Source organism: Quercus lobata, chromosome 6, assembly GCF_001633185.2.
Source record: "Quercus lobata isolate SW786 chromosome 6, ValleyOak3.0 Primary Assembly, whole genome shotgun sequence".
NCBI lineage: Eukaryota > Viridiplantae > Streptophyta > Magnoliopsida > Fagales > Fagaceae > Quercus > Quercus lobata.
Genome location: NC_044909.1, coordinates 8,317,567 through 8,378,514, shown reverse-complemented (window position 1 = coordinate 8,378,514; position 60,948 = coordinate 8,317,567). Strand labels below are relative to the sequence as shown.

General features: G+C 37.8%; 5 protein-coding genes and 1 long non-coding RNA gene across 13 annotated transcripts; 2 read left to right on the top strand and 4 right to left on the bottom strand.

The window, feature by feature from the left end:
* Positions 1–13,575: 13,575 nt before the first annotated feature.
* LOC115995339 (protein SRG1) lies at positions 13,576–15,286 on the bottom strand. Of its 2 annotated transcripts, XR_004093329.1 has the most exons (5): positions 14,955–15,286; positions 14,626–14,873; positions 14,218–14,545; positions 13,747–14,132; positions 13,576–13,674 (listed from the first exon to the last, which is right to left on the bottom strand). XR_004093329.1 is itself a non-coding variant. In XM_031119857.1 (4 exons), exons 1-4 carry the CDS (start codon positions 15,210–15,212, stop codon positions 13,872–13,874), a joined length of 1,095 nt encoding a protein of 364 aa, XP_030975717.1. In that variant the 5' UTR covers positions 15,213–15,286; the 3' UTR covers positions 13,691–13,871. The 2 variants fall into 2 exon arrangements, 1 of the variants encoding a protein (XP_030975717.1); XM_031119857.1 differs by lacking the exon at positions 13,576–13,674 and having other exon boundaries at positions 13,691–14,132.
* A 9,322-nt stretch (positions 15,287–24,608) lies between these two features.
* Positions 24,609–26,354, bottom strand: LOC115949770. Its single transcript, XM_031067051.1, has 4 exons — positions 26,136–26,354; positions 25,018–26,013; positions 24,834–24,926; positions 24,609–24,716 (listed from the first exon to the last, which is right to left on the bottom strand). Exons 1-4 carry the CDS (start codon positions 26,352–26,354, stop codon positions 24,609–24,611), a joined length of 1,416 nt encoding a protein of 471 aa, XP_030922911.1.
* A 3,588-nt stretch (positions 26,355–29,942) lies between these two features.
* On the top strand, positions 29,943–31,928 carry LOC115949600 (pentatricopeptide repeat-containing protein At4g15720). Its single transcript, XM_031066880.1, has one exon. The coding sequence runs from the start codon at positions 30,055–30,057 to the stop codon at positions 31,879–31,881; it is 1,827 nt and encodes a 608-aa protein (XP_030922740.1). The 5' UTR covers positions 29,943–30,054; the 3' UTR covers positions 31,882–31,928.
* Positions 31,929–37,974: 6,046 nt separating this feature from the next.
* Positions 37,975–50,172, bottom strand: LOC115994999. 7 transcript variants are annotated; one of them, XM_031119387.1, is made up of 15 exons: positions 49,747–50,172; positions 48,641–48,713; positions 48,420–48,547; positions 47,906–48,295; positions 46,442–47,805; positions 45,771–46,213; positions 43,693–45,662; positions 43,434–43,591; positions 42,311–42,471; positions 41,788–41,945; positions 40,383–41,255; positions 40,207–40,284; positions 39,991–40,096; positions 38,834–38,922; positions 37,975–38,399 (listed from the first exon to the last, which is right to left on the bottom strand). In XM_031119387.1, exons 1-11 carry the CDS (start codon positions 49,843–49,845, stop codon positions 41,037–41,039), a joined length of 5,163 nt encoding a protein of 1,720 aa, XP_030975247.1. In that variant the 5' UTR covers positions 49,846–50,172; the 3' UTR covers positions 37,975–38,399; positions 38,834–38,922; positions 39,991–40,096; positions 40,207–40,284; positions 40,383–41,036. The 7 variants fall into 7 exon arrangements, with proteins under 7 accessions (XP_030975247.1, XP_030975249.1, XP_030975250.1 ...); XM_031119389.1 differs by having other exon boundaries at positions 37,975–38,394; XM_031119390.1 differs by having other exon boundaries at positions 37,975–38,372.
* Positions 50,173–56,013: 5,841 nt separating this feature from the next.
* On the bottom strand, positions 56,014–58,219 carry LOC115950969. The gene is made up of 3 exons (XR_004083166.1): positions 58,039–58,219; positions 57,383–57,434; positions 56,014–56,326 (listed from the first exon to the last, which is right to left on the bottom strand). It is a non-coding gene; the product is annotated as an uncharacterized LOC115950969 (long non-coding RNA).
* Positions 58,220–59,193: 974 nt separating this feature from the next.
* Positions 59,194–59,604, top strand: LOC115949769. The gene has a single exon (XM_031067050.1). It carries the CDS (start codon positions 59,194–59,196, stop codon positions 59,602–59,604), a length of 411 nt encoding a protein of 136 aa, XP_030922910.1.
* Positions 59,605–60,948: the final 1,344 nt, after the last annotated feature.

Sequence of the window (60,948 nt, the reverse complement as noted above, 5' to 3'; positions counted from 1 at the left end):
TAACCATTGAAAGGAATAAAAAGATTCAGAACCTACAAATTATAATATATATATATATGTGTGTGTGTGTGTGTGTGTGCGCTCGCGCGTGTGTGTGATTACACAATAGAGAAATATAAGAAAAAGATGTGTTACCATCAAAAGAATAATTCAAATATTAAAACTTATGAAAGACCAAAAAATATTAAAAAATCATAAGATTTACTTTCTATAAAATTTTGAAACAAAACAAAATGTATATTGTGGGGCCAGAGAATTCGTGGCCCAGGCCCACTCTGCATTAGGGCTCAGGGCCCAAGCCGAGGAGAGCCATTGCCGAGGACGACCTCATGCTCGGCACCCCACGAAATGCTTGAAGAAAGGGGCAAACTGAGTGTAGGGGCAGGGCAAAGGAAAAAGCTGTCAACATCATAATACAAAACCCTGTATCTGACAAACCTATACTCTAAACCATGCCTTTTAACTATCTCAACGACCCCAAACCACTCTAGGTATGGGTTGACAGGACAGGTCTGCACCCCAAAAAGTAAAACTTACACGTGGACTCTAAAGGGGGAAACGAACACTAGTATAAAAGGGAAAGCCCCTCAGAAGAAAAGGGATCCCTGCAAAAAAGGGAGAAAAGGACGGATACAAGGCTCCTCGGACGCCGTCCAAAGACTTAAGTCCTACAGCCCGTACTAATGGAGGGCTTAGCTAGTCAAGCCAAGCCCACCCATATAAGAGCTTCCATAGAAGCCATAATTAAACCGCCCACTTGTGCCCAAGGTCATGTCTTTCAAGCCCACTCTCTACAAATCATATTGTTGGGGCCCTTTGCATACGAACCCAACGTCATTCATGGGTCGTTACAAATTGTGTTCCCACAATTGGCGCCGTCAGTGGGGAGGCTTGCGCATTGGCTCAGTTGGCGGTGGAGTTGAGCTTTTGTCAAGCAAGGGTCTGTGAGGGTGTCTTCATTTCCAACGACATGTTGTTGTTGTTCCAACATAAGTATCCACTAGGAGCTATGCCTGGCAGTGCCAAGGGCACGGGCAGTTCTAGGGGCTTCCAACATCAAGCTAACCCCTCCCCACCTTGGTCAAGGGGCTAACCTTTGGAAAATAAATCAATAAAGAAAAACTACAAGTTTTGGACAGAACCAAGGCCTTGTATGGTCCTCGGACTCAAGCCTCTGGGGAAACCAACTACTTAGAAGAAAAACTACAAGTTTTGGACAGAACCAAGGCCTTGTATGGTCATCGGACTCAAGCCTCTGGGGAAACCAACTACTTAGAAGGAAAACTACAAGTTTTGGACAAAACCAAGGCCTTGTATGGTCCTCGGACTCAAGCCTCTGGGGAAACCAACTACTTAGAAGGAAAACTACAAGTTTTGGACAGAACCAAGGTCTTGTATGGTCCTTAGACTCAAGCCTCTGGGGAAACCAACTACTTAGAAGGAAAACTACAAGTTTTGGACAAAACCAAGGTCTTATATGGTCCTTGGACTCAAGCCTCTGGGGAAACCAACTACTTAGAAGGAAAACTACAAGTTTTGGACAAAACCAAGGCCTCGTATGGTCCTCGGACTCAAGTCTCTGGGGAAACCAACTACTTAGAAGGAAAACTACAAGTTTTGGATAGAACCAAAGCCTTGTATGGTCCTCGGACTCAAGCCTCTGGGGAAACCAACTACTTAGAAGAAAAACTACAAGTTTTGGACAGAACCAAGGCCTTGTATGGTCCTCGGACTCAAGCCTCTGGGGAAACCAACTACTTAGAAGAGACAATACGGGGTTTGCACACAACCTGGACGTTATATGGCCCTTAGAATCTACCTCGGGAAGGAGTTCCCCACTGATAGTTGGGCTAATCCCAAAACTGCATGGATTCCCCAGCCTACCCTCGGATTCTCAATACCAAGGGAATTGGTGCAACTGCAATATAAGGCCATACGTTGTCAAAACACAGTTAAAGTCCCTCACTGCTCGGCTACCCTCTCGGATGAATTATTTAGAGTTTATCGTTCTCGAACGGTCGCCTCGCATGCATTACGAAGTATTCAGCTGTTATCTCGGTTAGTTTCATGAGTTTAATCTGCTGGGAATTATCATTATTATGCCTGGTAATATCGGTAAATTAGAATTAGTAGGGTTCTGTTTCAAGGTTTCCTGCTCTAAGTACCATTGAAGGAAAACACACATGTAGCACACCCATTCACAAAATAGTTGTTGCAGAAAGGAAAAATATTTAAAAAGAAATAAATTCATCTTTTATTAAGACAAAGAAACAGTACAGCGTACAATGAAAGAGCTTAAATAAGCTCACACTTAAACTAACTACACAAGCAAAAAGAAAAGATACAAGGGAATGAAGAAAAGCCGAAGAAGAGGTGTCGAGAAGAGACGAGCTGCCCCTCCAAAATTTTTTCTAAGGAAGCCATTCCTCAATACTTTTACATGCCTATAACTCAGGCAGCAAAAGAGCCCAACTTGGGGCTTGCACTGTTGAAGAAAAGGTGCAGAGAGCCCGACTTCGGGCTAGTGCTGCTAAAGAAAAGGTGCAGGGAACCCAACTTGAGGCCGGCACCGTTGAAGAAAAGGTGTCGGGAGCCGGAAGTTGATGAGCCTCCACGTAACCACGCCTGCAATAAAGCAGACGGCGCTGATAGCGGAAAATCTTACTTCTGACGCACCAAGAATCTGGTGCGACCAGTACCTGTTTCGGATTTTGACTGAAAGAGGGAGAAATTCCATTTCCCCCTTGTCAAGACGGAAGATTATCTTGAATCTGTGCCTCCCCTATCCAGACCACCACGCCACCTTGAGTCTCGGAAGGACCCGGAGCCTCTGTGGCGGATGTAGTTCCTTTACCCCTGTCCGTGTCTCAAACATATTGCACAAAGGGCGGATAGCACTGAATACGAAAACTGTGATTATAGCTGAAGGATTATGATTTTGAAGAGAATCGAAGGGTTTGTGTGTAAGGAAAATAACCTCCTATCCTACTTATATAAGAGGTAAGGTGGGGGCATTCAATTCATGCAGCTTTCCAAGGAATGCTACGGACAAGGTAGAGTTAGCTCAATTTCGACCGCCATTCGCAACCATAGGATCTGAAGATCCTCGTGAAGGCGCGCCTTAAGTATTGAAGCGTCAAAGGACTCCACGTGAGTGGCTAAAGGAATGCCTCTTAATTTGGCACGTCTCCCATGTAAATGGAAAAACACAAATATTAGTAGAGTACAGAATCTGAGCAAGCTATGATGTAAGCCCAATATTACCAAAACTCTCCTCCCCGACTAAAAGTCGGGCAGCAGGATTTTGAAGGGCTATTGTGGGGCCAGAGAATTCACGGTCCAGGCCCACTCTACATTAGGGTCCAGGGCCCAAGCCGAAGAGAGCCATTGCCGAGGTCGACCTCATGCTCGGCACCCCACGAAATGCCTGAAGAAAGGGGCAAACTGAGTGTAGGGGCAGGGCAAAGGAAAAAGCTGCCAACATCATAATACAAAACCCTGTATCTGACAAACCCATACTCTAAACCATGCCCTTTAACTTTCCCAACGACCCCAAACCACTCTAGGTATGGGTTGACAGGACAGGACTGCACCCCAAAAAGAAAAACTTACACGCGGACTCTAAAGGGCGAAACGAACAATAGTATAAAAGGGAAAACCCCTCAGAAGAAAAGGGATCCCTGCAAAAAGGGAGAAAAGGACAGATACAAGGCCCCTCGGACGCCGTCCAAAGACTTAAGTCCTACAGCCCGTACTAATGGAGGGCTTAGCTAGTCAAGCCAAGCCCACCCATATAAGAGCTTCCATAGAAGCAATGATTAAACCGCCCACCTGTGCCCAAGGTCATGTCTTTCAAGCCCACTCTCTACAAATGATATTATTGGGGCTCTTTGCATATGAGCCCAACGTCATTCATGGGTCGTTACAAATTGTGTCCCCACAATTGGCGCCGTCTGTGGGGAGGCTTGCGCGTTGGCTCAGGTGGTGGTGCAGTTGAGCTTTTGTCAAGCAAGGGTCTGCGACGGTGTCTTCATTTCCAGCGACATGTTGTTGTTGTTCCAACAAAAGTTTCCACTAGGAGCTATGCCTGGCAGCGCCAAGGGCACGGGCAATTCTAAGGGCTTCCAACATCAAGCTAACCCCTCCCCACCTTGGTCAAAGGGCTAACCTTTGGAAAATAAATCAATAAAGAAAAACTACAAGTTTTGGACAGAACCAAGGCCTTGTATGGTCCTCGGACTAAAGCCACTGGGGAAACCAACTACTTAGAAGAAAAATTACAAGTTTTAGACAGAACCAAGGACTTGTATGGTCCTCGGACTCAAGCCTCTAGGGAAACCAATTGCTTAGAAGAAAAATAACAAGTTTTGGACAGAACCAAGGCCTTGTATGGTCCTCGGACTCAAGCCTCAGGGGAAACCAACGACTTAGAAGAAAAACTACAAGTTTTGAACAGAACCAAGGTCTTGTATGGTCCTCGGACTCAAGCCTCTGGGGAAACCAACTACTTAGAAGAAAAACTACAAGTTTTTGACAGAACCAAGGCCTTGTATGGTCCTCAGACTCAAGCCTATGGGGAAACCAACTACTTAGAAGAAAAACTACAAGTTTTGGACAGAACCAAGGCCTTGTATGGTCCTCGGACTTAAGCCTTTGGGGAAAACAACTACTTAGAAGAAAAACTACAAGTTTTGGACAGAACCAAGGCCTTGTATGGTCCTCGGACTCAAGCCTCTGGGGAAATCAACTACTTAGAAGAAAAACTACAAGTTTTAGACAGAACCATGGCCTTGTATGGTCCTCGGACTCAAGCCTCTGGGGAAACCAACTTCTTAGAAGAAAAACTACAAGTTTTGGACAAAACCACGGCCTTGTATGGTCCTCAGACTCAAGCCTCTGGGGAAACCAACTACTTAGAAGAAAAACTACAAGTTTTGGACAGAACCAAGGCCTTGTATGGTCCTAGGACTCAAGCCTCTAGGGAAACCAACTACTTAGAAGGAAAACTACAAGTTTTGGACAGAACCAAGGCCTTGTATGGTCCTCGGACTCAAGCCTCTAGGGAAACCAACTACTTAGAAGAAAAACTACAAGTTTTAGACAGAACCAAGGCCTTGTATGGTACTTGGAATCAAGCCTTTGGGGAAACCAACTACTTAGGAGAAAAACTACAAGTTTTGGATAGAACCAAGGCCTTGTATGGTCCTCGGACTCAAGCCTCTGGGGAAACAACCTACTTAGAAGAAAAACTACAAGTTTTGGACAGAACCAAGGCTTTGTATGGTCCTCGGACTTAAGCCTCTAGGGAAACCAACTACTTAGAAGAAAAACTACAAGTTTTGAACAGAACCAAGGCCCTGAATGGTCCTCGGACTCAAGCCTCTGGGGAAACCAACTACTTAGAAGGAAAACTACAAGTTTTGGACAGAACCAAGGACTTGTATGGTCCTCGGACTCAAGCCTCTGGGGAAACCAACTACTTAGAAGAAAAACTACGAGTTTTGGACAGAACCAAGGCCTTGTATGGTCCTCGGACTCAAGCCTCTGGGGAAACAACCTACTTAGAAGAAAAACTATGAGTTTTGGACAGAACCAAGGCCTTGTATGGTCCTCGGACTCAAGCCTCTGGGGAAATCAACTACTTAGAAGAAAAACTACAAGTTTTAGACAGAACCATGGCCTTGTACTCGGACTCAAGCCTCTGGGGAAACCAACTTCTTAGAAGAGAAACTACAAGTTTTGGACAGAACCAAGGCCTTGTATGGTTCTCGGACTAAAGCCACTGGGGAAACCAACTACTTAGAAGAAAAACTACAAGTTTTAGACAGAACCAAGGACTTGTATGGTCCTCGGACTCAAGCCTCTAGGGAAACCAACTGCTTAGAAGAAAAACAACAAGTTTTGGACAGAACCAAGGCCTTGTATGGTTCTCGGACTAAAGCCACTGGGGAAACCAACTACTTAGAAGAAAAACTACAAGTTTTAGACAGAACCAAGGACTTGTATGGTCCTCGGACTCAAGCCTCTAGGGAAACCAACTGCTTAGAAGAAAAACAACAAGTTTTGGACAGAACCAAGGCCTTGTATGGTCCTCGGACTCAAGCCTCTGGGGAAACCAACTACTTAGAAGGAAAACTACAAGTTTTGGACAGAACCAAGGACTTGTATGGTCCTCGGACTCAAGCCTCTGGGGAAACCAACTACTTAGAAGAAAAACTACGAGTTTTCGACAGAACCAAGGCCTTGTATGGTCCTCGGACTCAAGCCTCTGGGGAAACAACCTACTTAGAAGAAAAACTATGAGTTTTGGACAGAACCAAGGCCTTGTATGGTCCTCAGACTCAAGCCTCTGGGGAAATCAACTACTTAGAAGAAAAACTACAAGTTTTAGGTAGAACCATGGCCTTGTACTCGGACTCAAGCCTCTGGGGAAACCAACTTCTTAGAAGAGAAACTACAAGTTTTGGACAGAACCAAGGCCTTGTACGGTTCTCGGACTAAAGCCACTGGGGAAACCAACTACTTAGAAGAAAAACTACAAGTTTTAGACAGAACCAAGGACTTGTATAGTCCTCGGACTCAAGCCTCTAGGGAAACCAACTGCTTAGAAGAAAAACAACAAGTTTTGGACAGAACCAAGGCCTTGTATGGTCCTCGGACTCAAGCCTCTGGGGAAACCAACAACTTAGAAGAAAAACTACAAGTTTTGGACAGAATCAAGGCCTTGTATGGTCCTCGGACTCAAGCCTCTGGGGAAACCAACTACTTAGAAGAAAAACTACAAGTTTTTGACAGAACCAAGGCCTTGTATGGTCCTCAGACTCAAGCCTATGGGGAAACCAACTACTTAGAAGAAAAACTACAAGTTTTGGACAGAACCAAGGCCTTGTATGGTCCTCGGACTCAAGCCTTTGGGGAAAACAACTACTTAGAAGAAAAACTACAAGTTTTGGACAGAACCAAGGCCTTGTATGGTCCTCGGACTCAAGCCTCTGGGGAAATCAACTACTTAGAAGAAAAACTACAAGTTTTAGACAGAACCATGGCCTTGTATGGTCCTCGGACTCAAGCCTCTGGGGAAACCAACTTCTTAGAAGAAAAACTACAAGTTTTGGACAAAACCACGGCCTTGTATGGTCCTCAGACTCAAGCCTCTGGGGAAACCAACTACTTAGAAGAAAAACTACAAGTTTTGGACAGAACCAAGGCCTTGTATGGTCCTCGGACTCAAGCCTCTAGGGAAACCGACTACTTAGAAGAAAAACTACAAGTTTTGGACAGAACCAAGGCCTTGTATAGTCCTCGGACTCAAGCCTCTAGGGAAACCAACTACTTAGAAGAAAAACTACAAGTTTTAGACAGAACCAAGGCCTTGTATGGTCCTTGGACTCAAGCCTTTGGGGAAACCAACTACTTAGGAGAAAAACTACAAGTTTTGGATAGAACCAAGGCCTTGTATGGTCCTCGGACTCAAGCCTCTGGGGAAACAACCTACTTAGAAGAAAAACTACAAGTTTTGGACAGAACCAAGGCTTTGTATGGTTCTCGGACTTAAGCCTCTAGGGAAACCAACTACTTAGAAGAAAAACTACAAGTTCTGAACAGAACCAAGGCCCTGAATGGTCCTCGGACTCAAGTCTCTGGGGAAACCAACTACTTAGAAGGAAAACTACAAGTTTTGGACAGAACCAAGGACTTGTATGGTCCTCGGACTCAAGCCTCTGGGGAAACCAACTACATAGAAGAAAAACTACGAGTTTTGGACAGAACCAAGGCCTTGTATGGTCCTCGGACTCAAGCCTCTGGGGAAACAACCTACTTAGAAGAAAAACTACAAGTTTTGGACAGAACCAAGGCCTTGTATGGTTCTCGGACTCAAACCTCTGTGGAAACCAACTACTTAGAAGAAAAACTAGAAGTTTTGAACAGAACCAAGACCTTGAATGGTCCTCGGACTCAAGCCTCTGGGAAACTAACTACTTAGAAGGAAAACTACAAGATTTGGACAGAACCAAGGACTTTTATGGTCCTCGGAGTCAAGCCTCTGGGGAAACCAACTACTTAGAAGAAAAACTACAAGTTTTGGACAGAACCAAGGTCTTGTATGGTCCTCGGACTCAAGACTCTGGGGAAACCAACTACTTAGAAGAAAAACTACAAGTTTTGGACATAACCAAGGCTTTGTATGGTCCTCGGACTTAAGCCTCTAGGGAAACCAACTACTTAGAAGAAAAACTACAAGTTTTGAACAGAACCAAGGCCCTGAATGGTCCTCGGACTCAAGCCTCTGGGGAAACCAACTACTTAGAAGAAAAACTACAAGTTTTGGACAGAACCAAGGCCTTGTATGGTCCTCGGACTCAAGCCTCTGGGGAAACCAACTCTTAGAAGAAAAACTACAAGTTTTGGACAGAACCAAGGCCTTGTATGGTCCTCAGACTCAAGCCTCTGGGGAAACCAACTACTTAGAAGAAAAACTACAAGTTTTGGACAGAACCAAGGCCTTGTATGGTCCTCGGACTCAAGCCTCTAGGGAAACCAACTACTTAGAGGAAAAACTACAAGTTTTGGACTGAACCAAGGCCTTGTATGGTCCTCGGACTCAAGCCTCTAGGGAAACCAACTACTTAGAAGAAAAACTACAAGTTTTAGACAGAACCAAGGCCTTGTATGGTCCTCGGACTCAAGTCTTTGGGGAAACCAACTACTTAGAAGAAAAACTACAAGTTTTGGACAGAACCAAGGCCTTGTATGGTCCTCGGACTCAAGCCTCTGGGGAAACAACCTACTTAGAAGAAAAACTACAAGTTTTGGACAGAACCATGGCTTTGTATGGTTCTCGGACTCAAGCCTCTAGGGAAACCAACTACTTACAAGAAAAACTACAAGTTTTGAATAGAACCAAGGCCTTGAATGGTCCTCGGACTCAAGCCTCTGGGGAAACCAATTACTTAGAAGAAAAACTACAAGTTTTGAACAGAACCAAGGCCTTGAATGGTCCTCGGACTCAAGCCTCTGGGGAAACCAACTACTTAGAAGGAAAACTACAAGTTTTGGACAGAACCAAGGACTTGTATGGTCCTCGGACTTAAGCCTCTGGGGAAACCAACTACTTAGAAGAAAAAGCACGAGTTTTGGACAGAGCCAAGGCCTTGTATGGTCCTCGGACTCAAGCCTCTGGGGAAACAACCTACTTAGAAGAAAAACTACAAGTTTTGGACAGAACCAAGGCCTTGTATGGTTCTCGGACTCAAACCTCTGGGGAAACCAACTACTTAGAAGAAAAACTACAAGTTTTTAATAGAACCAAGACCTTGAATGTTCCTCGGACTCAAGCCTCTGGGGAAACCAACTACTTAGAAGGAAAACTATAAGTTTTGGACAGAACCAAGGACTTTTATGGTCCTCGGACTCAAGCCTCTGGGGAAACCAACTACTTAGAAGAAAAACTACATGTTTTGGACAGAACCAAGGTCTTGTATGATCCTCGGACTCAAGCCTCTGGGGAAACCAACTACTTAGAAGAAAAACTACAAGTTTTGGACAGAACCAAGGCCTTGTATGGTCCTCGGACTCAAGCCTCTGGGGAAACCAACTACTTAGAAGAAAAACTACAAGTTTTGGACATAACCAAGGCCTTGTATGGTCCTCGGACTCAAGCCTCTGGGAAAACCAACTACTTAGAAGAAAAACTACATGTTTTGGACAGAACCAAGTCCTTGTATGGTCCTCGGACTCAAGCCTCTGGGGAAACCAACTACTTAGAAGAAAAACTACAAATTTTGGACAGAACCAAGGCCTTGTATGGTCCACAGACTCAAGCCTCTGGGGAAACCAGCTACTTAGAAGAGACAATACGGGGTTTGGACACAACCTGGACGTTATATGGCCCTTAGAATCTACCCCGGGAAAGAGTTCCCCATTGATAGTTGGGCTAATCCCAAAACTGCATGGATTCCCCAGCCTACCCTCGGATTCTCAATACCAAGGGAATTGGTGCAACTGCAATATAGGGCCATACGTTGTCAAAACACAGTTAACGTCCCTCACTGCTCGGCTACCCTCTCGGATGAATTATTTAGAGTTTATCGTTCTCGGACGGTCGCCTCGCATGCATTACGGAGTATTCTGCTTTTATCTCGGTTAGTTTCATGAGTTTAATCTGCTGGGAATTATCATTTTTATGCCTGGTAATGTCGGTAAATTAGAATTAGTGGGGTTCTGTTTCAAGGTTTCCTGCTCTAAGTACCATTGAAGGAAAACACACATGTAGCACACCCTTTCACAAAATAGTTGTTGCAAAAAGGAAAAATATTTAAAAAGAAATAAATTCATCTTTTATTAAGACAAAAAAACAGTACAGCGTACAATGAAAGAGCTTAAATAAGCTCACACTGAAACTAACTACACAAGCGAAAAGAAAAGATACAAGGGAATGAAGAAAAGCCGAAGAAGAGGTGCCGAGAAGAGACGAGCTGCCCCTCCAAAATTTTGTCTAAGGAAGCCATTCCTCAATACTTTTACATGCCTATAACTCAGGCAGCAAAAGAGCCCAACTTGGGGCTTGCACCGTTGAAGAAAAGGTGCAGAGAGCCTGACTTCGGGCTAGCGCTGCTGAAGAAAAGGTGCAGGGAACCCAACTTGAGGCCAGCACCGTTGAAGAAAAAGTGTCAGGAGCCGGAAGTTGATGAGCCTCCACGTAACCATACCTGCGATAAAGTAGACGGCGCTGATGGCGGAAAATCTTACTTCTGACGCACCAAGAATCTGGTGCGACCAGTACTTGCTTCGGATTTTGACTGAAAGAGGGAGAAATACCATTTCCCCCTTATCAAGACGGAAGATTATCTTGAATCTGTGCCTCCCCTGTCCAGACCACGCCACCTTGAGTCTCGGAAGGGCCCGACGCCTCTGTGGCGGATGTAGTTCCTTTACCCCTGTCCGTGTCTCAAGCATATTGCACAAAGGGCAGATAGCACTGAATACGAAAACTGTGATTATAGCTGAAGGATTATGATTTTGAAGAGAATCGAAGGGTTTGTGTGTAAGGAAAATAACCTCTTATCCTACTTATATAAGAGTTAAGGTGGGGGCATTCAATTCATGCAGCTTTCCAAGGAATGCTACGGACAAGGTAGAGTTGGCTCAATTTCCAACGCCATTCGCAACCGTAGGATCTGTAGATCCTCGTGAAGGCGCGCCTTGAGTATTGAAGCGTCAAAGGACTCCACGTGAGTGGGTAAAGGAATGCCTCTTAATTTGGCACGTCTCCCATGTAAATGGAAAAACACAAATATTAGTAGAGTACAGAATCTGAGCAAGCTATGATGTAAGCCCAACATTACCAAAACCCTCCTCCCCGACTAAAAGTCGGGCAGCAGGATTTTGAAGGGCTATTGTGGGGCCAGAGAATTCGCAGCCCAGGCCCACTTTACATTAGGGCCCAGGGCCCAAGCCGAGGAGAGCCATTGCTGAGGACGACCTCATGCTCGGCACCCCACGAAATGCCTGAAGAAAGGGGCAAACTGAGTGTAGGGGCAGGGCAAAGGAAAAAGCTGCCAACATCATAATACAAAACCCTGTATCTGACAAACCCATACTCTAAACCATGCCCTTTAACTTTCCCAACAACCCCAAACCACTCTAGGTATGGGTTGACAGGACAGGTCTGCACCCCAAAAAGTAAAACTTAGACGTGGACTCTAAAGGGGGAAATGAACACTAGTATAAAAGGGAAAACCCCTCAGAAGAAAAGGGATCCCTGCAAAAAGGGAGAAAAGGACGGATACAAGGCTCCTCGAACGCCGTCCAAAGACTTAAGTCCTACAGCCCGTACTAATGGAGGGCTTAGCTAGTCAAGCCAAGCCCACCCATATAAGAGCTTCCATAGAAGCCATGATTAAACCGCCCACCTGTGCCCAAGGTCATGTCTTTCAAACCCACTCTCTACAGATCATATTGTTGGGGCCCTTTGCATACGAGCCCAACGTCATTCATGGGTCGTTACAAATTGTGTCCCCACAATTATAATATTTACCGTTAAAAGTAGATTTTATTTTTCAAACTGATTAAATGATTTTGAAAACTACAAAGAAGAATTCAAAATATAAAATACTTTTATATCCTAAAATTACATAAATTTAAACAACCTACCCAACACTTTCTCTACACTCTATTCTCACAACCAAATATGGGGAACTTGACCATAAACACCCAATTAATTATCTCAATGGAATTAAGGAAATCATTTGTAAGTATCAATATAAAGAGAATGTGATTAAACAAAGAGAAATTTGCTAAAAACACATTCATTTATCAAAATTCAGTTGACTTTAGTTGGGCTTCTGTATCCTTTAAAAAAAAGAAAAAAATAATTCTAAGTCACCATGGATTTTTGTTTTTACCACTATGGCTACATACAAAGAAACCTACAAATTATGAATTCTAACACAAAAATTAAAATTTAAAAAAAAAAAAAAAAAAAAAAAAAAAAAAAAGCTAACTTCATAAATAATCAATTAGAATGTTTTTTTTTTTTCTTTTTCTTTAGTTCTAAAATAAAATACATTTATAACTTTCCCAAACCAAAATCTCAAACACCCAAAGACTCCAAACAAATCATAACCTTCACAAAATCTACAATGTTTGACTTTAACATCAAAACCGTAAGCTATCGTCATTGAAAAAAAAACGCAAGCCCTCTTCTTTGGTCATAGCTTACTCATACGGGTTACAATTAAATGATACTGCAAAGTTGGAGTTATGTAGACATCATTGAAAGGTTGAAGCTAAATGACATCATTTTTTTTCTAAGTATATTTGAGATAGGATGATCTGAAAGGTTATGGACATGTGTATATAAAGGAGTAAAAGTGAAAATGATGAATAGAAATGCAAAGAGTTTTTTGTGTGTGAGAGAGATAGAAGGTCTTGAAACATTGAACCAAATAAAATAAATAGTAGTCTTAAAACATTGAATACAAAATGTAACAAAAATTAGTCTTGAAATATTGAACCAGAAGAAATAAAGATTCTCCACTTTTAAATTTGTTCTTATCTCTAATATGGTTTAAGGGTATCTCAATTCTCTTCATAGAGTGCACTACATGACAGAACCTCATGCTCTTTCGCATGAGGTCCCTTCTTTTATATATATATATATATATATATATATATTGATTACCTTATCATGAATGTTGTAGATTTGCTTTGTGCTCTACTTGTTAGCACTCAAATGTCATTTCAGCTCTTAGTGCTTCCCTTCCTCATACCAATAATATGAATAAACAAACATGCAAATATGTGATTTGTGGCCCTCTCCTCTTTCCCACCACTAAGAAAAAGCTCTCTCACCTTAACCAATGGAATGCCCCATGAGATTCTTAAATTTCGGTTTGATTTTTTCAAAATATTGGGTGGAGGTATTGTTGGGTTTCCCCACATGATTTAATGCTTCTTTCCTTATTAGGAATCTGATAGAGAAAACAGTAAGAATAAAATCTGCTTCTGTTTGATCCTTGTTTTCTTCTCTGCTTACAGCTGCTAATTCATGAAAGTCCCCACAACAAACGCAACTTGAAAAGAAAAGATTCCATTAATTCACGGCTAATACAGAAAGGAGATACACATGAACAGTGCAGTCCAATGATCCACACTGATTTTGATATAGAATACCTTTTTTTTTTTTACCAAAAAAGAAAAAGGTATTCTATATCAAAATCAGTGTGGATCATTGATATAGAATACCACTAACTAGTGTTTTGGTCTATATTTTTCTACCAGATATAGAGAACTGATACTTAATCATATTGTGCTCTTTATACAAAGTTTAATAATGGGTATCCCAAGGTAGGGGGGCTAAGTCGGCCTTCCTAGTTCGAGATCTTTGTGTGAATCTTGGCAAAATCCAGGGCTTTTTTACCTTGCAGCTTGCTTGTTACATAATGTTTACTGTACTCTCCATGATTGTACCTTCTATACTTGCATGGGTTGCTTTCATCGACAAATTCTGGCATTGGACCAAGCTCTATTCCATAACTAGGAGCATAAAATGTGACAAGTGAGAGTCTGTCTTTCTCCTTATGAGTCACTGCTCTGTGCTCCACACTCTTGTATTTACCATTTGAAAGAACCTGAAAATTTTTAAAATTTAGAAAGACCCCAGTTGAGATATTGATTTTGACACAGAAGATACACATAAGATTTCAGATCTCTTACTTCTATTGTGTCACCAATGTTGATTACTAGAGCATTTGGGATGGGCTGAACAGGCACCCATGTGTTATCTTTAAGGATTTGCAGTCCTACTGAGCTGCCCTTTCCTTGCTGCAGCACTGTGAGGGCACTTCCATCTGAATGTGGGCTTAGACCTAAAACAAGGTCAGGCCTTGAACATGCTGGGTAGTAGTTCATCCTTATGGCCTGCACAGCCACCCCAAACATCTCTTCAAAGGCTTGTTGTCTCAATCCTAGGCTCATGGCTATATATTTCAACAGATTATTGCAGAGTGCCCTCACTTCTTTTGAGTAAAGCTCTACAGTTTCACTGCAGACACAAAATATAAGTTTAAGTAATTAACCAAAAACATTGGAAATTATTGGAAAAAGGTATAGAACAACTTTTACCTGAACTTGGCTGGCTTTGTTGGCCATAATTTGGGGTTCCTTATGTATTGGGGCTCAACCCCAAGAGCAAACATGTTGCACCAATCCAGCTTTTGGTCCTCTGAGAACACAAATGCCTGCCCATATCCTTGAAGAGTCCCTGGTATCATTGGGTATTTTTGTTTCTCTTCCAGAGGTAGCATGAAGAATTCCTTGGCCAGCTTCTCTATGCTCTCAAGCAAACTAAGCTCAATGTCATGGTTGATTACCTTAACAAAATAACAAAGTATTAGCTTACACTGTAAAATGACCATTTTTAGCACTAACATTAAGATATGCAATTTGTGTACCTGAAAGAATCCCCACTCCTCACAAGCTATTCCAAGCTTCAAAATTTCAATATGGACTTCATCTTTGTCTCCTTTTATAAGCTTGGAGAAATCAATAACTGGAATGTCACTAGTTGATGATAGAGCTGTGGCTAGTGTTGGCCTCTCTGTCATGTCCCTTACAAATCTTTCTGGAATTGTAGTTGGTTTAGCGTTTCTTAGTTCTTGGACATCATCAATGTGCCCAACCCTGACTGGAGAAAGGGGTACGGGGGCCATCGGAATAGAACTTAGAGGTAAGTGAATGCAAAGAGGTTTTACTTGTTAACTCTACTCTTGCACAAAGCTCTATTTATAGAGGAAGGAAAATACAAATCTAAGCACTTTGTTGAGCATTTTTTTTTTTTTATATAACAAAATTTGTATCTAATTCTTTGGGGACCCACATTATGCATTTTATAAAATTGAGGTACATATTTTAAAATCTCATTTTTGCTCGTAACACTAATTGAGTCATACATGTAACCCCTTACATATACCGACTAGATGTCTGGTTGCAATTGGAGCACAAACAAGGCCACTAAATCAACCAAATGATACACATAAGGTACCTCTTGGCTCTTACTGCATCACTTGTTTTTTATGGGGGGAGGAGGGGGTGTCCTTTTATGTATGATATCATCATTTGTATGAAAACATTATACATACATACATATATATGTGCTTTTAAGATCATGGAATCTAATAGTACTGGTACTGATTGTCTCTTGTGGCAGACTTATGCGAGTGGTTGTAAGTTGGGGCCATTCTCAAATTGTGCAAGTAGTAGATGTCTCCATTTCTGCAGACCAAATCTAGTGTTTTTGTTCCCTTTGTCCATACTAGCTCTTACTTAAGGCTCTATGCTTTCTAAGCCCCTCTATTATGTATGTTCCAAGATCCTTTTTGGAAAGCATGAAATAAGAAAAGCACCCACTCAATCTTTAGTGCTAGCAGAGACCCCTACTTGGTCATGCTTTGGGAAAATTGTGTCACCCCCAAGAAAACGTTATTGAGTTCTCAAAACATTTTGGTTTAGTAAATATGAGTTACATCTTAAAGCTTAATAGCTTTTCCCAGTTAGGTACAAGTTTTGGAACTTACTTAAATGGCTGAATCAGTGAGGAAAATGTTGAGACACAAATCAAGCAATAATTGATTCCAAAAGAGGTTTTAGATATTAACCTAGAAACTTATGTGGTGGAAATGAAATCATCTTTTGGTACATGTACCATGTGGCTTCTCCCATAAAGTTAACTGGTTTGTGCTGAGAAGGATAGAAAAAAAAATTTGTCCCCAAAGAAGAAGTAGAAAATCGTACTTGAGAATCTTAGAAAGCAAAAGATCATATTCTTTTTAGAAAAGTGAAGTGCAACAATGAAAAATGTGTTAGTGAGATTCCAAGGCAACTAAATTTTGTGCAGCACTAGGCAGTCCAGTTTTGTACTGTCTAATATTCACCATGCTCAACCTGTGAGCTACCTAGCATTGCATATAGAAGTTGTCTAAACTGAACAATTTATACGCACATATGTATATATGATCCAAAAAGATCTTTCCCACCCAAATGATCTAATGTCAATTAATATTAAGGGGGAAAAAAATTTTAAGTCCCAAAAGTCTGTTACCATTGGACCAATACATTTTTGTAGTAACTTCTAAATAGCAAAAAGAAAGTAGAGGGGTTGATACATAGTCCCCCCAAAGCCTTCTAAATTGTAAGGACAAGTGTCTTGACCAAAAAAAGGGGAATGGGCTTGAATGAAGGTGGACCACTCAACCTTTTCTCTCTCTGTCAGTGGTCTTTTTCACCTTTATCAGTTTGTTGGGCTTTTTTTGCCAAGACCAAGGATATAAAGCATGCTATCAAGAAAACACCAATAATTGGACTATCCAACAAGAACAAATTGTTTATGAATAACACCCACCGTTTGAAGCCATAAAAATCTATGTAGGAAATACTTGGATAATTGCTTCCCCCACCAAAATCTGCAACAACAAATGATGGAGTTACTAATTTTGAACTAAATAATCGAACAAAAAAATTACACAAATCAATGTCTTAAAACAGTAGGTGACCAGCTAAAATAAAAAAGAAAGTGTAAAGGGACCAGATAAGACCAAACAAAACACCAAATAATAGCAAATCTACATGTACACCTTTATTTGTTCCGCATGAAGTCCCCCCCACCCCCCACATTTTAAGGATAAAATTTTCAATCAAACAAGATAGGAGCTCATCAAAACATGAAACAAAGAACAGAAATCTAATGAAATTTTATAAAACACTTTCACACAAAATGAATTGATCAAAATTAGATCATATTCAATAACAATTTGCAACCCTACGAACAAAAATATCCAAAATAAAGAACTCTAAGCCTAAGGTATCCTCTAAATATTGTTATCCCAAACCCACCCCACCAAACATACAAGTTGAAGATCAACTAAGTCAGTTCTCTGTAAGAAATATATATGAGTGGAAAATTGATGGAAAATCTCTATAAAAAATTTGTTGGCGGTTGTGCTCTAAATACCATTACTGAACCAGGAAATTATAAATCAAAAGCAATATTTAAGAAAATGAACACATAAAAATGGATATAAAAAGCAAATTAACAAATGTGGGAAATTAACTTTGTGTTCAAAAGCAAACAATGAGAAAAGCAAATTAACTTTGTATTCAAAGCAACACATATGGGAAATTAATTAAATTAAAATAATAAACAATAAAGAGTGATCGGAGCATTAGTATTGGTGGTGCTAAAAAACTAAATTACTATTTTTAGCACCACAAACTACAAAATTGGTGTTGCATTGGTGGAGCTAAAGCAATAATTTTTTGCTTCTCAACTACAATGCACAGCTATCTTTGGCTATGCACTGCAGCTCAAATGTTTAAAAAAAAAATTATTTTATTTGTGTTCGCACTAGGTCAGATTATCGTGGGTTTGTGTTTTTGCTAGCTTTTTGGTTCTTCTTCCCATAGGAGTTTCACACTTGTGGTGGTGGTAGTGGTGCCATAAGTGCTTTAAAAAGTTTCACACTTGTGGTAGTAGTGGTGGTGGTGGAGGCGGCGACAACAACGGCAATGGCAACATGAGTGGTTGTGGATTGAAAAGAGGGAGAAAGAGAGATAGTGAAGAACAGAAAAAAAATAATAATAAATAAATGAATTATTTATGTAGTAAATATATTATTTTATTATGTTATTTATATTATTTTATTATGTTAAAAACTAAAATAAAACCACTTATGTTGGGTGTTTTGTAAAATAAGGTAATAAAATAGATAAAGTAGTTTTTTGTTGTACAAAATTATTAAATTTATGACTCCACCAACGTGGAGAAATTATACAGTCCTCTGGTGGACCACGTCACTTGTCCACTATTCCATTAAAAAGCTTCCATTTGTTTAAAATTACTGAGTCAATAATCAGTTTCTATTTTTTTTTAAATTTAACTCAATAATTTTAAACAAGTATGAGTCTTTTAGTGAAATGATAGACCACATCATTTGTCCACCATATAGACCTTATAATTTCTCACCAACGTGGATGCTCTAAATAACCGGTACTTACTTGAAGGCTGAAGCTTTTGACACTTTGAACATAAATATTTGGATTAATAATTTTGGAAAGTATTGAAAATTGATGAAATATGTAGGAGACAAGATAAAAGAAAAAGGAAAGGGATTACAATGAGACGTGACTACAAATGACAGCAAGAGTGGAATGTCTTTTTGTGACTCTAAAGGCTTGTCCCTAAACTAAAGCTACTCCCTGAAAGTCTTTTTATAGCCAATTCTTGGAGGGATAAGCGTGTGATCTTGTAGCGCCACGTACTACTCTCATGCAAATGGAGTTTTTTTTTTTTTTTTTTTTTTTGATAAACTTCAATAGCATTAAACTTCAAAAGCAACAAAGGGTGGGTAATCCTCCTTACAAACAAACTCTATAACTGGCGGAATATTACCAGAACTAAAAGAAAAGGACCGAAGGGAGGTTCAAGCAAATTTAGCAACCTCATGAGCTGCTGCATTACATAACCTCCTAACCCTACAAAACTTAACAAAAGGAAAAAAAAGCAGAAAAATGAAAGATGTTGCTGATGGAGTTTGTAGAGTAGTCTTGGACAATTCTTTCTATTTACAGAAAATTACAAAACATTGACAGAGCCCAGCCAAACCTGCTCATTACCTGATTTATACCTGTGGACGTTTTATGTTTTGTTGAGGATGATAGCCACGGTTTCTGTACAAGCAGGGTCTGTCCTGCAGTTTAGTTTTTCTTTAATGAAGTTTCCTTTCTACCAAAAAAAAAAAAAAAAAAACTCCAAACAAAGGAAACAGGAACTGGTTTAACAAAAGGGGTCGAGAACTACATAGATCAAACCCTTTCCCATTGGTTCTCACAAGACCTCTGGTTTACTCTTCAACTACACTAAGTAAGTCCTCCTTCACTCTGCTCTCTCCTCTAATCGCTCAAATTTCTTTACTCTCTTTGAGTTTAAACTTTAAACTGATTTAACAGTTCTAGGGTTTTTTTTTTTTTTTTTTAATTCCCCAAATTGTAAAATGCCTAATTCTTTAAAATTTTCATTTCCCCAAATTGTTATATATATATTTAAATTCTAAATTAGAATCTGGCCACATTATATATATTTTTTTAAATGATATTCTATCTCTCCCATTATTCCATTTTAAGATGTCTTAAAACAAAGTTCTTTTTATCATCGTAAATCACTACAAGGAAAAATATTTATTGCAACAAAAAAAAACCATTACAATAACATTAGAGTTATTGCAATAATTGATACAAGATGTTGCAATAAAATTTGAGATAATAGGTTTATGCAATAAAAAATTTTGTTGCAATAAACTCCAAATATTTTAATAATAACTTTGATGCAATGATATATATATATATATATATTGTTGCAATAAACAATTTACTATTTCGAATATCTTGTAAGTATAGGCTATTACTTCACGAAACTTGTTGTAATAGAACAAAATAAGTCGGATTAAATTACTGCAATGATATCTTCATTGCAATAGATAATTAATTCATTTTGTCACTGCGATTGACTATAAAATAATTGATACAAAGTTATTGCAACGATATATTCATTGCAGTTACATGTTTGTCATTGCAATAGATTGTAAAAAAATTAATATCAAATTATTACAATGGTAACTTTGATACAATAGCTATTAATTCGAAATTTTCGTTGCAATAGATTGCAAAAACAATTGGTATCAATTTATTGCAATGATTTTTTCATTTATTGCAACAATTTTTCCTAACATATTAAAGTTTCTGTTGCAACTAAAAATTATAAGTTATGGCAACTTATTATTGTTGATGTAATAATTTAATACTTTTAAGTTACTATTACAACCATTTTAACTTGTAGATGCGATATTTTGTCTAAAACTACTATATAAATATTTTGTTGTATTAACGCTTGATGTAATAGACATTTTTTGTTGTAATGCATCATTGATGTGATGGTCACTTCATAAGTATAAATACTTGTAAAGTGTGGGGGGCAAAAGCCGGAGTTCAAATTTTCAGGAGAAAATTTCACACACATATACAATTAGATTATATTAAAGTAGAATTTTTATCCTGTATTTAAAAAAATAAATAAATAAATAAAAACAAAGCCATCTTTGAAATGTCAATAACTAAATTTACTAACATACCCTCCACTTAAATAAATAAACCGTACTTCTTCCACTATCATTTTAAAGGGTAAATTGCAATTTACACCCCTGAAGTTTGGGGTTGACTAGATTTTACACCCTAAAGTTTTAAAAACTTGATTTTACACCCTGTAGTTTGATTCTGTTAGCAATTCACACCCTATAGTTAGTTTTTGGTGTTAAGTGACACATATACATGCTGACGTGTTTTATTTTTGCCAAATCAACACCAAAACTACGTCATTTTAATGATGACCAAGCGAAGAGTTAGCATGCATCAAAACTACGTAGTTTTAAGCCTAAACTTAACTCCTTGCACATCTCCATAAACGACACAATTTCAAGCAAAGTTCTAAAATATAAAAAACAAGGACTCACGAACAACTCAAGGATCTCACCATTCTCACGAACCCAAACCCTTCATCCCAAAGCAGCGGCAGTGGCGGCGTTAAAGGCTCCAGGCTGCCTCGTCGGAGACATCTAGACCCCCTAGCTTCAATTGCACATGTGAACCGAAACAAACCGAACCCAAACCCCACAAACCCATCGGCTCTTGTGAACCTAGGCAGCCTCAGCGATTGTGGGTTTCTGGGTTCTCATTATGCTGTATTTTTGTTATTTATGTACTTGGTGAGTAATTTCTCTACCTGGGTTGGTTTTATTTTCATCTTGTTATACTGTTTTGGGATTGACATTGGCCATTGCAGTCTGGGGCGTTGAATTTTTTTCGTTTTGTTGTTCCTTACTATTGACAATATCCATGAGTTTTTTTCGTTTTGTTGTTCCTTACTATTGTCAATATCCATGAATTTAGGAGTCATTTACTGGGTTTGCTAAGTTTCTTCATTATGCTTTCATGATTGTGGGTTTATGGGTTCTCATTATGCTGTATTTTTGTTATTTATGTACTTGGTGAGCAATTTCTCTACTTGGGTTGGTTTTATTTTCATCTTGTTATACTGTTTTGGGATTGACATTGGCCATTGCAGTCGGGGGCGTTGAATTTTTTTCATTTTGTTGTTCCTTACTGTTGTCAATATCCATGAATTTAGGAGTCATTTACTGGGTTTGCTGAATTTCTTCATTATGCTTTCATGATTGTGGGTTTATGGGTTCTCATTATGCTGTATTTTTGTTATTTATGTACTTGGTGAGCAATTTCTCTACTTGGGTTGGTTTTATTTTCATCTTGTTATACTGTTTTGGGATTGACATTGGCCATTGCAGTCTGGGGCGTTGAATTTTTTTCATTTTGTTGTTCCTTACTGTTGTCAATATCCATGAATTTAGGAGTCATTTACTGGGTTTGCTGAGTTTCTTCATTTTATCATCTTCTCACATAACTAAGCTGAGTTAATTCCTAATTGTTCACCATTCTTGTATATGCTTATGATTGAATCAAACAAAAAAGTTTAAAGATTAAGACAAATGAAACATGCATAATTCAGAGGCAACCATCCTTATGTTGGGGTAAAATTATCAGCATTAATCTGACTGCTTTAAGTCTTGCTTCATTTTCTTATTGCCAAATTATATTTATTTCGTCACAGGTAGACAATGTATCTTCCACCCAAAGGAAGACATGTATTTCCCTTCATGAGAATCTCTTAATTCTGCCATTGGTAACATGCATCCAGCAGCATTAGAACAATTGAAGAAGTGAAATTTTCCACTATGCCATAGATTCATTATCAGTTGGTGTTCTCATGTCCAGGACCCTTCAAATTTTCCACAGTTCCATAGATTCATGATCAGCTATACATGTGCCTCTTATCTCTTGCAAACTGACAATCTTGAAATGGGAAGAAGTGAAATTGTAGAGGTAGCAACTTCTCCGAGAGAACCTAAATTGTAGAAATTGGTTTGTTGTTGTGGTGGTCATTTTAGTGTATTTAGTGAATGCAAAAGGCCAATTGTATATAGTTTCTTATCTTATTTAATGTAACGACAATTGTAATAGCCATTGGCTTTATTATATTGTAATGGAAATTGAAATGCATTTCTTGCAAAGGAAATTGTCACTTAATTTTGTCTCTTATTAGAATATTGTTTATTATAAGGTTTTTAAATGTGGCTTTTGCTCTTGACTTAAAACTTAGAAGAAGTCTACCAAAACCACATCTTTTCTGCATCAGTCTATGAGAAATATGCAGAAACATGCAGAAAAATGACTGGAATATGCAGAAATATGAGGAGAGGATTATATTTATATACATATATATATATACTAAAAACTCTGATGAGCACAGCATCAACATGCCTTGTAAAACTTTTAAGCCTATAAATTGCTCTCTCTCTCTCTCTCTCTTCCTACTTTTCAATGATGCTCTTTTTTTTTGGTGATAAGTAAAGAGAACTTTATTAGACTGAGACATAAGATACATAAGGAATGAAAGGGCCTTTAGCATCTTCAGCTTCAGAAAACAAAACAGAGGGAGGGAGATTGGAGATGGGAAAAGGCCCCTCTTAAGAACACTCAAAACCCAAGAAGTTAAGTTATTTGGGGGGGGGGGTAAAATTAGCATCTTGTTTTACAATTGAAAAAGAAAAGGAAAATTCTTAACCCAAAAAAGAATGACTTCAATTATAGGAGGCCAAAAATGAATGTCTTCAATTCTGGAAGCAATCAGCCAGCAAGGGGTAGAAGCAAGTTCCTTGAGGGGCATTAACACATTAGCTGCATCACCTTTGATGATGATTAGGGAATAACCAGCTTCTGAAGCACATGAGATTGCAAACAGGGCAGCCATGACTTCTCCCCACAAAGCATCTCCTTTAGGGAATAACTTGGTCCAAGCTTTGAGGATTTGAGCTTGGTTGTTACAGCTTACTACTACTGCCATTGTACCTTGATTTTTGAAAGTTGCATCAAAATTCAATTTATTCCTATCAAAGGGAGGGTCTGGCTCCATTTGCATGGAAGGGGCAGGGTATTTTAATGTATTCCAAGCTGCCAAGTGAGATAAGAAAGCAGCATTAATCTCCCTGAACAAAGCTATAGTCTATTTGAGCATTTTGAAAAACCAATTTGTTCCTTTCTGCCAATAAGTGATCGTAGAGAATTGGAGAGAATAGTATAAATGCTTTTAATTGTTCTTTGGTGAGCTAGAGGTTTTTTTTTTTCTGAATATATGATGAATCTGATCCGATGAGCCATTGTTGGGAAATCCATTTGAGCAAAGTGGCAGGGACCATAATGAACTTGACCACACCCCACACCTGTGAAGAATGGGGCATTTGAGGAAGAGGTGTATGGTTGATTCACTTGGGTATTGGCATGTGGAATAGTGTTCTTCTATAGCTGGAATTCTAAATTTTTGTATGGACCGGGAGCAATATTTGGAGATGCATTCTTGGATACTTTGTAGATTTTGTGCTTTGGTTTGTGAGAAAATGAATAGATTATCTGCAAATTATGGGTGTATTAAGGATGGGGAGCCACAGTTGATTTTGACCCTTTGATTAATCCAATTTGATCACTTTATTGAAGAAGTCTTGAAGTGGAGTCACTAGCAAGAGTGAAGAGGAAAGAGGATAAAGGATCCCCTTGTCCGATCCCTCGAGTGGGTTTGAAGAAACCAAAAGGGCCACCATTGATTAGTATTGAATATGAGTGAGTGGAGATAGATTGCAGAAACATGCAAAAAAATGACTAGAATATGCAGAAATATGACTAAAATATGCAGAAATATGACTAAAATATGTAGAACATGACTGAAATATGCAGAAATATGCTGCTATATTTTTTTTCTACTCATGTCCAACATGACTAGAATAATAAGCTTATGAAAGCTTTACAAAATAGTGACTATCAAAGTTTGCCAAACCAAAGGGCCTAATAATAAAAGGTCCTAAGACCAACACAAAATAAGCTTATGGGCAGCCTCATAAAACAGTAACCACAAAAGGTTCTAACAATCAAAGGTCCTACAAACTACCAACTCCTGATCCACTTCCAACTCCTTTTCTAGCTCCAGCTCCTTTTCCATATCTACCAACTGCACTGCTTCTAGAAACACTTGTTTGGGTTGAGACCTATAATAATAGATACATTGGACCATATGGTAAGTACACAACAAACTCAATGACCAAATACTGGCAATATGCAAATATTAAGCATAATGTGAAGTATATATATAATATGGCAATTACTATAGTAGATTGGCTTCCAACAACACTTGGTGGGTGATGATCCTCTTCCACTCTTAAGCCCATAAACACATGATCACCTCCAGCTCTCCTAACCTTCAACAAGTTCAAAAAATTTGTAGTTAGCAACTACAATAGGTGAGTAGCACAATAAAAAACTTATTTAGCAATAAGCAAGTATTAATACATGGTTTTGGCTCCTTGTATTCGTTGTTGCTCCTTGTCTTTGCTTAGTCTGGCCCTCACTAGCATCATTAGATTTGGGGGGTAATTTGCATCCTCTTTTGTTGTGACCCAATTGTCCACAATTGCCATTTTTTTGTGCGGCAGATGATTTCTTCAAATTATGTGAAATCCTTGGTGCCTCGTCAGCAGCTTTCTTCCTCTTGTTCTCCTTTAGTCTTCCAGGTTGTACTAGCATCTTTGGAGGCAAAATCTTATCACCTACTGCATTTGGCCAAAAGTCCTCACCATTGGTAGGCTGGATAAGGTGTGAGTATGTTCTAAGGTAAGTCTTAACCTTGTAATAACTATGCACATAGCTTTCTGTCATTTCTTTTTTGTAAGCAATTACTGAAACCGCATGCATGCAAGGGATGCCGGTTATATCCCATCTATAGCAAGCACAAGTATGCTTCTCCAAATCAACTACAAATTGTTTTCCCTTACAATGCACTTCAAACTTCGATCCACCAGACCACGTAGATGTGCAATCCCTAGTTGCTTCCTTGTTAACTTCTAATTTATCTTGAATTTTAGGACAAATTGGGCCAGACTTCTTCAACATTGTATCCCTATTTCTTGGGATCCTTTTCATAAGATACCTCCTAATCATCTGACACATAGTTAATATGGACTTATCCCTAGCATCAACAATCTTAGAGTTAAATGACTCACAAAGATTGTTCAACAGCATGTCACACTTAGGCCATGAACTAAAAGCATGTCTACTCCAATGTGCACAGTCAATGCCCATCAAATGCCCATAAGCATTAACATCTACCTTTCTCATCATCTCCATCTTTGCCTCAAACCCAAGTTTGGTGATCTCTCTTGCTGCTGCCCACATTAAATCCTTCAATAGTTTGCCCTTGTGCTCTTTCTTGAAGTTTGCATATAGATGCCTAACACAGAACCTTGTATGTGCTTCGGGAGCAACTTTTGCAAGAGCAAGAAGTAAGCCCTATATTAAAAACAAAACAAATAAATTAGTTAATATGTAGATATTAAATAATATGTAAATTATTTCAAGTTAAATATTATACAACAAATGGTAAGATTAAACTTACATAAATAATTACATACCTTCTGTTGATCAGAAATAAAGGTCCAGCCACGTTCCCTCACAGGACCAATATCAGCTAACAACAACTCCAAAAACCATGACCAAGTGTCTTTGTTCTCGCCCTCACAAACAGCAAATGCTATTGGGTACATCCCGTCATTCCCATCAATTCCAACCGCTGCCAATAGTTGCCCTTTCAAAAACCCTCTTAAATGACAAGCAGCTAGACACACATACATTCGTTTGAAGTGCAATGTGGGTGTGTGTAAATTGTTTTACTTTTCATCCTTCCGTTAATGTCCGTTAGTTTATGTCCTATGTAGCCTAATGGAATACTGATGTGGTAACTAACTTGGACTAAACCATTTTATTTAAAAAAAAATATGGACACATGGCTCACAATGATTTGTACATATGGATTAAATACTTTAGTGAGACAAATTTACCCCTTTTAATGATTTTTTCTTCCTTGTTCTCATGACCAACTGCACCTAGCTTCTCTCAGAAGAGATCTCGACACTAGCAACAAAAACAAGATACAGTGGCACTAACTCGTACCCCCGAGCCTAATGAAATCTCAAGCCCTTGATTGAAAAAAATCCTTTCATTCTGTATTTGCTTATAGATTTGAAAAGAAAAGATAACTTGGAGCCCACTACCTTGACTAGTTGATAAGTTTGGATATGCATAAACAACAATTTCTTGAACAGAGCGAAAAATTAAAGTATTTTATAGTTTGGGACTCAAAACTTTTGCCTGATTTGGAGCTATATGTGTGTGGCAATACTTCTTGTATAATGGGTTTGTAGTTGAAGCAGTAGCCCTGGAGTGGATTAAAATAAAATGAAGCTATAAGTACTCTTTCTCTAAGCTTTGGAATTTTTCATCGTTTCTTCTCTTCTATAAGGTGAGCTTCTAGGAGGGCTTGGGCGTTGGGTAATCAGTTTTAACGTTTGGGTAATGGGGTTTCCAGTTGGGGATTTTCTATCAGGATTAACGCACAACTACGGGCTACGGCTAGTGTGAAGAATAAATTTTGTTAGGTTCTAAGACTTTAGGATCTAAATGTATTAGAACTTCAATGTGTAATGTTGGCAAACCATGATCAAAACTTAGAGACTAAAATTAGGCTGCTTAAAGTGTGTTTATGTGTAAAGTTGGAATCGAGTGATTGCAAAATTTATTAGACTAAATCTGTAAGGCTCGATTGATCGAAAATTAGACTCGATCGATCGAAACTCGTGCAAATTGTTTTTTCTACAGAATTTCCAACTCAGCCCAAGCCCATATGACCTATAGGGTTTTATGTTTTGCTTCAAGTATAAAAGAAAAAATCCTAGCCACGTTTTATAGGTTGTTGATATGCTGTGTGTGTGAATATCTTGTGAGATCTAGATGTGTTTATCTTCACACACACTTAGGATTATCAAGATCAAGATTGATGTCAAGAACTTGGTGATCTCTTCAGTTACTGTTTCAAGAGCTTAAAGAAAAACACAAGTAGGAGAACTTGTGGTTGCTGTGAATCAAGGAAAGAAGTAATCTGTGGACTCGGAGCTGTCACGTGGTCGTGGTAGTAAGTTTTCTACTCAAGGTAGTAATAGGATGTTAGTGATCTAAGTCTTATTGCACAAATTTCAATTCTTTCATAGTGGATCTGTTTTACCTTGAGGATTGCTAGGTTAAATCCTCCCCAGGTTTTTTACCAGTTTGGTTTTCCTGAGTCATCATATCATTGTATTCTTTATATTTTCCGCTACTTTACATGATATGATTGTTATTGTTTTATCCTAGATCTGAATAATAAACCTAAGTATTCACTTGGTTAATTAATTAGGTTAAATAATCTAGTTTACAGGGATCTAAAAATGTACAAATTTGTCTCACTAAAATATTTAATCCACACACACGAATTATTATAAGCCACTTGTCCTTTTTTTTTTTTTTTTTTAAATAGTTTAGTCCAAGTCAATTACCACGTCAAATCTCTGTTATGCCACATAGAACATAAATTAAAGGACATTAACGAAAGGATGAAAAGTAGAACGTTTTGTAAAGTTTAGAGATGAAAAACAAACTTTTAAAAATTTAGGGACTAAAAACGAACTTTTGTGATAGTTTAGGGATGAAAATGATATTTTACCCAAAAAAATACTTATATGGGTATTGTTCCCTACATTGTGTGTATCATAATTACAATTATGTGTGTGAATATATATATCAAAATCAATTGCTATGCAAATAATTCGTATGTATCAGCATTGTCCTAACTTTGCCAATGACTTATTGGCCTGATTGTCCCAACTAGTGGGATTCAACTAGGACTCAATTCTCCTCACCCAACTTTTTATAAAATAAGATTTTTATAAATAAATAAATAAATATTGTCCTAACTTTTTGTATCTTGACATATAAAGGGATACTCTACTACTTGGCACTTGCTATTTTCCAACTAGTTTACTAATTACTAGAAATGCTTCTTTTCAAAATAATAATAATAATAATAAAGGAAATAGTGTCGTGTAATTTTATATATTTATATATATATATATATATAAATGTATGTATGTATATAATTAAAAGACAAAACTTACGTACAATACCTTAGGTGTTGGTTTTTTAGGTTCCCCTCTTCAAATTCAGTCATGTGGCTATTTAATTAAAAGATATACTTCATCCCATGAGAAAAAACCCACATGGCAGAATCTTAGAAGGGGAACTTAAGGAACAACACCTAAGTACTATACCTAAGTCTTGCCCAAAATTAAAACAAGAAGCATACTTTAAAAAAATAAATAAATAAAAGAGTAATGCTAGAAATACAAACTTTTCTACAAAAAATTTTACAAACTGTTGATGTGATAAGTGGTTATTAGTAAATGAAAAAGTGATGTTAATGATAGACCTAAATGAAAACCAATAAGAAGTAGGCCACATTATTAGTTTGTAAAATTTTGTAAAATAGTTTGTGAATGTAACATTACTCAAAAAAATTGTAAGTGGTTTAAAACTTTTAAATTAGGAGCCAAAAAAAATTAACTTTATATATATTTACACTATTGAAAAAGGTAAATTATATTTTATAAATGGTTTCAAATTAAACTCTATATTTTAAAAATAAACCATGAAGCTTAAGATTTAAGAATGTTATAAGTTACACCTTATAGTTCCATTAGTTTCAAGTCAAATCTTAAACTTTTCAAATTATATCAATTTAAATCTCTAATTAAACTTGCAAATCAAACCCCTAAACCAAACAAGAAAAGTTCATAATTTAAATTAATACCATTTTAATAATCTAGGGTTTGATTTGAAACTAAGAAACTATAAAGTTTAATTTGTAACAATCATAATTTTTTTTTAAATCTTAAATTCTTTTTTAATTTAAATCATATGAAAATATACAATTTAATTTGAAACCACCTTTAAAATATATTATTAAAATGTAATTTATTAAAAAATATATAAAGTAGACTCACAATATGTTGTTGAACTTCATGGGCCTACAATAACGTGCATTTGGAGAAGATATGCCTGGTTAAACCTGATGGGCTTTTCTAACAATGTCAAAAAAGTGGGTCTAATATTTTTTTCTTTTCTTTTTTTTCTTTTTTCTAGAAAGTTTTAATTTATAATGTCAGTTCTTGGTGATAATTCTTATCATAACTCTTATCATCATACCAAGATATTAATTGATTTTTAGTTTAGGCGAAAATTGAACCTCAGATCTCTTATACAACCATCAGAGACTTAATCAGTTAAGCTAACTGAATATCACTTTGTCTAATCTAATCTCTTTATAATCTTTTTTTTTTCTTCCGAAAAACAAAGAAATTAAAAACAAATAAATAAATCCTTGGACCAAAATGTCCTCATGTTGCTTTGGGTAAGAGTGTAGAACCCAAAACCATAACCAGTTTGTGAGTGCGTTTGAAATTGATGAAGAAGTGGCCTTTGAACGAAAATCTCCTTTTTGCCCTCACCTCCTCACCTCTTTCCCGCCAAACAAAACTGTCAAATTTTCATACAAAAGCTTATCATTGCATTCAACAGCTTCGAAATTGTAAAGATTTCATTTCTGCAACCTTAGCACACTCCAACGTTTTAAAGTGTGGTTTCTTAAACGACACCTTCGCCACCAACCATCTTATAAACTGCTATGTTAGACTCCAAGAAATACAGGATGCACACCAAGTGTTTGATGAAATGCCGGAACCAAATGTCGTGTCGTGGACTTCGCTTATGGCGGGTTATGTTGATGTGGGTCAACCCAAAATGGCTCTTTGGCTCTTTTGGAAAATGCCCGGAAGTTCGGTCATGCCCAATGAATTTACTTTGGCGACTGTGATTAATGCTTGTTCTACCCTTGCTGATGTCAAAGTAGGGAGAAGAATTCATGCGCAAGTTGAAATATTGGGTTTTCGATCTAATCTTGTTGTTTGTTCTTCACTTGTTGATATGTATGGAAAATGTAATGAGGTTGATGAAGCTCGACGGGTTTTTGACATAATGGATTCTAGGAATGTTGTTTCTTGGACTTCAATGATCACAGCATACGCCCAAAATGCACAAGGCCACAATGCACTCCAAATTTTTAGAGAATTCAGTAGCTTAACGTTGGACCATCCAAATCATTTCATGTTGGCTAGCATAATAAATGCTTGTGCGAGCTTGGGTAGACTGGTTTCCGGGAAAGTCACACATGGAGCAGTGATTCGTCGTGGCCATGATTCAAATGATGTGGTTGCAAGTGCACTTGTGGACATGTATGCCAAATGTGGGTCTGTTAGTTATTCAGAAAATGTCTTCATGAGGATTCCAAATCCTTCTGTGATTTCATATACTTCAATGATTGTAGGTGCTGCAAAATATGGGCTTGGGAAGCTATCTCTCAATCTCTTCAAAGAAATGATTGATAGAAGAATAAAACCCAATGATGTCACCTTTGTTGGAGTTTTACATGCTTGTAGTCACTCAGGGCTAATTGATGAAGGCCTTGAACACTTGAAGTCCATGTATATGAAACATGGGGTATTGCCAGATGCCAAGCATTATACTTGCGTTGTTGATATGCTTGGTCGAACTGGTCGTCTTGATGAGGCCTACCAATTAGCAAAATCTATCCAAGTAGAGTCTGATGAAGGGGCTTTGCTGTGGGGTACACTTCTTTCGGCTAGTAGGCTTCATGGAAGGGTAGATATTGCAGTTGAAGCCAGTAAACTGCTAATAGAATCCAATCAACAAGTAGCAGGTGCATATGTAACATTATCAAATGCTTATGCATTGGCTGGGGAGTGGGAGAATGTTCATAGTCTACGGTCTCAAATGAAGCGTACCGGAATTTACAAGGAACCTGGTTGTAGTTGGGTTGAGATTAAGGATTCAACTTATGTGTTCTATGCTGGAGATGTAGCTTCATGTCCACGGGAGAGAGAAGTGATGAGTTTGTTGAGGGAGTTGGAGGAGAGAATGAAGGAAAGAGGGTATGTTGGAGGAAGTATGGGTTTGGTGTTTGTTGATGTGGAACAGGAGGCTAAAGAAGAAATTGTGGGACTGCACAGTGAGAGATTGGCATTAGCTTTTGGACTAATAAACATACCTAAAGGAGTGACAATCAGAGTGATGAAGAACTTGAGAATGTGTAGGGACTGTCATGAGGCTTTCAAGCTTATTAGTGATATTGTTGAAAGGGATTTTGTTGTAAGAGATGTGAACAGATTTCATCATTTTAGAAATGGATCTTGCACATGCAGAGATTTCTGGTAATGATCAGCCGATCATAAAATTTAAAATGTTATGATTATGACTATATAGTCGACCCCAAAATTGAGACTAAGATTTCGTTTGTTGTTCTTATCATAGTTATATTCTAAAACCCTACAATAACACAGTGGGAAAAGCCTCCCAAAAGTTGACAATTGTCCAAATTTCACAACTAGATGATAAGAATTGTACTAGATATGGAACAGGCAATGCTTGTGAAGTCTTGGTCAAATGGCATCCAAGAGAACGGTATCCCCAGAAAAATCTTAGTTTAAGAGATTGTGAACTCAATCTGATCCATGGTATCTACTTTGATGTGTGTGTGCGAGTCTGTGTCAAGGTTCTGGCTACAAGACTATATGATGCGAGATAAATTTTGTGCAGTGACCCATTTTTTTCTTTTATTTATTTTCTTATTTATTTTACTTTTGGACCAGCCAGCGTTGAAGAATTGGACTAAGGGGGGAAGGTTATCTATCAAATACCTCTCCCAAAATTGAGGGTTAGGTTACCTATCAATTACCTCTCCCAACGATGGCCAAGAACCTTGTACACTAGAGATCTCACAGAAACGGGTGCCTTGTTCATTGGATACAATCATGCACAATGTGATGTGACAAATACAAATAAAATTGATGAGTAACTCAACTACAACAATCATCATCCCAAGAACAGAATAAGAACTCTTAATGACCACCTTTTAAACAACAAAGAGTGCCGGAACTCACTTTAAAATGTTGCAAATCAGTATTAATAATGGCTTCTTTAAACGAAGTAATAGCATCTTAGGGTGTCAAAGTAAGTCCAAACTCATTTATCCCCTCAAACCCGTCCACTTTAATTGAACCCTGTGAGAGTGCTTTTTTTTCTTTAGCACACAGGCCCAAGGATCATGAGCCAAATAGTTGTAGTTTGGTGGACTAGGCTTGGTTCACCGTAGCTAAATGGGAGCTGATTACGAACCAAGTTGTGCGCAGGTCACATAAATCTCCTCAAAGCAAAAATGCAATTCCTCCTAAGCAATAAAATACCATTATAAGTGTTTTAGTATCATAAAATGACCCTTTACTCTTACAAAATAAGTAAAATAGATATCCATAATATTCACAATGAGAAAGAGATTGAAATAAAATATTTAAGGCTTATCTTTTATCGTATAAACATTTTAAAGAATTCCTTCACTTGGTACCCCGGGCATACTGTCGTGGGATCCCGGGGCGTATTAGGCCTGTAAGAACCCAGAATACTGATTCTCTGCACTATACAATCTTTCTCTATGCTTGTTATGCAATGGAGTTTTGTCCTTTCCTTTTACCTCTATAAGTCCTACGCAAGAACAACTATACAATGCACATATCTTCAAATAATTGTTAGTTTCTTAGATTATGATATATATATATTAATACATATACATATATGTAAATGAATTTCATGAGAATGATTCAGCCACGAGGATCCTGGCCCCAATTCTCACAGACTTAGTGCTTTTGCACAAGACTTGTGGAATTTGGAACTCAAGTCTAAGTGGCTTTGCTTGGGCAAAGGACTCAGCTTTTGGCTGAGTAAAAGGAAAAATTAACAAGCAAGAATATATGTATTGAGCAATAAGAAGCAGTAAAGGAAGATAATATAATAAAGAAATATGCAAAGTAATTGTTAGAAATCCTCAAATCAATATGAGATATTTCATTATTTTTCTTAATTGTGGATTACAAATGTGCTCACTAAGACGTGATACAAGGTTCAAATAAGCTCAAAAATTACAGATTTCGATGGCTATCTAAGCCTCTAAGACTTACAAAGTTTGAATCCTTTTGAATCCAAGTATGTGCTATAGTGGCTGTTTTTGGGATACCGGGAGACGTTCCTCTGTTTTTCTTAAATTTTACAGAGTTCTAATGGCTCTGTTATGATATTCTTCCTACTGAAAATCCCCCCCAACGTGGGTTTTCTTTTCCTTTTATAGTGTGTTTTCTAGGGCCCCGAGATACTAGTGATTTCTCTCTTTTGCCCCTCAGAGCTCATGCTGTGACAGTTGCCCAAGGGCTGGTCTCTTCCCTTTTTTCTCATAGTTTTCATCTTTTAGTGCTGTTTCTCTAAAAGTCACTTGCTAACTTTCCATTCCGGGCCGCCCTTGGGCAACTAGCCTTCAATCTCTCTTCTTTCAAGGTTTCTCACTTTTCAGACTCAGCTGTCGGTTGTCTTTCCTTGCTATCATTATTCCCAAATAGTTGGAATCTTTTACTGCTGGGTTGAAAGTTCCTTTCCAGTCGGTAAATTGATTAATTTAACTTCTCTCTTTCGGTAAATTTTGTCCTCGTACACCACCTTATATTCTGGATCTTCCTCAAGTCTTTGTACTTTGTTAACTTCTTCAGCTCTATATAGGTCATCATATTTAACTCTCCAATCTGACGTCTTTTTCTCATAATTAAGCGTCATAAGTGACAATACTGGGAATTGAAGTCTCTCTTGAGATGTCAACAGCATCGGATGGTCTCTCAAATGAATAAGTTTGCACCTTTAAAAAGTAAAAGGTAAAAATAATCAGAAAAGAAATTGACTTAGACATTGAAAACATAATTTTATGCACATAAGAAAAACTATTGTTTCAACATAAAATATTTCCATTCAAAAAAAGTTTTCAACTAAATTTTATGAGGAAAATAAGTTATTCTCAAGTGGAAGAAGAGTTCTAGTTGATTTTGTTTGGTTGAAAAATTTTACAACATGAAGATAAAAGATCACCATCTAAAAAAGAAATGCATTACCATTTTCTAAGATTTTATTGGTGTTTTCAATTAATCCTAAAAATGTTTTCGTTGACTATGATTTTCAGTGTACCAAATATTGAAAAATAAGAAAAATATTTTCAAGAAAATACTTTATACAAAGCCAAACGGGTTTAAACGTAAATGAGTACTTACATTTGCATTGTTTTCAAATGAGAGTAGAAATCGATCAACTCCTTATTGTTAGGATCATTTCCCAGTAAGTCTTCTAATAGATTTTGTAGTTGGTCCCTTAGCTTACTCACTCCAAGTTCATTTGAGATTCTCATCAATTTGGCACGACCATTAATAATAGCAATGTCTTGAATCTTTAGTTCTCCCATATATCTTTGATTCACTAATTGAATAACACCAGCAATAAGGTCCCTTCAAACATGAAATTAAAAAAAAAGTAATCAATAAATCATTATATCACATAATAATTTTACAAAGATCATGAAAATAAATTATAAGCTATTTTCATACCTTACAATGATCTTGTATTTCGTGGTACCTCTCTTAAGCTGTCTCAATCCCACATTAGCTGTGCTGCATTACCTAAGGATCCCGAGCCTCTGGGTATCCCAGCCCAGTTCTTTCACTGGATTTTGCTGGATTTTTTAATGGTCTTTTTGTTGGAAATCCGAACATAAATAGGGCCTTAATGTTGATTCTTCTTGCTGCTTGAATTGGGCCTTCTTTACTTTTCATGGAATAGGCTTTCTTGTGAAATTTTGGCCTTCAACAAACCCAAATTCACTCAATTATTAGTTAGGTTAAATGGATATCAATCCAATTAGACTCAATAATTATTAGGTTTTAACTAAAAACCCATTAAACTCCATTTAATCCAAAAATAACGTACCTAAATTCAACCCGCCCTTCTCATAAAAAAATTTAATTTCTCAATTTTAAAATCCGTTCATTTTCCTATCCTTTCTTGCCTTTTCTCGGAAACCACAAAGAAAATTTGTCATTTCCTTTTCCCTCACTTTCTTGGCAACCAAACAACAGCACTCAAATACTCTCTCTAAAAATCCAAAAAAATTCCCAGCAAAACAGAGCAAGTGTCTCAGAAAATCTCGATACATCATTTTATCTTCACCCTCAAGCTAAAATCTAAAACTCCTTTGTAAACCCATACCCATATCAAGCACTCTCTGAAATACTGTCAAAGAATTCATCGCTTGCATCGTCATCAAGCGTACCCACCTTCCCAACACCAATCAGTTCAGCCCGAAGGTCTCCCCTCTCTCTCGATTTCTTAATTTCTTCTTTATTTCAATTAATCTCTATCTCTTTGTCCTGTTTCAATGGCAATGGCAGACAAATCAGTGATACCCACCTCCCCAACACCAAATCCTCCGATGCAAGGGTGTAATGCATGCTAACATTACATTAACAACACGTCAAACTTCACCGACGACTTCGACGAAGCACTCAAGTCAGCTCTCGAGACTTACCAGAAAAACTTCAACCTCAACGTCACCGGCGAGCTCGACGATTTCACCGTACAGCAAATCGTAAGGCCCAGGTGCGGCGACGCCGACATTGTCAACGGTACCTCGACCATGAACTCGGGAAAATCGAACACCTCCTCCACGCGCTTCCACACTGTCTCTCACTACACGCTTTTTCCCAGCGAACGTCGCTGGCCTCAAAGCAAGCGCGACCTAACCTACGCGTTCAACCCAAATATCAACCTCTCCAACGAGGTTAAGAGCATGTTCGCTCTCGCCAGAGACACCATCGCTCAGCTCAGGGAGCGGTGGACTAAGCAAGAGCCTTTGAACTCTGATTCCAATGCTCTCACTAAGGTCAGTGGAAACTCAAAGCTGCTCCTTTTTCTTTGTTTTCTTTTTTTTTTTTTTTGTTATGCTGTGTTTGGTTGCTGAGAAAATGAGGGGAAAAAGAAGTGTGAAGTTTGGGAGAAAAATGAAAATTAACCCTGATTTTCAAACATTATAATTAGTAGGCTACGTTTTTAAATTATATTTTTTACTAGCATCTCAATTATTTAAGACTCGATTTTGGCCTATAAATCGAGTCTCGAAGACTCGATTTCCATGGATTGATCACATCTGATGTGGTATTTTTTTCCATGTGGCATCTACATGAAAATCGAGTCTCTAAGACTCGATTTATAAACCAAAAAAAAATTTCAGTCTCAAGTCTCTTAGTCATTCCCAAAAATACCAAAAAAAAAAAATTAAGAAATCCAAGAAACACAATAGCACAATCAGATCAGAGACACAACAATCACAGCACAATCAGATCAAAGAGAGAAAGATCTAGAGACCCAGATTAGATAGGAGGCAGCACGATCTGGGTCGTGCGACCCTGGGACGCGACGTGGGTCGGCTTGGGTCGACGGTTCCATCTCCATTTCTTCTTCTTCTCTCTCTCTTTCTTTCTGCGTTTTTGTTGTTTCTGCGTCTTCTGATCTGAGTGTGAATGATTGTAATTATAAAATAGGTTATAAATCGAGTCTTAAAGATTCGATTTCCATGTAGACGCCACGTGGAAAAAAGTATCACATCAGATGTGATCAACTCATGTAAATCGAGTCTCAAAAACTCGATTTATAGGCCCTAAATCTAGTCTTTAAGACTCGAAATGCTAATAAAAAATATAGTTTGAAGACGTGACCTATCAATTATAATGTTTGAAAATGAGGGTTAATTACCCTAAAATGTCGTGAAGTTTGACTCTTTTAAGAGTTATGTGTTTGTTGTCCTCTGTTTGGGTGCCAATGGAAGTGTTTATCTGAAAGTAGAAATAATTAACAATTGTCTGAATTTTTATTAATTGAATTTTTGTTTGTTTGGAGTTCTCTTTACCCTTTTGGTAATTTAATTTTGATAATTAGGTAATTTGGTGGGTTGGGATTTACCCATTATAATTGGGTTGGGTTAGGTTTGAGTTAGAAACAATTAGTTACATAGGTTTTAATGGGTGAATGGATTTCATATACCCAACCCAATTATGCCCACCCCAAATCACCCATTTGACACCCCTAGGCATCTTCTACTCTACATAAACAAAGTTCATTTGCAATGGATATTAGACTAGATTTTATTGATTTGATATTTGAGACATCCAAGATCCATCAAGTTGCCAATAGCAAGGGTTCAATCTGAAAAAATAATGTTCATTGTTTTCAGTAAATAATACCTGCTGTCACAATAACACAATCATAGGAAAAGATAGAACGAAAAAGAAAAGAAAAAATGTTTTCAGTAAATAATACCTGCTGTCACAATAACACAATCATAGGAAAAGATAGAAAGATAGGAAAAGATAGAAAGAAAAAGAAAAGAAAAAATGTAGTGACCAAAATGCCTGATTCTTTATTATGTAAGCTACAAGAACAACGGTTTGTGTGCATCTCATTCTGAGAACATCAATGGATATCAACCATGCACTTTTATTACAATCTATACTGAAAAGAATAATACAAAAATTTAGGGGGGAGAAGAATGGAAATAGGAATAGAGTCTATGTGAATGCCATTCATCAGTGTCTGTGCTTGCAGCTGCCTGCCATCAAGTCAATGCCCCATTCACCTACCCAAACATCCTGCTTCTTTAACAATCATATTCATTACATAGATTCCGCTGAGCTACCAGCTAATACGGAAGCATCGATACTCCCATTGCCACAGGACAGATCTATTCGCAATATTTGAGACGAAAAAATCATGATCTCCTCCAACTCCAAGACCTTAATCAAAAAATTGGCAATCCTTCCCTTGGTTCAGAAAATTATGAATATGAGATACAATGTCCACACTAGTAACAATAAAAGCAAGAAACTGAATGACCACCTCCAAAATATTGCAGATACTTGCTAGTCCGTTTTTTTTCCTAGATAAGTACTTGCTAGTCCAAATAAGAGAAAAGAGCAATAACAAAGACAAGCAAAATCTGACTACCAAGTACCACCACTACCAAAATCCCGGAGGTTCTGCTTTTCTACAAGTGGAAGAATCAGTTTAATTTTCTTAACAAAAAACAAGTAACATGAGAGAGAGAGAGAGAGAGAGAGAACAATGTGAGACAAGAATTGGTCACTACAAAGGCAAAAGCTGAAGCACAGTTATCATGGAAGAAACATCTAAACATAGATATGTTTGCTTTTCTAGTAATACAAATTGAAAATAAAATAGAAATAGTGTAACCCACTTATATCCAGCCATATCAGTTCATATACTTCCACCATCATTGTTCCATTTCCCATCTCCTTAATCACAGAATTTGTAATGTAATGACACCTGTCAATATGTAGTTCCTTTGTAAGTGTTGTAATGCCATCTCCAGACATTGAAAATATGCAAGGGAATAAGATCTGCCAAATTTATGCCATGTGGTGAAGAGAAGTATATCTTCTTTATGTTATGCACACACACAATAGTGAACATTTGTTTGCAGTCACAAAGGACATAAATCGGCAAAATATCACCATCACCTATAGTTGACATACATCCCCACTAATATATATATATATGATGATAGTAATAATAGTACAAAACATAACTTTTTTTTATTATTCAAATTTTACAAGTGGGGGAGGGGGGATTCGAACCCTGGTTCCCATAAAGATGACATGAGGCTCTTGGCAATTGTATAAAACTAAACTCAAGTGGAAACACATCATTGACAAAAAACTGAGGTCAGTGAAAGACTGAGCTGTTATGATCATGGTTAAAAAACAGCCTATAAACTTATTTGCTTTGGGTGGAGGGTGGAAGGTAGTTGCAACCACATAGCCTCCGTTTGGATTGAAATGAAAAATGAAAATTATTTTATTATTGAACTTATTTTTGCTACTATTCACAGGTCCCACCGCACTTTTTGATACTATTCATGAGTCTCACTGTACTATTTTAACTAACTTTTACCTTTACCTACAATACTTTCAGCAAAAAGTTTTCAGTTTCAGCAAAATAAACGGTTCTCAAACAGACCCATAATATCCTAGTAAAATTAAAACTGAATAGTAGGAGGGACAAACACTTGCCAGAAGGAAGAATAGATTTCCTTGCATGAAGAGTAAATGGAAAGAAAAAAAAAATTGCAAGTATTGGAATAATGGAAAAATTAGTGAAAGCAAATCACAAACTATATCCTAACTAAAAAAGACAACTTTTTTTTATAGATAATTACACATGCACCCGGTGGGTCTTGAAAGGTGCTATCTGAGCTAGAGTCATTGGACCAACTGAAAAGAACAGATCTATAAGGACTAAGTACATTTGATCTGTTTCATGGGAATCCAGAGTGTTTCAATACCAAAAAGAAATGTAAATTTTGATACAAAAAGAAAGAAAATATAGATGTACCTCTTACATATCTATGCAGCAAAACTGCTTAAGAAATACAAAATTTTGTCTCCTTATCCAAGCATTAATCTACTCAACAGATGCAATGACAAACCAATACCCCTTCCTGCAATTCATGTACAAGTCAGATAAATAAGCATAAATTGAACAACCCAATGAGTAATCAAAAGTAGAAGTTCAACTATATCTTGCAAAAAGTTAAAAAACTTTGCAAACCTTGGTCAAGGTAATTAATTCACATGTGGTGAACACCCAGATCCCAACAGCAGCAGAAGGAGGCCCTAAAAGTAAGACCTACACAGAATCAAACTTAACATTATAAACTGAAAAGAAGAGGACTAAAACAGGAGCTCCTCCGATATACCATGTTGATGAAATGAAATTTTACATACCTGCAGACTCATACTATTTCTTTAACAAGGAAAGCCAGCAGGGTCAGTTAAAACAAGGTGCATGCATGACAATTCTGCAAACAATATAGGAAACCCTCCACAAAAACTTGGATTTCCATTCCATCAAATTTTGATAAATGATAAAAAGAAAAGGGAAGGTGAGGGGAGGGGGAGTACTTAGACAGAAAATTGACCAGCATCACTATATCAGTATTCAGCCTTCTCAAAATGGTTGCTCTTGGAATGGTTGCCTAAACCGTTTCCAATCTCTACAAATATTTTACCCTCAAACCCCGAATCAATGGAGCCAAAAGAATATATATAACTGAACTAATACATAAACTCTGAATTGTGTTGCCGAACAAGAGTTCCATGCCTCTTTTCCCAACCCTTGAAACTTAGGGGTGAGCATGCCTTGCCCTTATCCATGTCAAGAACTAGCTGAACATTCAAAAATACATTACAAAATTTGCTAATCAATCTCACTTTGTACACATGTACAGAGGGGTAACGAACTCTCGGGGACCTGCTTCTTTGCAGGTTTCCATGGGCAGGTCTATGTAGGCATCTTTTACCCATTTCTTTTCCTGATGCCTGCTCACTAGGGGAAACAAAACTGGAAGAAAAAATAAACATTATATGTACAGGGTTGACTTAGTCTCTAGCACCACTGAAATCTGAACGACTTATGGCCTCCATTGCAAGCCGAACCAGACGTATTAGTTCCTCTACATCTTGGAAGCTGAAATCAATGACCCTCTTAACAGAAGTAACACAATCCTTATTTTGTGCCTCTTCTAGGATTACATTGGCAGCTGCAAAAGCATTCTGGGATTTTCTAGAGGCCTCCATTGCAAAATTTACATCCTGTGTCTGCAAAAGAATCAAGCAGTAATTTTTACCCTCCTATGCCAAATATAGCCACAAAGGACAAGATATGCACACAAAGCTAATATAAGCCTACTACAAGTTTACAAATAAAAAAGTTATAGACCACATTAGATTGGACTGTCAAGAATCAAATGTCCAGATATGGAAAACCAGACTAAAGGATTTGGATGACAAAAATACTCCTGAAATTTCAAAAACATGACAGCCTATGCCAAATCCTTTCATGCAATAATATGTTCACTTTACATTTAAACCCCCATTAACACAATCCGTTTGGTACAAGGCATGTACCACAAGGCAAGTGGTAGACCATTCTTATTCACCTTCCCAACACTTCAATCATAGATCCCTGGGCTTTTCTATGCTTCCCTCTATTAAGATAATTCCTCCCGCATCATATGTTACAGGAAATCAAGACTCCAGAACACACAATGACTAAACCCTTGATCAATTAATTGCTTAACAAGTTATATGATATAAGGCAGAGATTGTAGAGAAGATTAAATCAACTTACAAAGTCAAGTAGACGAACAAAATTAGGGCGGTTTCGAGAAACAATGACCTGGTTTCCAGCAACATTATAACCAGTACCCTTGGATAAATTACCCTTATCCACTGTTGCTTGATTGTTTAAGTTATCGACATCTGAAGCAGAAGATGATGGAGATTCACCTAAATAAATGATTTGAGAAAAAGTGTTACATCGGTGATTTTCTTAACCCAAAAAATAATTACATCATTGATGACATCAATTTCAGAAACACAGTGCATCCTTTTACTTGATTCAGTTACCCACAGACCATAAAAGTTTTCAACATTTTGTTTTATAAGTTTAAAAGTTTTCAACATTTAAAATAAGAAAAATTGACATTCTTTGGCAGAAGAAAAGCTACACCACTTCATAGCAGAAGAATGACTAGACAACATCTAAATAAAGAAATGCACACAACTTCGAAAGAAGTTGACAACTTATTGTAAAAACATAAGAACAGAAACAAGCCTGAATGTATAGCTGCACCATGACCAACTTCTATTACCTTGAGGAACCACCTGTAAAGTTGCTTGCAACTCATGCCGATCTCTATTTGTACTAGAATTTTTGCAATAAACCACCCTCATGTATGCCACCTCCAAGCATTTGAAGGCCAAAGCAGCAGCTGCCATCTCTTGGCGACTTTCATATTCATGAGCACAGTGCCTGTGGAAATATAGGGTTCAGCACATGTTAGACCTTAAGAATAGTAGAGTGCAGTAAAATCGTACTTATTATGGGGTTGCACCCATTTTGCTTTTGCAAGAAACTTTCTTGCTAAGAAAAATGTTAAAGCAACCACCTCTAAAAGGCAATGACACCTAACTGAGCTATTATGGTCAGTCAATGGAAATCAATCAAAAACTAATCACCAAAGGCTGAACATTGACCATAACAGTCATTGTCACACACATGGCCAAGCCAAGACAAAGCCAAATAATAGGCTGCTGGTTGCCAGGTTTGTCCAATGTTTTAGACTACAAATGCACTGTCAGAATGTGATCTCCTCAGGCTTGGCTTGAACAATTAACAAGCTCAAGCCAGTCCAAGTAGCTCAGTCCATCTTCTAGTGTCTACAAAGAAGCTTTTGAAACGTGACCTGCTCATGCTTGTCTTGGAAATTTAATAAGGTCAAGCCAGTGCAAGTAGCTCAGTTAGTCTACATTCCAGGTCAGGGAAAAAAAATGTCTACCACATCAAAAAAACATTTGCAAGTCATTCAAAATATTTTGGGACAGACTTCTGGACCAAAGAAAAATAGAGAAGAAATAGTCAAATAGATGACTCAGACATCCTGATAAAGGAGAATCAAAAAGATTCTTGTAAAATGTTTATTTATCATTAAATTTCTTTGCTCCACCATCAAATTCTTGCTTAACAACACCTGATTATAATGGATACCAAAAAGGTAACGCTGTATTTAAGATATGCCTCACTTGAATTGATAGCAAATTATCAACAACAATCAACAAGCTAATTCGTTAGCTATCGAAAAAAAAAAATCAACAAGCTAATTCATAAGAAAGAAAGGTATTTAAGACAGTCTAATTACATCGGACTCCTACTATATATAAAAGCGGAGTCCAAAGAAGCAATGTTTTTCTTCAAAATTGAAAATTTTCACCTACTCGCACAATTTAGCTGCAGTGCCATACGCTTGAATTGGAGTCATCTCCCCATGTCTACCACTATCGCTACCACAAGTTTCTGTAAGTGAAGCTCCATGAAGATACTTTAAGGCAGCTTGGAAATAAGCCTCATTACTTTCGAAAACAAAGCAAGAGCTCTACAAAAGATATTGAATCCATACCAAGAATTAGAATAACAGGAAACACAAAAATATCATAGAAACAGAAGGTAAACAATTAATAAGGGTAACAGATGTACCTTAAGACGATCTGCAGTGTCTCTAAGATCTTTGGCTCCTTTCAGGGTATTGCTAGCAATCTGGCTGGAGGAAATTGTTCTCACAGGACTTGAAGCATTGAGATCTCTGACCCCTTGTCTTTCAGTTACAACATGCCGCAAACTGTTGTTAACTCCATTGGTTTTATCAACATTCCCATTCCCAGAATGTTTTAATGCCTTTGACACATCACTAGGTGCATCAATAGGACGTCCATCTAGCACACCTCCTTTCTGGTGCCCTAGTCCAGGTCCACAACCAATGGATACTTTTTCTTGTTTACCTTCACCATCAGAACGTGAGAACAACTTTAATTTCCCATTTCTTGGCTCTATTTGTATTAGATTAGCTTTATTTTCACCCTCAAAATCTTGAATCAGGCTCTGCTGGGGACCAAGCTTCCCATTTCTGCTACTTGGAGCACCCAATTTCATATCTGAATCATCGTGCTCTTTTTGCTTTAACTTGCTTTCCTTTCGACTCTCACTTGACCATTGTCCCACAGGATCCGCCCTACTGGCATGATTCTTCTCTTCCTTGCTGAATCTAATGCTAGAATTCTTAGGAAAACTGTGTTTAGCATCGGCCACTATTTCATGACCAGGAACTCGGAGATTAGGGTCAATCTCTGAGTCAGTGCTCTGGTTCTTCTTTGTATACTTATTAACTGGATCAGAAATGTTCATTGTATCTCTATCAAACTCAGACTTGGATCTTCTGCTCTTGTCCCTAGATTCCAAAGAGCTATCCTTACCAGATTTTTGCAGAACAGCATGTTCATGGTGGTTCTTCTTAACTCTATCTTCATCATAGATATGTTCTTGGACATGCAGATCGCCAGGGAACTGGACATTTTGCACAACACTGTAAACATCACCATTAAGCATATGGGTATTCCCAACTTCAGAAGAAGGTTTTAATTTAACACCGAATTTGTGACTAGCATCTCCATCTGTACCATACGCTTGTGTAGAAAATTTACGAGATTTAGGATGAATCACTGTCCCAGACAAATTAACCTCAGCATTAATGTTGCATCTTCTAGAATCATCCATCACAGGGAGATCACTAGTCATAGTATCACCTTTCTCTACAATGTTTCCTCCCACCAATGTAAACTTGTCTAAATTAGAGGCCTTCAAAGGAGAAGACGAAACAGATTCCACTGGTGAACCTTTCACTTCTTCAATGTTGGCCCTAGTTTTACGGGATCCTGAAACCTTTGAAGAGCTTGAGGTTGCTGTACCAGATACCAAATCTCTTCTCAGTGAATCTACAACATCCACATTCTGTTTAGATGAAATCTTCTTTTTATGTTTCCTGGGTTGTTGCTCGTCATTTCTCCTGACTTCTTCCATGCTGTCAACGGGATGATCTCTGCTGGACAAGATAATCTTTGACAGCCTACCTCTTTTATTTGACTTATCATCATCATCATTAGTGCTGGACTCCTTCAGCTCGGTCTTTGAATCCCTGAACTTCTTTTGCTTCCTGAATCCACTTTCACTACTTTCCTCTTTCTCGTATACCCCACCATCATGCGCAGTATTTTGAAACATCTCGACCTGACTCTTGTTATCCTCCCAGTTATTTGATTTCCTTTTCTTCAAAGAACCATCCTTTGTACTAAACTTTCTCATATCCAAGGACCCCCCATCTGACATGATCTGAGCTTGGTCTCCCAGTTTCTTAACAGAAACTATTACCTTGTCCTTTACATCAAATTTTGAGTCCTCAGATAAACAGTATTCATCATATTTTCGCATATCCTTCCCACTTCCCTTAGTTGGCAAAACAGCACTTGAACTGATACGCACCCTCACAAGGTCCATTTCAGAAGTCTGATGCTTATCAGAATAGTACAAATCCTCTGTCTTGGACTTCTTAGAGGTTCCACGTCCATGTTCATCAGCCTCTCTCTTGCTTTTCATTTTTATTTGTTTTGCATCACCTGCAGATATTTGATGACCCACAAGAACGCACAAACAAACACACAGTTACCTACTTTCCCAAGAAGTCAATCAGCCACATAAAATTATTTCTTAAGTAAAATACATACCTCCATTAATTGAGCTTTTTATATTAGGCATGTCCTTTTCCACAACCAAGTTGTGTAATCTACTCAAATGTTGAGAACTAGATTTCTTCATTGGAATTGATTCTGCATGACGCTGGTTCATGTCATTTAAGCTCCTGCTTTTTGCAGATTCTTGTAGCTGTTTCTTTGTAGAATTAGAGATCTGAAAGGGGCCACCACTGGTTCCTGCATTTGCTATTTCCTTAGAACTATGTTTCTTCTTTCCTCGATTAAAAATGTCATGGGAACTGGAATTCAGGTGATTCTGATCAAGATGTTGGACATTGCCTGAGGATACCCCCACTGCAGTTCCACTGACATGATTTTGTGGGTTATTCTGACTCTCAGGAACCGGTAATTGATACAATGCACGAAGGGCTTTCGTTGTCTCATCCTCACTGATGTCACAACGATTCATACCAGGCCTGTTAAAACAATGCAATAGCATAATGAGAAGTCACCAATATTTATATATACTCATACTTTGTACACACGCAAAGAAAGAGAGAACACAATGAACAAAGAGTACGAGCATTGCACTCACAACCTCATTTAGTTTTCAGCTGAAGTAATGCCTAAATCCTACATTGATTTAACTGAACATGTTGATTTATTCAGCAATGTGGAACTCCAAAAGGAGAAAGCAAACTTACAGCCAATTTAGCATGCTACACAACCATTTATCAGGGAGTTGGTCTGGCTTTGTACCAATGGGTAGAAGCCTCCATGTCTGACAACGGTCACACTGTACCCAATCTTCTTCTATAACTACAGGAGCTGCCATTGGAGGTGCCATCTCAGAACCGAGTCCATTTTCCATAATAGGAGGACATGCAATTGTAGCATCTTTTATAGAAGCCCCTGATATTGACTTCTTATCAACTTTCTTACCACTTAATCTTCCCTTTGGTTTATCCATGAATGCATTCCTTTGCATTTCAACAGCACCAAGGTTAGCATCCTTCAGCCTATCCTCAGAAGGCCTCCCCAGTGGATCCATTTGATTATCTTTCTGTTCCAAGTTTGTTACCAACAATGACTCTCTACGATCATCTCTGCCTTTATTCTCCTTCTGTGGCTTTATTTTTTGAGTTTTACTATTACTGTCAGTAACAACATAACTAGTACTCTTCTTATCATTTGGTTCTGCAGTTGCACCAAACCTCGAGCTTTCATTTGTTGAAACAGCGACTGCCTTGCCATTATTTTGTGTCCCCTTTGACTTATTTTTGCGCTCAAAGGACGGCTTTTCCAGTTTACAAGGAACATTTGTTTCATCATCTTCATAAGATGTAGCTTTCCAACCAACCTTCTCTTTTTGAGGATTTAGATCTTCCTTACATTTGGACTCATCAGAGTAGCCTTTTAGGGAGGAAGAAGTTTTCTGACCATTGCCATTGTCCTTGCACTCAGTTAAAACATCCTTGTGGGAGTTTACAGCTATGTTTTCACTGACATTTTCCACTAAAATATTCCTAGGATTTCTCTTATCACTCTTACCACAGTCTTGGCCTGATACTGATTCCGAAGACTCCTCTTTCACTATTTCAGAGGAAAGTAATCTACCTTTCCCACCATCGTTGCAGCCTTCCCTGAAAACTTCAGATGCCCCACCAGCATCTTTTATAGAGTTGCGAGCATCACATACCAACTTGGAAACTGGTGTGCATTTCAAGTCACCAGACATAAATTCCTTGCCTTCTGTGGTTTCATTTACTGATATTTTCTTCCCTTGTAATGTCAGGTCATTCTCAGAATCTGCACCATTCCCATGCTTCAATTCTACCCGCCTATCCTTTTTCCCCACAAGTTTCGTTTTCTTTGCCTTTAACAATTTCCCATTTTCCATCATTGATGCTGACTCATCTACTAACATGGCAGAGTGCTCTTGATGACCACTGAGGGATGGCAAGGGTTTACTGACACTAGAATGTTTTTCCTTTCTCATCAAATAAAGCAGACTGTCATTAAGAGGTGATATCAGTCTACCGCCAGGGATGGGGAAGGAAGTCATAACCTGTTTTTAACACAGACAAAAAAAATCAAATGTAAGAAGGTTTTGTTCCATCTAGTGGCAAAGAAACAGATTATTCAGAAAATGCCGAACAAACCATTACCTGAATAATGCTAGTGGGAGACCTATCAGTGGTCTCTTGAGAAATGGGTGATGTCCCTTGACTGTCCACTGGGCTGTCTTCTGGTGATGAAGATGGGGAGTCATCAAGTCCAAGACCACTATAAATTGCTGCATTCTTCCGTTCCGAGTTGTCACAACCCATTTTTATTCGAACCTTCAGTGTTCTTTGGTCAGTCAGATTGCCTGATGGCTCTGATCTGCTTGAAACTTCATCCTTCAAGGTACTCTTAACAGCAACTTGGATTTGCTTGATGGAAGCATCTGCTGAAGGAACGGTTGAATTGTGCAACATGTGGGCCCCGCAGGAAGAAGTCCCAATTTTCAAAGATGGGGTAGTAGTAGAGGGAGCTTTCAAATTCTGAGAGGCACCCTGTATGGTAACATAACCCACAGAGCTCAAATAAACTAGAATTCCCCAAGCTGGCAAGATTTCAGCCAAATATATCTCTTTCCTACCAAATGATCTTTTATGTTAAAAGAAATTGTCCATATACCTCAATGGGTAAATTGTTAGGAGATCTAGGCTGATTGTGGTTTCTTTGTGGAGTCTTTGGATGAGACCAAACAGAAGGAGAGCGTTCATAGGTAGGTAAAAATGAACCGTACCCTCCAAATTTCGCCCCTGCCAAATTAAGCAAAGTTCCATATTATTAATTTCAATGCACAAAGAATGCGCTTATCTCTGTGTTCCACAACTCGCTACCAGGTCACTTACCCAAATTCTCAGCAGACACCCCGCCTTCAAATTCTTTTTGAAAGTGGCCAAGAACATTTTGAAGCTTCTCATCCTTTATGAAAATAAAGTAAACTCTTACAAGTGTCATTTACATACAAACTATAACAAAATATCAAGAAATTTATCTATGAAATATCCATAATGAGTTACTAAAATAGCAGCCATCAAAAAGGCCAACACATTAGAATTGCGGGAAAAGTTAAAGACTGTTCAACAGGTTTTGAAATGGTTCCACTTGTTTAAAGGAAATTTGCACTAATGGTCAACTTGGTAGTATAACCAAACTTCTATTAATCATTCTTTCAGTGCACAAAAGATGATATAATCAACTAAAGCAAGTCTTAAAATTTTATTTAGAGGTTTGAATTCTTTCTTTAAAAAGATAAAAGGTCCCTCAAATATATCTCCAACCAGAACAGGTTAATGATCAGCATAATAGCAAAGAAGTTTGGCCTGGTTCTAAACTCTAATCACCAAAATTTCTAGGAATATAACCTACAGGCTCCCCACAATTGGTTATAACAAATTTGCTGCACGTTATCGGCCATATAATGCAAGCAATCCATCAAGGAGCACTTCCTCACTGATTTGATGAAGCACAAGTCGATTTATCCTCCAAGACATTTTATCCTTATTTGACCCCTCACGACTACAAGTAACGCATTGAGGTTTCCCATAAACAATATAAAATAAAAACAAGATTCCAAAATATGAACCTAAAATCGTCGCTAACCAGTGCAATGCAACTAGTTTAGGTTTATATTATTGTTCTTCACATGTGATGTGATTTGACCATCCTTTGTGTGTGTGTTTGTGTGTGTTTGATTCCCATGAAATTTAAAAGCTCAAAAATTAAACTCCCTTCATTTTCCTACAGTTTCTGGTGAATTCTAAACCAAATTAAAAAATTTAATCACCACAACACAAATGGAAGCTCAAATCAACACATTCACGCATAAAACTAAATTCAATTTCTTCAACAATCACAATTAAATCAAACTCCAAAAAATAATTAAGAGAAAAATAAACAAACAATCATAATAATTAGAACAATTATCTAATGCAAACAGCAAAGAAACCCTTACAATGTAAGACAGACAGGTGAGATCGATGTCAGGGTCAATGTTATTGTTGTTGTAATACGAAGCCTCGCCTTCTTCAAGCTCTGTATTATTCTCTTCCATCTCCTCCACCACCACCAAACCCTAACCCTAACCCTAACCCTAACCCTAGCCCCAAAACCCTAGCCCTCCCTCCTCCTCCCTAAAGTCCAACATCACCAAATCTCTTCGCAAACACCACCAACAATAATCAAAGCTCCCAATCCCAACTCTGACTCCGACCCCACCAAATCACTAACCCTCATTGACAGCGAGATCGATCGGACGGTGCAGATTGATCGGACCCGATCAGCGCCGACTCGGGTTGACTCGGACCGGGAAAAAAAAAAAATCGATTTCTCTCACAAAACAGCAAGAGAAAGAAAAACAAAAAAATATAGATTTTGTGTTTTTCGGTCTTTGGTTTTTATTATTATTTTAAAAAAAAAATTCAAATTTTTTTTCTTCTATTTTTTCCTTATTTAATTTTTTTTCTGTTTTTAGAGGAAACTTTTATTTCTAATTTTCTAAGAGTCCGTTTTAGGAAGTAAAACTCTGTGTGTGAGCTTTTGCTATAGCCAGAGAGATCAAAGTAAAAAAGTACTCTTTATATTTTTTGTGCTTATATTACTGCGTGTTGATGGCGCGTGCAGTTTAAGCGCGTGGATATGTGAATGTGTTTTTTTATATTTTATCTTTGGGAGTGGAGGAGGAGACAGAGTAGCTAAGAAAACGGCGCCGTCTGGTATGTTAAGTAAAGGTGTTTGGTGGTTTTGTAAAACAACAAGTTTTGTTTGGTTTTGTCTAACCTTTGTATAACGAAAGACGATGTGGCAACTTCTTCGTGTCCGTTAGAAAAGCTGTGTTTGGACATGTGTAATTCCATATGCGTGACATGGTTTTTTTAGAGCTACCTAGATTTTCCGTTTGTTTGTCGAGAAAGTCAAAGTGAAAAAACTCAAAGAAAAGTGATAACGATTGAAGATGAGTTTTGTTGTGGTGGACAACCTGTTGCGATCCTCTACAGCAAAACTCTTTTCCTTTTTCTTTTTTTTTTTTTGTCTTTCGTGGGTTTTGCTGCCCCCCACTCATTTCTCCCTGGCTTCTTACTCTTCACATTAATATTTGACATGACAAATCGACTCATGAGCACGACATGAACACGATATAGTTTTTTGTGGGTTAGTGTCAAAAATGAGCAGACACTTTTAAAACAACTAATAAATTGATCAATTTTGTGTTGACTTACTTAACTTGTAAATCAACTCAAAATTACTTGATTAATATAAAAATTGTCATTTTCCTCTAAAATATATTTGAATTCTAAAGATAATTAAGTTAAAAGAACTTTAATGATTATGTTGATAAAATTTTCTTTGAAACTCTGAAGTCTTTGACCTTTTTACCCTAAACAAAGAAAGAAACTCATTTTTTTTACTTCACTTTTCTTAATTGCATATTTAACAGGTTGAAATGGATCGTGTTGTGTCATCCCACCTAATCAATAAATTGTGTTAGGATTAAGGGGAGTTTGACATGATTATTAAATAGGTTACGTTAGGGTTGAGCCATATTTTCAAATGCTCATACCTTGACATGACACGTGCACGAACATAGTTCACTAACACGAATTGTCACCTAATCACCTTGACACAATAGACAAATTTAAATATAAATTCGTCCTTTTTCTTCACACACCCATACCAGGTTGTCAGGAGAAGTTTTTGTTGGTAGTTGATTCTTTTTAATAGCCACTACAGTTTCATGCTCAAACTGAAACAGATGCTGTGGTTTTGGTGATCCCATTAGCCTATTTCAGAATTGATTACTTACTCACCATTGAAGGTGAGTAGTTGAGTGCCAAATGCTTGCTTTCATCTCATCTAATTTAGTTGGGAATAATTTCCTAAGTTCAATTCCGGTCATACTAACCTGAAGTATACAATGGTTCTACAATTTTCACTATTTTAAAGTTCTTGGGGTGCCAAATTAAGGAAATAAAACATTATAGTCACATCTAAATAGAATCTTCATGATTGATTATATATATATATCCCCATTACCTTATCAAGTAAATGATGTAATAATATTAGGCAACATTTTCTTATCACTTATCGGTTTATGAATAATCATAACTGAAGTCGCACATTATGAGTCTATTTGAGATCTGCTTATTTTGCTGGAAGCTTGAAACTGAAAATTTTTTATTGAAAGTACTGTAAATAAAAGTAAAAATTAGCTGAAATAGTACAGTATGACCCATAAATAGTACAAAAAATTGTAATAAGGCCTATAAATAGTAGCAAAGATAAACTAAATAGTAAAATAAGCTAGCAAATTTCATCCATGCCAAATGCACACTATTTATGAAAATACATTATGATAATTTTAGAGAAAAAAAAGTTATACATACATAATGATAACATAAAATTTGTGGGAAAGAGAATCTATTGTAGAAACGCATTCTTTTCTTGCGTGAGGGAATAAATATCATAATGGAACATGGAATGCGTTTTCTTCAGAGTACTTATAGACTTATAGTTATATATACCTCATTCCTGCCTATTTATGTCGTGCTCAAAGATTTCAAGAGAATCCATGTGAATGCAAGCCTTTTTTTAATTTTTCCTTTGATATTCCACTAGGATTATGTGATTTTCAATGTTTTTTCATCACCAACTACATTTGATGTCAACTGCAGAACTAACAGGCAACCATGCAATAATGTTAATACGAACAAACTTCTTTAATGTGGAAATTATTTCCCTCTTCTTTAATGTTAATAAGTAGAGTGCTGTTGGCTTCTCAAAAAAAAAAAAAAAGTAGAGTGTTGTTGAAGGCACTTTCCCATAACTAGGGGCCCATAAAATTACTTATGAGCAAAGCCCATAAGGCCCAACACCAATCAATTAAGAATTTTCGGTCCCACTTATTTTTGTATTTCTATTTGTTATGTGAACCAAGCCCACATGTGATGATGTGAAAGGAAGAACCCAAGTAAAGAAAAACTTAGGAGATATTGAATAGAGGGCAAAAGAGTCATTCCGCATTGGTTTGTGCTCACCGAAAGATCTCTCTATCGCGCTTGGAGCGCTTGTGAGACCAATGAGCCCATACTTGATGCAATGTGCAATACATAGTTAATCGTGGAAGAATCAAACAATCGCTGAACAAGAATGCATGCATTCTCTCACCCAATAAAGGATTCAATCAGCATTTAAGGTGTATTTGTTTGGAAGTGAATAGGGTGGATGAAAAACTTTGGAGATAAAATGAAAATGAAACTTTTGTGGAGTGTGTTTGGTTGGATAGGGATGAAAGAAAGTAAATAGTAGGGCCCGAATGTTTTCCCCCTAGGCCTACTAAAAAGTTTTCTCCCCAAAATGAGGAGAAAACTGAAGGGAAAAAATGAAGCTACTTAATGGACGAAAATGCCCATGTGCACTTGCACATGGGCTTCATCAGTAGCCTTTACTTCTTCTTTTTTTCTTTTTTTTTTTTCTTTTTTTGTCTTCATTTCATCTCGTTGCTTTGTTTAACTTTTTTCTTCTTCTTCTTCTTCATTTTGTCTAGTTGCTTTGTTTACTTTTTTTTCTTTTTTTTTCCTTCATCCATTTGCACATACACAATTTGAAACATTTGTCGTGGCCTTTGGCCAACAAACTACTTGAAATTTAGGAAAATTCAATAACAACCATCCTCCTTTTAAGTATATTCACTACTCAAAGAAAACATGTGCTAATATTTAACAAATACAATAGATTTCCCTCTCGTTCAAAAGATTTTTCTAGTAATTCCAAAAAATCTATATCATAGAGGGGGATCTTAAAACAAAGGGGGCCATACCATAGGAGATCCATAGAGATACAAAAAATTACTTTTGCAATCAAGTATTTCTTACATTTATACATATTTACACTGCCCTACATTTTTTTCCAACACGTTCAAAAAATGGCTCAATACATTTCCATGAGTTTCTGAATGTACTAGTAGCAGTGGCGGCTCCATGAATTTTGTTTAGAGGTCATTGAAAAATTTTAATAAAAAAAGAACTTGAATATATCGAGTTACTGAAAAAAAAAATTAATAAATAAAGTTTTACAATTTCCTTCTACAAGTTTTCAAATTTTGAATTGTTATATGATAGTTCATTATGAGTATCTATTGCCAATATAGGTAACTATGATCCTATGACCATTTTATTTTGTTAAGTTTATCTAAAATTTTTAATTTTATGCAGTTTTTATTATCTATTTGTTATTGTTTTTATAAAAAATATTTTACACTAAATGACTAAACTAAACTCATTGGCTTTGTATTAATTATTGACACACACAACCACACTCATTCGTACATAAAATTATACATTACATGTCTACTTAACCAATCAAATGTTTGGACAATCACGAACTTTACGATTTTTTTTTCTTAAATTTTACTAACTTTATAACAAAAAGTTATTATAACATGATAACAATCCACACACTTATAACAAATCATCTTTATTTTCTAATTATTAAATTATATAAATTTATATTATATTTATATTGTACACATAAACATCCACACACATCATAATTCACATAAATAACATTATAACAAAAAGTAATGCACACAATCAATATTAGACACACTCACACACATAATATAAATTTATAAAAAAGAGTGACACTTACTCTTTACTCTAAGAGTTGAAAATACTTGTAATAAAGGAGTGCAAAATTTAAGTTAGGATGTGAAAAAATATTTTTAAGAATAAATTAAAGTATTAAACCAACAAAAAAAAAAAAAAATTTGTAGGGTATAGGGCCCAAAATAATGTATTGGACATTGGGCCTTGTCCGAAGACACTAACAAGTCCGAGGAGGAGAATACGACTTAGATGGTCCACATTATAAGTCTCATCAGTGGGGGACAAAGGGAAGAAGGTTTGAGGAGGAACTCCTCCTCGGACACGGCAATTGCAGACCAGGTGTGTACTCTAGCAATTGAGATGCGCTCCCTGAACACGTGAAAGGGAAGAAAACTCAAAATATCTAAGGAAAAGCTGCCACCACCACATTAAATACACTACAGCTATTTTTTCTGGCCACAATAATATGGAGAAGACCCCTGAATAGTGCTGCCTTGGCTGCCACAACTCACAGAGGGCTGAAAGGGGTGTCTGATGGGATGGGTACTTAAGTGGGGATTCAGATGATCAACAAGTGTAAGATCCAGATAATCAGAAAAAAGTTATATGATGTAGAAGAGCTCCCACGAGGAAGAGAGGCAGAAAAAAGAGTGAGAGAGAATACTGTAGCATGCTAAACAATTTTAATATTGTGATCTGTATGCGCCAAATTCTGGTCTCCTCGGACCGAATGTCTATTGGCAATAATGGCTTTTATTTGTGTTCGATTGATTTTTAACTCCATGCTAGCCGTTGCCAAACTCATCTAGACCTAGTTCTTTGACCCATACTCTACGAAATTCATTGTATTGGGTTTATTAGATCAGGATTCCATACGTTTGGGCTTGGGTTTCAAATCTTGCCCCTACAATCGGCGCCGTCTATGGGAAGAACTTGTATGCTAGTGAGTGCAACAGTTAAACATGGAAGGATCAGGTCTACACCAGGAAAACCCGCGCCAGGCAAGTCCCTAATGAACATAACCCATGGGATCTCAACGACAGGGTAATTCCCCTGACCATGAACTTGAACGAAATCAGGAAGACGAAAGAAATATAGAGGGCAGTGTGCATTGTCACCCAGACGAACAGAAGCCCTTCTCAAGTGGGCAGTCGCATATCCCAAAGACAAAACAACCATCGAGCCATGCAGAAAGAGATAGACGACTTGAAAAAGAGACTGTGCCTTGCACAACGAAGGCGGTCCCCTTTAGCTCCGACATATCCTCTAATGATGAAGAGGACAACAATTACAGGTGGAGATTAAGAACACCCCCAAGTGAGACCTTCTCTTATGAAGACGAGCACCGCCGTAGACGAAAGCACAAGGGACCATCCAGTAAGGGCCTGGGTAATGATGCCATGAACAAAACCCTGAATCAGGTCTCTAAGTCACCCTTCATGTCATGCCCCAAACCCCAAAGGGTCCAAAGCATGAGAAATACATCCCAAGAGTACTTGTGGATTTTTTTCCTTTTGGCAAATCAAGCTATAGGAGATCTATTTTCCATTCTTTTCCATAGGATAAGAATATATAACCATACTAAAATCTCCCCATTACAAGTCAAAGCTCTATAACACATTTATGAACAATAACTAAAAATCATGTGCCTCCACATAATACATGAATATATTACAAAACTTTGATTAAATTACACAAAGCCACAATCTTATCAAGAATAAGGACCTTAATATCGAGTCTAGGCCTACCACACCAAAGGCTAACAAACCTCAAGCAACCCGCCTCCAATAGAATTAATTAAGGTCTCATTGAACATGACAAGATCGAGTCACCAACTATTTACAGCAGAAGTCTCCAAATTTAACATAGTACTCTAATCATCACCAAAGAATTAAGCTCCATACCCAAGGTATAGCTATTAAATCTGAAAAACTGTTAAAGGATGGGATGAGCTAACGCCCAGTAAGTAGCATAATTAAAGGGGGTGGGGGAAATGCAAGTTTCATCTTCAATAATAATATGACAAGAATGATTAAATAATGAAACACAGTTTCTCAAAGTAAATACCATGAAACTATATACTATAATCTGTGAGCACCAACAATATAATTTCCAAAACCATAATATTTAACGTAAGGTAAATTATCACAAATGTACCAAACTACCACATAGACCGGTCAGGGGATCCACCCATTCACAACTGGCATGATATTGTCCTCTCTGGTATGCAAACTCTTGGCCCCATGGACAGTAACCTCACCCATACCCTCAAGGTTTTTCTCTCCCCCCATGGCCAGCAGAGAGAGCGCGCCAAATAGGACCTCTCTTGCATATGGTCTCTTGACCCCATGGGTAGCAGCCTCACCCACACACAATCAAGGAACCTCTTCCCCCCATGGACAACAGGGAAGAACGCGTCATCCAAAGTGAAAGGGCACTGACCTGGATTTGATTCCATTGTCACAAAGACTACGAAAACCAAATCGGGTGATCGTCGGGAAATCATACATGGCATGGTGTCAAAACCATATAAATCTCACAGGTATACATTTCCTTTCAAAAACATAGTTTATAACCAGGTAGTTTCAGAAAAACCTTAAATAATCTAACTTTCACAAAGTTTGTAAGGTTTTCAACTTCATTCTTGTCAAATGATTTTCTAACAATTTCCCACATAACAAGACAAGATAAGCATCTTTAAATTTTCTAATATACCATAAAATCTAAGAATTCCTTATCAAAGATTAAATAAAAGATACTCAATTTTTCCATATCAACAATTCATGTATTTCCCAAATGCAATACCAAATATGATGCATTTTCATATATAATCATATAAATATATATATATATCTACGTTAAGGTTACGACACAATAATTTTTAGGAAAATATAGTTTCCATAGGTAGTTTCCAAAAGCATGTCTAACCCAAAAACAACATTTATGCAACATGATTATTTTTCAAAATCCCATTAAAAAGCTACTTACCTCGCAACCTCAAAATCCTAATTCTCCAAGCTCCAAGGAGATTAGCTAGAACCTAAATAATATCAAGTAAACCTATCACAATAAGTATAGAGCTTAAAATTGTATCTAGTTTCAATTTAGGAATTGCCAAATAAGCACTTAATTAGGCAAGCCTAGTATTTAACCTCATCAATAATAATATATTCCACTTCCAAAGTTTCTCAACAAATAGATTCATAAGGCATAAACTCCAATTTATAAAGTTAACCCATTTAATATCATCTCCAACATTATGACTAGCTTCCATAAAATTTACGCTACATCATTAAGAGACCCATGAAAGCAAAAATCAATATATCCTCCAAGACAAGAAATTTAGAACTTCAACTAATTCCAAATAAACCCAATGGCAATGGAAAAATTAAATTTACCAACCATCACATGTTGTAACTTAAAACCCCTAAATTTTCCACCATAAATAAACCTTAGGTAGTCATCATTAACACAAACCATATACCCACTCATCAAATAATTCCACCAATGCAAAACCCATACTTATAAACACATAAAGATCACTTATAATGCTCATAAATCACATGGGTATCATTATTAAAGTTTAGATAAAAATAACCTCAAACAAAAGTGCAAAACCCACCAAAAAGATGAGAAATTTTTACCTCAAAAAGATATGAAGGTGTTTATGGGTTCACAACAATTTTCTGTTGATCTTGCCGGAAAAATAATGGTAGAGATGTTGATTTGGAGTGGGTACCGTGGGAGAGGATGAGGGAGTATGAGAGAAATATTTGTGTTGTGTTTAGAGGAAATGAAAAAAAGAAAGAGAACAATTGAAGCAAGTGAGCCAGCCAAAGAGTGAAGAGATAAGTGAATGAGTGGTGGGGAAGGGGGTTAGGTGGGGCACGTGGGAACCCAAAATCTGATCTTGACTTTTACTTTTTCTTTTTTTTTGCTGACTAGGACATTACACTTCACACGCAAGATAGAAGGGGCTAGATTACCTCGACATTTCCATCAACCTACGTTCACCGTTTATAATGGTCGAACGGACCCCGTGGAGCATGTGAGCCAGTTCAATCAAAGAATGGCCATCCATTCTCAAAACGAAATTTTGATGTGCAAGGTTTTCCTGTCCAGCTTAGGACCTGTGACGATGAGGTGGTTCAATAGCTTGAAAATGGACTCCATAGATTCCTACAAGCAGCTCACCCAAGCTTTTGGTTCTCGTTTCATTATGAACAGCAGGGTTCCTCTACCTCTAAGTTCATTATTGTCATTATCCATGCATGAGGGAGAAACTTTAAAAGCATATTCGAACAGATATTGGGAAATGTACAACGAGATGGACGACAACTATGACGACGTCGCCATCAGTACGTTTAAAAGTGGTCTCCCGACCGAGCATGGTTTGAGGAAATCCTTGACTAGTAAGCCTGTTACCAACGTTCATCAACTTATGGACTGAATTGACAAATACAAAAGAGTGGAAGAGGACCAACTGTAAGGGAAAGGAAAGGAGAAGATCATCCCTCAAAAGAGGAATGATTTCAGGTCGGAACGATACAACAATAACCCTCCGAGGAGAGATTTCGCAAGACTACGGACATACTACCGAAGACTGCAAGAACCTATGGAACCACTTGGATCAGTTGGTCCGAGAAGGGAAATTGAGGCACCTTTTACATCCTTCCAGTGGTCATCCAAGTTAGACAAACCAAGAATCCCGGAGAGACATATCTTTAAGACCTCCCATGGACACGATAAATGTCATCCTTGTCGCTCCAAGAAGAATCGGCTCTTTTCCCTCCAGAGTAATGTCTGTGGCTCGGTTCTCCACCAAGGACAACGATCGGGAGTCTAAAAAGTCCAGGAAGGGAGCCTCACCTGTGCTGGGATTCTCGGACAAGGATAAGATCGAAACCATCCAACCCCACAATGATGCTCTGGTAGTTACACTCAGGATTGGGGGGTTTGATGTGAAGAGAGTACTGGTAGACCAGGGTAGTGCTGTGGAAGTAATGTACCCTGACCTGTACAGGGGGCTGAACCTAAAGCCTGAAGACCGAACGTCGTATGATTCCCCTTTAGTGAGTTTCGAAAGGAAAATCGTTACACCAAGGGACCAGATCAGATTGCCCATACAGACCGGTTCGGACGTGGTGGAGGTGGATTTCATTGTGGTCGACGCCTATTCGCCTTACACAGCTATAATGGCTAGACCTTGACTCCATGCATTGGGAGCCATTTCTTCTACACTTCACCAGAAGGTAAAATACCCGTCGAAAGGCCGAGTCGAGGAGATTGTGGGAAATCAGGCCATGGCCAGACAGTGCATGGTGGCTGCCATCTCACGCCAGTTCAATGCAGAGTCCTCGACCTCTATTAGAAAGGACTTATAGCAATCAGCCACCTCGGCAATACCCGTTGATGAGCCAACCGAGGAGGTGAAATGCGAAAATCTAGAAAGGGTGATTGTTGACGCTGATCCAGAGAAATTCTTTCAAGTTGGCTCAAAACTACCCCTCTGAGAGAAAGAAGAACTGATTGGGTTTCTTAGAAAAAATGTGGACGTGTTTGCATGGGACGCCTACGAGGCCCCAGGGATTGATACGAGCTTCATTTACCACCACCTAAACGTTAACCCATCCGCCATTCCCAAAAAGCAACCACCCTGATACCCGTCAAAAGAGCATGCCAACGCTGTTAGGGATGAAGTAACAAAACTCAAAAAGGCAAAGGCTATCAAAGAAGTCTTCTACCCCGAGTGGTTGGCCAATACAGTAGTGGTAAAAAAGAAGAGTGGGAAGTGGTGAGTTTGCGTAGATTTCACAGACTTGAACAGGGCGTGCCCAAAAAAATCCGTTCCCAATGTCTCGAATAGACCAGTTGGTGGATGCAACTATAGGCCATCCTCAAATGAGCTTCTTGGATGGCTTTCAGGGTTATCATCAAATACCACTAGCCCCGGGTGATCAAGAAAAAACGGCATTCATGACTCCTATTGGAAACTACCACTACAAAGTGATGTCTTTCGGTTTGAAGAATGCAGGGTCTACCTACCAAAGGATGATGACCAGAATGTTTGAGCCGCAACTGGGCAGGAGTACTGAAGTCTACATAGACGACATGGTAGTAAAGAGTAAAGTGGTGTCCGAGCATGTGGGAGATCTCGAAGTCATTTTTGGCATCTTAAGAAAACACAAACTACGTCTCAATGCTTCTAAGTGCTCATTTGGTGTCGAGTTTGGCAAATTTTTGGGTTATATGGTAACTCACAGGGGAATTGAAGTGAGTCCAGATCAGATCAAAGCGATTCATAATTTACAAGCTCCTAGGAACCCAAAAGAAATCCAGAAACTTACCGGAATGATCGTGGCCTTGAATCGGTTTATTTCCCAATCTACGGACCGATGCCAGCCCTTCAACCTCCTGATGAACAAATGGAAAGGATTTGAGTGGTCCGAGGACTGTGCCTTAGCCTTCTAGCAACTTAAAGAATACCTGTCGCAGCCACCCATCATATCTAGCCCTGAGGCCAACGAGGTTTTGTTCGCCTACATTGCGGTGGC

Excerpts from the sequence above, each read along its gene's own strand:
- LOC115949600 (XM_031066880.1), top strand. The coding sequence starts at position 30,055 with ATGAAGAAGTGGCCTTTGAACGAAAATCTCCTTTTTGCCCTCACCTCC.
- LOC115994999 (XM_031119386.1), bottom strand. The coding sequence starts at position 49,845 with ATGGAAGAGAATAATACAGAGCTTGAAGAAGGCGAGGCTTCGTATTAC. Across the intron at positions 48,548-48,640 it reads GGTGTCTGCTGAGAATTTGG|GGGCGAAATTTGGAGGGTAC; the intron begins GTAAGTGACCTG and ends TTAATTTGGCAG. Across the intron at positions 47,806-47,905 it reads CTCCCACTAGCATTATTCAG|GTTATGACTTCCTTCCCCAT; the intron begins GTAATGGTTTGT and ends TGTTAAAAACAG.
- LOC115949770 (XM_031067051.1), bottom strand. The coding sequence starts at position 26,354 with ATGTATGTGTGTCTAGCTGCTTGTCATTTAAGAGGGTTTTTGAAAGGG. Across the intron at positions 26,014-26,135 it reads TTATTTCTGATCAACAGAAG|GGCTTACTTCTTGCTCTTGC; the intron begins GTATGTAATTAT and ends TTTTTAATATAG. Across the intron at positions 24,717-24,833 it reads TTGGAAGCCAATCTACTATA|GTCTCAACCCAAACAAGTGT; the intron begins GTAATTGCCATA and ends CTATTATTATAG.
- LOC115995339 (XM_031119857.1), bottom strand. The coding sequence starts at position 15,212 with ATGGCCCCCGTACCCCTTTCTCCAGTCAGGGTTGGGCACATTGATGAT. Across the intron at positions 14,546-14,625 it reads ACAAAGCCAGCCAAGTTCAG|TGAAACTGTAGAGCTTTACT; the intron begins GTAAAAGTTGTT and ends TTGTGTCTGCAG. Across the intron at positions 14,133-14,217 it reads ACATTGGTGACACAATAGAA|GTTCTTTCAAATGGTAAATA; the intron begins GTAAGAGATCTG and ends AAAAATTTTCAG.
- LOC115949769 (XM_031067050.1), top strand. The coding sequence starts at position 59,194 with ATGTCTGTGGCTCGGTTCTCCACCAAGGACAACGATCGGGAGTCTAAA.